This window comes from Akebia trifoliata, chromosome 1 (assembly GCF_017979445.1).
Source record: "Akebia trifoliata isolate Shusen 1 chromosome 1, ASM1797944v1, whole genome shotgun sequence".
Lineage (NCBI taxonomy): Eukaryota > Viridiplantae > Streptophyta > Magnoliopsida > Ranunculales > Lardizabalaceae > Akebia > Akebia trifoliata.
The window spans coordinates 5226533-5298621 of NC_141375.1; the positions used below are offsets into that span (position 1 = coordinate 5226533).

General features: G+C 33.2%; 4 protein-coding genes and 1 long non-coding RNA gene across 9 annotated transcripts in view; 2 read left to right on the top strand and 3 right to left on the bottom strand.

Annotated features, from left to right (window-relative positions):
- The window catches only part of HSP60-3A (heat shock protein 60-3A), a 10592-nt gene extending 3888 nt beyond the window's left edge, over positions 1–6704 (bottom strand). The window contains exons 1-13 of the mRNA XM_086436334.1: positions 6495–6704; positions 6351–6372; positions 6008–6139; positions 5293–5452; positions 4792–4967; positions 3738–3833; positions 3548–3652; positions 3163–3249; positions 2940–3029; positions 2721–2801; positions 2572–2640; positions 2423–2500; positions 1–78 (exon numbers count right to left, since the gene is read on the bottom strand). The exon at positions 1–78 is cut by the window's left edge and continues 18 nt beyond it. Coding sequence (XP_086292460.1) covers positions 1–78; positions 2423–2500; positions 2572–2640; positions 2721–2801; positions 2940–3029; positions 3163–3249; positions 3548–3652; positions 3738–3833; positions 4792–4967; positions 5293–5452; positions 6008–6139; positions 6351–6372; positions 6495–6532 — 1212 coding nt within the window. The 5' untranslated portion in view covers positions 6533–6704. The remainder of the gene's footprint in view (positions 79–2422; positions 2501–2571; positions 2641–2720; positions 2802–2939; positions 3030–3162; positions 3250–3547; positions 3653–3737; positions 3834–4791; positions 4968–5292; positions 5453–6007; positions 6140–6350; positions 6373–6494) is intronic.
- A 1451-nt stretch (positions 6705–8155) lies between these two features.
- Positions 8156–12897, top strand: LOC147410513 (uncharacterized). 4 transcript variants are annotated; one of them, XR_015176842.1, is made up of 8 exons: positions 8156–8443; positions 8772–8916; positions 10516–10621; positions 10777–10829; positions 10975–11080; positions 11320–11376; positions 11470–11541; positions 12594–12897. It is a non-coding gene; the product is annotated as an uncharacterized LOC147410513 (long non-coding RNA). The 4 variants fall into 4 exon arrangements; XR_015176843.1 differs by having other exon boundaries at positions 8156–8916; positions 8996–10621; XR_015176844.1 differs by having other exon boundaries at positions 8156–8916; positions 9069–10621.
- Positions 12898–17785: 4888 nt separating this feature from the next.
- LOC147410514 (LOB domain-containing protein 22-like) lies at positions 17786–20137 on the bottom strand. The gene is made up of 2 exons (XM_086442135.1): positions 19470–20137; positions 17786–18109 (listed from the first exon to the last, which is right to left on the bottom strand). The coding sequence occupies exons 1-2, from the start codon at positions 20012–20014 to the stop codon at positions 18061–18063; spliced, it is 594 nt and encodes a 197-aa protein (XP_086298261.1). The 5' UTR covers positions 20015–20137; the 3' UTR covers positions 17786–18060.
- A 3879-nt stretch (positions 20138–24016) lies between these two features.
- Positions 24017–40700, bottom strand: LOC147410515 (mediator of RNA polymerase II transcription subunit 9-like). Of its 2 annotated transcripts, XR_015176848.1 has the most exons (7): positions 40405–40700; positions 39850–39912; positions 39660–39740; positions 30417–30475; positions 30259–30338; positions 25249–25302; positions 24017–24255 (listed from the first exon to the last, which is right to left on the bottom strand). XR_015176848.1 is itself a non-coding variant. In XM_086436368.1 (6 exons), exons 1-5 carry the CDS (start codon positions 40621–40623, stop codon positions 30281–30283), a joined length of 480 nt encoding a protein of 159 aa, XP_086292494.1. In that variant the 5' UTR covers positions 40624–40698; the 3' UTR covers positions 24017–24255; positions 30259–30280. The 2 variants fall into 2 exon arrangements, 1 of the variants encoding a protein (XP_086292494.1); XM_086436368.1 differs by lacking the exon at positions 25249–25302 and having other exon boundaries at positions 40405–40698.
- Positions 40701–61158: 20458 nt separating this feature from the next.
- Positions 61159–61698, top strand: LOC147410516 (secreted RxLR effector protein 161-like). Its single transcript, XM_086434161.1, has 2 exons — positions 61159–61399; positions 61484–61698. Exons 1-2 carry the CDS (start codon positions 61159–61161, stop codon positions 61696–61698), a joined length of 456 nt encoding a protein of 151 aa, XP_086290287.1.
- Positions 61699–72089: the final 10391 nt, after the last annotated feature.

Genomic DNA, 72089 nt, shown 5'->3' on the forward strand with positions numbered 1-72089 from the left:
TCCAGATAACTTTGATAACCGCTCCTGTGCTTTCTCCTTGTCAAACATGGCAGTACTCTTATCGATTGTTGTCCTAAGCTGTTAAACGCATCTCTTGTTAGTGTTTCTCATGTAAGTGACCACATCTAAGAAATGTGCTCTTGAAAAGGTCAGACTTTCTTGTGCTGTTCTAATACTTCAAGCATTATTCTACTTCTCTGTTCTCAAATGTGGACAGTTCCCACATAGATACGCAAGTACAGAATATTTCCGTTAATCCTCTAGATCTAGTCCAGATGATATGAGACGCTTATGATGCTGGCAAACAGTGTTTAAAAGTACCTAAGGCGCGTACTTGAGGCGTTTTGGGTTCATGAGGCGAGGCATAAGCCTCAAGGCGCTATGAAGAGTAAGCCTCAATTAATTTTAAAAAAATCTTAAAAAATATATAAAAATTATAATAAATTCAGAAAAATTATAAAATCAACTAAACAACCTTCAAGCATCAAATAAAATTAAACATTAAAAATGTAGGGAAGTAGCAATGTAACATAGAATCAAACACAAAAGCAAAAGAGAAATATGAGTTTTTGAAAAACATAGGTAAAAAGTTCAAGAATGTACATAGAAAAATCACATACCTCAAAACCTTAGAAAATCCTTGATTTCTTGATTTTATTTTATCACAATCTTTGCAAGAAAGTTGTAGGAACAGACAGATTTGAATTCGGATGAGTACTGGAGCCTCTAGGAAAAAATCTTGGTGTAGAAAAATTTTAGGGTTTCAAAAAGAGATTTTGAGAGATCTCTTGATAATCTATTTAATAGAGTTGTGCAAATAAGAGACATTGAGGGGGGGGGGGGTAAAATAAAGTAATAAAATAAATGAAATTTGAGTTTTTCTTTTTTTTACCCACAATATTGGGTTCTGCCGAACCTATTGAGGCGTACACCTCATACCTCTAAGCGTAAGCCTTACTAGTGTTTGATGAGGCTTAAGCCTCAAGGCATAAAGCCTACGCCACTCCTTAAGGCATACGCTTCATGCCTCGAGGCATAGGTTTTTTAAAACACTGCTCACAAATAAATTATTGAAAATGCATCCATATGTGATAGTTAAAGTGAAACTTGATATTTCATGAAGCATAACTAGATAAAAAATAATTACATTTTATATCATCAGATGCTTATGATGCTCGCAAATAAATTATTGAAAATGCATCCATATGTGATAATTAAAGTGGGGCTTGATATTTCCCGAAGCATAACTAGATAAAAAATAATGAAGTTTTATCTCATCACCGTCGTCTACACCTTATCCCAATACAGGGTCAGCACTGGATTGATGACATGAGACACTTATACTTATTAAAAACAAAAAAAAAGACATGAGACGCTTATGATGCTCTCGAATAATTATTGAAAATGCAGCCATATGTGATAATTAAAGCAGGACTAATATTTCCCGAAGCATAACTAGATAAAAAAATGACATATATTATCACCGTCGTCTACACCTTATTCCAATTACTGGGATCGGCACCATGAATCCTATTTCTCCATTTAATTCTATCATGAATGATATTAAAATCAAGGCATGATCCTTCATTTTTTAATACCTCCATTCATGTCATTTTCAGTTATTATCTTGCGCTCTTAAGAGTACTTGGCTTGCACCAAAGCAATATTAATCACAGGTGTTGTTATTGGTCTTCCTTGTACATATCTAAAGCATCTCAATTTATCTCCTAGTTGAGGTATTGGTAAATTTCCTTGAATATACCATTGGGGATAAAAATGGGTTTTTCATCCATCTATTTATGAACTTCAACAGTTGAACTAAATTTTTAAAATATATAAATGATACCCAGAGGTTATATGAGAAGAAGAGATGCATGACCATCTCCTCCTCGCTTGATACTTTGGGCTTGATTATCGGATGGTGCCGAAAGGCGTTCAACCCAAGGAAGGATCTTGTGGAAGCTTTTCTTGCACACAGAGTTATAGGTTATATGGAAGGAGGGGAATGAATGTACTTCAAGATCATGTTGGCCTTTTTTTTCCACTTTCAATAATATTATTTACAAAAGATATTAAAATCAAAAAACAAGGTTGAACCCAAAAGGCAGGATCTTGTGGAAGCTTCTCTTGCACATAGCTTTATAGATTATATAGGAGAGGAATGAATGTACTTCAATATTAATTAGGCAATTTTTTTCCACTTTCAATAATAACGTCTACAAAAGATATTAAAATAAAAAACAAGGTTACTTGATCAAAATAAATTTTGGATGGCATTTCATGCAAACATTTGAATTCATAGTTAAGCTTGTCTTTGTTAATCTTGTTATCAGTTAAGCACAACATACAGTTGTAAATAATGATTTGACATAATAATATAGAAAGCAGCAGCATTGCTTCCTAGGAAGTGAATCATGAATACCTGCTCACATCTTTCTTCAATCAGCTTCTTGTCACCACCACCATGAAGAATGATAGTGTCATCAAGAGAGATAGTGACCTACACTGTAAAAGTGAGTAACGTCTCACAGATAATCCATCATTAACAAAACAATAATATATGTTACAAACCTTTTTTGCAGTACCAAGCATTTCAACTAGGACTTTGTCAAGGTTTAAGCCATGACTTTCAGTGATAACCTGCACATAACAAAGCATTTTAATGCTTTGTAGTTTGTAGCCATCTAATAAGCACAATTAGGTACAAAATTACATCTCACCTCACCGCCTGTAAGAATGGCAAGATCTTCCAAGTTTGCTCTCCTGTTTTCTCCAAAACCAGGAGCTTTGATGGCACAGACCTAGAGTTAAGGCAGAAAAAACTCATAAAGTTAAAACATGTCCCACATAAAATATGTCTATAAAACCAAATTAAAAGCCAAATATCACCACAACCACATACTTGATACATCATCTATACAGAGAACTCAATCAATTACCTTGACTCCAGCACGATGCTTGTTGAGTATAAGCATCGCCAATGCATCACTTTCGATATCCTCAGCCACTATCAAAAGGGGTCTATTTTTCTGCATTAAATAAAGATCAAGAGAAATAAGAAATTATCTTTGGGACCCTTTCAAATAAGTTCCTATACAAGTTTAAGGATCTCATAATTTCCAACAAAAGGAGAAGAAATCATCAAAATAAAACAACCATTACCCTCACAGCCAGCTCCAATATCCTCACAAGTGAGTTCATGTCTGAAATTTTCTTGTCGTGAATAAGGATGAGAGGATTTTCAAGTTCCTGCCTACATATAAATCACAATTTTCAGAACAAAATCCCTTCAAACAGTTGAATGATATGAAACACCTCCAAGAAATGAAGATGACATAAATAAAGAGGAAAATTATAGAAATCCATATTTTCCCAAATGGGAATTTTCCATAAAATGCCTAAATATGACCCCAATATAATCCCCTCATAAGGAAGGGCACAGTCAATAACATGATCAACCAAAGGCTACTAACTGAAGTAAAAGCATTTAGATCTTGGCTTAAGCTAACACATTATGTTAGACAGAAGTATATTGATCTACACTCACACATTTTTGTGTCTTCACATCAGTAACGAAGTATGGAGATATATAACCCCTCCCTAGTTTCATTCCTTCCACAACATCCAATTCATTATCCAAAGTATTTCCATCCTGCAAAAGATTTAAGTTGGAATAAATGCACATTGAAATGAGTAAAACTTATAATCCAAATAAAATAAGATACAAGTGTGCGCACAGAAACGGTGATGACTCCTTCCTTCCCAACTTTCTCCATTGCTCTTGCTATCATTTCTCCAATCTCACGCTCACCATTTGCAGAGATGGTTGCCACCTGTTCCAAAGCAAGAGCACCAAATATGAAGTGTCCAAAACATAATATAAGAAGAAAAACAATTTCCTTACTTAGTAAGATTTCAGATTATCACATTGGCAATCCAACACCACAGCCTTCTAGATTTCATGGAAAAACTAATATTCAAAGAAAAAAAGAATTAAAAAAAATTAAATTAAATGTTGCGCTAGACCCAAGATTTTAAAAATGGACTGCTACCTATAATGCCCAGGCCCATAACAGTACAATATTGTCTGCTTTGGGCTGAAGCCAACACAACTTTAAAACATGATGTATCATGTAGAATCTAGTGTGTCCTTATAGCTCAAGTTTTTAATATTCTCCTGTTCGATGTGGGACTAATTACACTCACCCCTGCCATTTCACCTAGCAAATATGACAGCTCCACTTCGACCCCTCAATCTCCGCGGCTCTTTTCATGTCCAGCTAGTGGCGCATCGGTGAAGCCATGACAATCTCCCCACGAAACAAAAAGAGTCGTTCTTGGCTCTGATACCACTTGTAATGCGTTTTGGCTCAAAACAGACAATATTGTACTATTGTGGCCTTAAGACGTTACACCACCAAACTCTCAAAACCCCAAATTAAAATTCAACAATGAAAAATAATGATTTTTTGAAAGAAATTAAGAAAAAATCGAAGTTCTTAGAATTTCGTCCTCTACAAGCCTATTGCATCGGATCATGTTTTTGGTTGCCAAGATGCAAGCTCACGGCCCTTTGTAAGATTTCAAATCTTACAGTAAGGCAAGCCAGACTCATATAGGAATATACATATAAACAAATTTCTATCACATGTAAAACCAATAGGACAAAGTTCAACATGTGCACTATAGAACATCTTATCCATGAAATGAAGACTAACACTCGTAGAGAAGGTGAGATGCACTGTCATCGATACAAGAGAAAAGTCTTTAGACTAAGACGATCCACATTACCTGGGTAATTTCTTCTGGAGTGCTTATCATTAATGCTCTGCTTTTTAAGTGAGAGATGACAGCATCAACTGCCATGTTAATACCATGGCGTAAGTCCATAACATTTACACCAGCAGCCACTGATTTACAGCCTTCAATGAGTATTGCCTGAGTGAGAACAGTCGCACAAGTCGTACCTGTACCCATACAAATCTTTCTTTTATTTATCTTTATTTTAAAACAAATATGATCCAATTGGTATGAATCATTCAAATATCAATCTTCCTTCAAAGTTTTTCATGATGAAGTGAATAGCAACTGAATTTCTGTTGTATGAGGCCGATAAAGACTTCCGTGACATAAAACCATTTCACACTTCAAGCCTTTGGAGGCATCAAAATTGGCTTCAAGAAAAGATTATTCCTATAAACTTTACATATAATGAAATCCAATAATATGATCAATTTTTATCCATAACAGTATGGTGATAAAATAAAATTGAGAGATGGCAATAAAAATTACCATCTCCTGCAGCAGTATTTGTAGCTTTAGCAACCTGCTTTACAAGGTCTGCACCAACATTTTTAGCCCTCTCCTTGAATTTGATGCTTTTGGCAACAGTCACTCCATCTTTTGTGACCTTAGGATCTCCCCGACTTTTCTCAATAATCACATTACGACCCTATATACCAAATAAGGTAATAACTTCATAATGGTGAAAAAAACAAAGTACTACCACATGTTTCCAAGTATTTCAACTCCCTAAATTATGCTGCCCAAGACATATTGTTCCAGTGAGGTAACAAGATGATAAATACGGTTAACATATTTTTTATTTCTTTTAGGATAAAGGATTAGTTGTTAGCAAGGTGAAGGTGCGTTTAACCTAAGACATGGGAACAACTCTCCACATGTCTTACCAATTTAGCTAAGTTGGCACTGCCATGATTAACATGTTGTATCATACTAGAAACTAATTAAAACCATTAAATCATACTAGATACTAATTTAAGTCATTAAAACAATATTTTTGTAGTGTCACATTGATAACAAACAAAATTATATTTTTAATGGAACTAAGCATTGAAGCCCCTTCAACGTATCTTCAATTTTATTTTGTCCCCACAAAATCAATTTTTTTCCCTCATTCACCATTGTCAAGGTCTGTAATACTACCACGAGAACATTTTAAACTTTATTACAAGGAACCCAAATTCAAGACCAACAAATTGATTACCTTTGGCCCCATTGTGACTTTTACTGCTTCAGCAAGCTCATTAACACCCTGCAGCATTGCTGCTCGAGCTCCAACCCCGAATTTGACATCCTTTGCAACATAGTTTCTGCTAAGCACAAACCGACCATGTACCTTCCCGATACAAATCATTAACAGAAAAAACAATACCAAATCAATAAATATGAATCAAAATTTGGATCGATTGGATAATCCTAATAAAAATTGTGGTGATCAAGAAAAATAAATTGATTACAAAACCACTAGAAATATCCTAACACCTCATCATTAAGAATTGATCAACAAACACAATTTAGATAGCTAGAGAGAGAGGGAGAGATCATACCAGTTTCTTTGAAGCAGAGGAACTATAAATCAAATAAAATAAGAAGAAAATCGAGTAGAAAAAAAATCAGAAACAGATACAGAGCAAATTAAACGAAGAAAATGATTGAAAATGTAGATGAATTCAAGGAATGCCCACACATACCTGATCGAAGAAGCAATGGCTGCCGCTACGCGGTACATGGCGAGAGAGAGAGAGAGAGAGAGAAAGATTTTGATGGGTGTGTTGAGTGGGAGAGTAGGGTTTTAGGTTCTCTGTTAAGCGGAAACCGAAACTTTGTTTACGTTATTAGTTGGCTAGGGTTTTAGAATGACCAATGTTGAAGGGACCCCAGTTCTTAGTAAGGGCACCCATGAACTTATTTCTATTAGTTGAGCCAATCACAAAATTCTCCGAATTTTTCAAAAAATTCTTAAAATTCTCCGAATGAAACAAGGGTTAACCGATTAAATAAGTGAATTGGCAACGTTAATTGACTATTCCTCTATTAATCATTGAATATGATAATCATTTTATCCTTCACCTTTAAAATTTTATTTTATTTTGTAACCTTCAAACATCAAGAAGAAGATAGGATTTTTATAGAGATTGGAGGTGATGGGCTTTGGTAAGAAACCTAAAATAAGAGTCTTGATAATCTAACTATACCCCACAGGGTATACTCAATCGACTCTCCTGATGTGATAAGTTTGCGAATCGTAGATCGTTATGCCTCGAGATACATTATTCCCTTGGGATTCACTTTTTTTAGTGGAGTGTAGTTGAGTATCCCGAGGTGTACAGATTTACGATTCTTGAACTTCTCACATTAGGAGAATCGATTGAGTATGCCACGTGGGGTAGTCAAATTATTGGCCACAATTCTATAGTTTTGTATATCTCTAAAAGTTTTTTGATTTTTTTCATGAAACTTTCTTGAATTTGTTCAAATTGAAGTCTTATTGAATAATTACCAAATATAAACTTTGTTACTATGATTTGAGCACCCCAATATTCAGCACCTCATTTTTTTAGTTGATATGTTCATGTTGACATGCCAAAGAATCTTTTGGAGACATGCGACATGCCAAAGTGTTGGCATACCTCCTTCAATATCAGCAAGAACATGTCGACATAGGTGGGGTGTTCTAATCATGGTAAAACTTAAGTTTTCAATCATTTGTGGGCACTCTTAACTGTAACATTTTAGAATTTAGATGGTGGAGTTAGGAAAAGGTTAGTTTATTTATTGGGTGATTCAGACATACTCCTCCACATTGTGATCAACATTTAGATTAATATTAGAGATATCCTTTGTGTTTTCAAACTGATGACATACACCTTGGCCCAAGTCATTTTTGAGAGATTAAATTAATTAATTTAAATGCCCTCATCTTCAACCTTTAGCTGAGTACCCAAAAAACTTATCATCTCCAAAAAAAAAAGAATAATGATATAGTTGTGTATCTCTCTTTCTGGAGGGTTCTTGAGCCAATCTTTGATTCAAGACCAGATTTTGAGTTTCTTACTAAGAAAGAGAGTTGCTGTTGGTATCCTAACTTTTTCTTATTACATCCCAATTTATTTAAAAAAATAAAAGGATAAGTGATTGGTTGAGCTAAGTAAAAGTTGGGGTGCCAATAAAAGCTATAATAATTTTTCTTTTAACACGGACATGGTTAGAGTTCTATTTGTTTAGGTTTAGGATTTTTTACAAGCATAATCCTAATTGTAAACAACTATTAAAATTGTTTGAATGAGTGTTATAATATTTTATAATATTGAGACAATAACTTGAACCAAACCTTTGTAATCACAACAAAAACAATAGTTTTTAGCGACGCATTTTTAGCGGTAGCCAAAATAGCGCCACTGTACAACACAGCCTGCGCGCGAAAACGAATAAATTTTTTTGCAAAAAACCTCTCTCCCTGTGAAAAACCTCTCTTCCCTGTATCATCAGATTTTGTGAAAAATGCACACACATACACTCTCTTTCTCTCTCTCTCTCTCTCTCTCTCTCTCTCTCTCTCTCTCTCTCTGTATCAAGCTCATTTCATCTCCTCAACATCTAGGGTTTCAATGTTAATGGAAGAAACCTTCCCTTCTAATAGGTCTCTCTCTCTCTCTCTCTCTCTCTCTCTCTCTCTCTCTGTATCAATTTCGTCTATTCTCCTCTTCACATTTTCGTTTTCGTTTTGGATTGAATTTGTTTCTAGGTTTTGAGTGGCAGTCACCATTATTGACAGCTTACGAGCATCCAATTAGTTGCTCCGAGGCTCTTTTCCTTTCCGTCTCTCTCTTTTTGCAACTCTCATACATTTCATCTGTATTAACGCTCTTGAAACCCTAAATTCTCTTCAATGTCCCTTCCTTGCGTCGGATGTCATAGAGGTTTTCATGGAGATAATGATGTTTTTCATCTTTTTGTTCATTTCCCAGATTTTATATGAATTCGAATAAGGATTTGGAGAACCATCATAGCTTCTGTCAAGGGTTTCGCCATTGGAGCTGGTTTAAGAAGGGTTCTTGCTGAATTTTCTATCTTTTTTAAATTTTGAAGTGGAAGATTCTCCGCTTCTACAAGGTGAATTGTTTGAGATATATCTCAATTTGATTTTTTTTCCAAGGAGTGTGGTTTTGATTTCGATTTTGTCTCATTTCAGAAAGGCGGGAATGATTTTGAATTGAGATGTGATCTCTTCCTTTGTTCCTTTGTTGGTACATTTGTTTTTGTAGATGAATGTATTGCTTCTTTGGGAGGAGATCAGAGCCATGTATCTGTTCTAGTTGAATTGCTTCTTGTTTGTTTGAATCCTAAAAAATTGAAATTTTTTGATGGGAAAAGTAGGTATTGAGGAAGCATTTTTCCAATTTCCATTGTTTGGCTGCTGATATGATTAGAATACTTCTTATTCTAAATATAAATGGCATTATTGAATAACATATTAATTTTCTTTAGGAATTCAGTTGAATCATCAACATCCAGTCTTTCTTAAACTTGTTTTTATATAACTTGTTTCTTAAACTTGTTTTTATATCAACATCCAGTCTTTCATTTGGACCAAGACTTGTGCCTTACAGGGATGTACTATATTTCTTATTTATTCTCTTTGTTTTGTAATGTTACTACAAAATATTCCTCATAGTTATATGTTTTTCCTTGTTAAAACATTTAATTTTCATAGAGGTCTTTAACTTTATGATCATTTCTTTTGACTTTAATCTCTCGATTTGCAACTTGAACAGTTTGATGGATTTTCTTTAACTTCTTCCATCACTATTTTTATTCTTTCTTCTCTATTTCCATTTCTCTCTTTATGTTGAACATATGCATCCGCTTCTTATTAAAGTAGTATTTACATTCCTAAGTGTTACCTTTTGTTTGCGGGATAAAGAGTTGGAAGTATGAAACTATGGATGTGGTTCATTTTACTCTGATTTAATGAGTGTGTACTTAAGATTTGATCACAAACTTTAGAATGTGAAATTATGGATTCTCAATTGTTGTTTGATTTATTTTTTCCCTTGATTTTCTCTTTATTGGAGTTCTTTGCTATTTATTTGTATATAATTATCTATCTATCAAAAGTGCATTCTCATGAAGCTTACACCGTAGTCCTTGAGGTTTGCATGTCATAGCTTTTGTTAATGCAATGCCTCACGTCAAGCACTCAGCTACAAAACATATATATAGATGCACACAGCTAGATTGTCCATATGGGAATAGGGAATAAGGAGTTATTCTTTCTTAGTCTTACCTCTTATCTGTCTCTATTTGGTCATTCTATACATGAAGCATGGCTAGTCTAATTTTGTCTTGTAAAATTTTCCTTTCAGTTCACTTATTGCTCATTTATCACATAAAATTCAAATAAGAGAGAAAATAAATTAAATTCATTTGATATGGTTTGGGCATATACAAAGAATACTGATGACACTAGTGAGTAGATTTGGAGCAAATTTAGGGCTCTAGAAAGGGCAGGAGGCCAAACATGCCACAAATAGTAGTAAGAAAAGGAAGTACATTGCCTGACCAAAGTTTTGGCCTAGAACAGAGTGGAATTGGATTCGTGTTGTTCACCCCATTATTTAGGATAAACCGTAAGATCATGCTGTAATTTCTTTTCTGTGAGTTCTAGTGTCTCAAGGACTGATAGGTTCATTTGCATCCTCTATTCAACAGGTAATGAGAAGAATCTGTTAAAATATGTTCGTGCAAGGGAGTTCAATCCAGAAGCGAAGTTTTGCAATCCTTGCCTGTCTTTCACCTTACCAAATGTAATTTGCAGGTAAAAGATTCTTGGGAAATTTTTATATTGTCTTTGATCAATTGAAGGAAAAAGAAAGTTGCTATTAATATTTAAAACAAATAGAACAAAGTGTAGATTTATTATAATTTCATTACTTAATCATTCTGGTGGACTGGTGGTGTTTGGGGACAAAGACATTGCGTTGGTGAGTTGGGTGGACTGGCGGTAGTTGTTGAACTCTGTTCAGGTGCACTCCAACTCTTTCTTCTAAACCAAAGCCTTTACTTCCTTCTACCTTAGTCAATTAAGCACTCTTTTTTTTCTTTTTTTTTTTCCGAGTCGAAGTGCTAACCTTTCAGAAAATTGATTAAACCACATAATTTTGTTTGCAGCTACTGCAATGACTGCAGGGACCTAGATTTATGCCGTGACTCGGCTTTACTTTCCCAAGAGTAGCGTTGTGCCATGCCCCAATGTGGGCAGCCTTATGATCGTGGGGTAATGGAGAATGCTCTTTTTCATTTTGTAGTGTCATTTTGTTCTTGTAGCGAATGCATCGTCTATTAAACATCGATTCGACGATCATGCATGCATTTGATGTGATTTTAAAATTCGAATATAAGGAAAATCAATGTCAAATCTCATCATTTATATTTTGGAAAAATCCAGGATATAATACCTTGGTTTCATATGTTACTAGGCTTATAGTGTACACTCTTTTGCTTCTCTTTGTGTAGTTGCTGTTCTAAACTCCTTGAAGGATGTATGGGAGAACGCTCCACCAAATCTAACAGGCATGTATCTCTGTCCCTCTACATCTCACAAGATCTCTTACAAAAAAGAAGGTTTCAATCTGTTTTCCTAAAGTTACAAATCTTGTCATGCAGGGCCATGGAAGATACTCAACTTCGAGGAGAAGTACCACATCACCTGTTCAGTTCCCCTCAATTACAAACAGTGTGAGTATCTGCCGACTCTCAAAATAATGTGAAATAGTTCACAATGAAGCTAAGTGCAGTGCATATGTTATTACATGTTATGGGCTAGATTTTCCATGATCTTTGGCACAAGTTGGAACTTGTGCCAAAGATCTTAACAACTTGTGACAAAAATTAAATATACTCTAAAGATTACACCTCTAATAAGGCACGACATCATTGACAGGTGAATAATCAAATAATTATTACTTTTCGAAATTGAATTTTAGACCGCTCATTCAGGTGGCATAACTTCAGATAAAAATTGCAAGTATTCCATATAATAGGTTCTCGAGGTGTTAATCCCAAGGTTGGCCTAGTGGCAAGCCAAATCTTGATGAGCTCCTTAGGAAGTAATATGTTTTCCAAATCTGGGCTTCATGTTCTTGTGTAGTAGTAATATGTTTTCCAAATTCAGTAGATTTTTTATTTTATTTTAAAGATTTTGTGTATAGATGGGATCTGTTGTGCTTGAATTGAGATTGTCAATTTGGATTTGTTAGTTCTGTTGTGTTTTGTCTTGTTTGTATGGTGGCCATCTTAACGACTTTTCTCTGTTTTTTAATACAATTTTGCTGTGTTTATAATATGAAAGAAAAAATCTCACGGGGGGGGGGGGGGGTTTCAACTAGTTACAAGCCCATTTGCCCGTCACCTCCCTAACCAAAATCCTTTGAATATTTTTTTTAACTCTTCAACCTTACCATTAACTATAGTTTAACTTCTAACTACATGAAAATCCTGACTCTACCTCAGGACTTGGACATCAATAAAATGTATAAATTCTCACTAACGCTCTACGTTAAGACACCTAACGTTTGATGTATGCCCCCAACTATTTTTACATTTCTTTATTTCATATAAGTCTTTAATGAATATCTCCTTTTGGACATGCATTACCTTCATAGCAGATGCTTATCAATTTGTTCATCATGCTTCATTTTGGCCTTTAAGATGCTAGTGTCAATAGATGATACATAGGAAAAGATTAAACAAAGCATAATTTATTTTTCTGTTGCACTTTACATTTGCAGATGAAACCTGAACAAAGTTCATCTGGTGAGAGGACAAAGTCGAAGAGAAAAGGAGGCCGTACTCGATGCCTCTCATTACAGAATCTAAAGCCAGGAGAAAGGTTTGAAATAGTGCGAGATAGCCATGGACAGCCTGTGGGGAAGCATGTGGCTAAGCTCCAAAGATACTTGGGTATATTAATTTGATTAATGTATATGAATTGTAGGTTAATGAGCAGCTCAATCAACCTGACAATGATCAGTGTCTACAACAACCATGATAGATAGTTTTTATTTTTTGAGTCATAAACATGGATTTATAAGCATTGACTCTTAATTCAATTGACTTATTATTTTGTTATACTTGTCTCTTAATTAATTTGATTTACTAAGTAATTGTGTTTAATTGATAGGTTGTATAAAAATAGGTATTTAATTATAAATAATTTTAAAATAAAAGAAATTAAAAAATAAAAGAAAAATCTTATTAGTGGTGATTATTACTGCCACTATAGGCATTCAAAATTGTATTTATAGCTACGGTAAAAAATTAATTAGTGGCAGTTTGTAACCACCATCAAAGATCTCACTCGTATCTATAGCGACAGTAATACACTATTAGCGGCGGTTTCTGACAGTCACTATAGGACTCAGGCATATCTCTAGCGACGGTAATATGCTATTAGCGGCGGTTTTTGACCGTCACTATAGGACTCACTCATGTCTATAGTGACGGTAGTACAATCTATTAGCTGCGGTTATTGACCGCCACTATAGGGCTCCATATGGCCTTTAGCGACGCCACCTATAGTGGCGCTACACGTGACCATCACTATTAATAATAGCGGCGGTTTTGTTTGTATTTGCAACGGTTTTTGACCCCCTCTAAAAATCTAAAATTTTGTAGTGAATGTTTGAATAGTGTATTTTAATCTTTAATCGGGGCATAATAAATAATTTAAAATTTTGAAATAAGTAAAAGTTGGGGTGCCAATAGCAGCTCTCATAAGAAAAAGTTAGGGATTTTATAAATGTAAATTTTAGAATCTGGAAGCCTTCTAGAGATTTTTTTATTTAAAAAATAAAAAATAAAAAAACTGAGTTATCCTATTTGTATAATGGATGGGGCTTCAATTTTTGGTGTTTGGGCTCTTCTTGGAGGTTGTTTAGACTTTTAGAGTTAAAGGTGGAGGTTAGATGCGGCTCATTTTTAGCTTGTTAGATTAGGATTTGGTTAATTGGTTGATGACCATAAGTTTTCGCGTTTAACACATTTGGGCTCATTTTGAACACTAATTAACCCTTGTGCAGATTTAGTTAATGCCAAGTCAACTTGGAATAACTTAATTTTCATTTTTGTTTTTATAGGTAAAAATTTATTGATATGAGAACTAGATGTCCTCTAAGAAATATACAGCCTAAATTCTCCTCTTACTTATAATAACACCTCTAATTAAAAAAGAAGCGTGATAGCTAAGGATGCAACTTGGTTCGATTTGAGGTCAAGTTGGAACTGAATCAAATTTCATTAGAATTGAACCAAACCAACCCAAACCAAACTAAAGTCGGTTTGGTTCGATTCGGTTCGATTCTATGTGTTTTCAATATTCTATAAATTATAAGTAATATTTTTTTAATGAAAAAATAAAAATAAAAATTCATACAATAAATCACTAATCTATCCATAGAAAGTCATTAGTTTATCCATAAAAAATCATTAATATAGTCTTAACTCCTAAAATAATTCATAATAATTAATATATATATTTATTTATTGCATAGGAGTTCGGTTCTATACAAACTTGATCCATGAACTGAATCAAATTGATCGATTCTCCATTTTCGTAACCCAGAACCTAATCAAAACTAGTTTCAAACCATCCCAAAGATATCAATTTGGTTCGGTTGTTGGTTTGAACCGGACCAAGTTGCACCCCTAGTGATAGCATTATGCTCAACTTCTATTGGTCATTTACTTTGGTAGTTACTATTGAGAAGTTGAAGACCTGTTTAACTTCTATTGGTCTTTCAAGCGTAGAAAACAAGGATGATTCACACTGGATTTATTATGGAGACTTTATTTATCAGATGCAACATTTGTTTGTGGGAGATACTCTTCATCAATCTCCAAGTGGGAGATTGTCATGGTTTGTAGAGCCTGATAATATTGATAAACAAAGAGGTATTGTAAATCAAGTCACGCCTTCATGTTGGTTGAGCTTAACAATGAGCTCGTTGGGGGATTCGAGGCTGAAGTCCCCAAAATAAATTTTCTAAGGGTATTTTATAATTTTACTAATTTTATGTAAAATCCTAGTTGGGTTTCTGGGGTATTTATATTTCTCATTTTGGTGAAAGAGTGTAATTTTTAATTGCGAGTGTTCTCTTCATAATGGAATCGTTGTGATTTGTGTATGTACCTCAATCTTGAGGGAACTACGTAAAAATTTGTGTTTATGTGTATGATTTATGTTTTGTTTTTATTCATTTTTTAGTTTGATTGTTTATTATTATTATTTTCAACAAATAAATCAAGTTCTTATAACACTATCAAGCATTAATATGGAGATTCATCAAATATATGTCCAGATGGTATTCCGCAGCGGTGAATTAGAAGGAGAAATATAGATGGACCAACTTGAGGGCTTTTAATAAATGGCTTAGAAAAGAAAATTTATAAACTTAAGAATTCATTATATGTATAGATTTAAACAAACCCTGAAGCAATGATACGATAAGTTGAATAAAACTTTAGTGTCAAATTGATACAAAATAAATAAAGCAGATAAATGAATATCTATATAATAAAAGAGGTGTCCCCCCTCCTTGTCTTAATTTTTATCTCTCCATAAAATGAGGTTGAGATTTAATCTTGTTATGAATCTTGATGAGAACTTTCAATTTTTTTGTCTTTTTCTTCTTTTCCTTTCTAAGAATACCCTTCCAACTTTATTATCTTTCCTCTTCTCCTTCATTTTTCAATAATACCTCTCCAACTTTATTGTCTTTCCTCTTCTACCCCCTTAATCCCGAAGAGGGTACAAGTGTCGAAAAGCATGAGCAAACTCTAATATTATAAATTTGACAATAATGTTTGGGTAATAATAATCTTCTTAGATGTCGATGATATGTTGATCATTGGAATGGGGATAGATTGAATAAATAGAACTAAATTTTTTTAATAAAAACCTTTAAAATTAAAGATTCACGTAAAGCCGATGTTATCCTAAGAATTAAAATAATTAAGAAAATAGAAATGATAATTTTGATACAATCTATTATGTAGAGAAAAGTGCTAGAAAAATTTGATCATTTTAAAGGTGATCCAATTAGGACTCCCTTTAACCATAACAATAATTTATAAAAAAAATATCAGCCCTAGTGTACATCAAGAAAATCAGGATTCTCTTAAAAGTTATTGAGACTCCTAAAATATTTTTTAGATTATGGTATTCATTATGGAAGATATCCTACTATACTTGAGGCTTGCAGTAAGACAAATTGAATATTAGATTCTAATGAATCTAAGCCCACTAGTAGATGTATATTCACTTTTGAAGGAGCAACAAGTTCGTGGAAATCAACCAAGCAAACCTACATAGCTCAATTTATTATGGAGTAAGAATTCATCATTGCTTTAGATAAAATTGGTGAAGAAGTGGATTAGATATTTTTATAGAAACACCTATATGAGTGAAAAATCGGACCACTTCCAACGAGAATTATGACTGATTTTCTAAAGAGCTCATGAATTCCTAGGCTTGCTCATGGCCTAAACAAACATAATCATAAGAACTCAAAGATACCTAGTCGAAAGAGCTATGTTGGTGGTTGATTGTCTCAATGTATATCAAACAATATTACAATACTGCAATTCAAGACACCTTTGCCAATGGATAACATTTCCTAGAATACTCCAAATTTTACATCTAATCAAATTTTATTTTGTCACGTTTTCATTTGTGGGGATAAGACGTAACAATTTCATCTAAATATCAATGTTTCATGCACAATGTGAAAAATGCCCAAATATGACAGTCCTGGGCCGTTAAATTTCATAAAATTTGACGGACAAAGGGGTTGAATTAGCGTCGAATTTTTCATTGTCAAAATTTTTTTTTCGACGAATCAAAACTGTCTAATTAATGAAGGACGGGAGAAATTCGACAGCTTTAAGCCATCAAATCTATGAATATCTAGAATTTCGATGGTCCTAGACAGTCAAAATTTAGTTTCTAAAATTCGTGGGCCTTAGGCCGTCAATTTTTTCTGTTGAATTTTCCAGTTTTCACGTAGTGATGGGTATTTTGTATCCACTTTTAATCTTGATGTGGGAATCTTCATTTGTCTTTCTAGTCCACCATGCGAACTAAAGGTTTATGCAAAGAGTTCATGCAAAGAATGATGTCACTTAACACTGAGTGAAGGAAAATATTTGAGTCAAAGTGAACTTGCTAATGAACCATACCAAATCAAACGTAACGAAAATGTTACAAAATTGAGCCTTAAGCAAATCTAGTCAACAAGTCATTTCTTCTCTTGATTTTGTTTACGTCTACCAGTTGATTTGTATTTGCTTGGACTGTGATATATTAAAGATTGATTTGCTTATTGAGAAACCGATTCATAGAACGTCGATCTAACACTGTCAACATTAAGTGGATGCTTAATTATTAGTCTCCAAATTGGTGTAAACAATATTGTAATGCAGGCTAGTACTTGAAGAATTCTTAATTTTATTGAGAATTCTTGGATGAATATTACGTGAATCCTGACAGGATATTTATAGGGATTACATCAATCAAAATAAGAAAATTAACCTGACATAAATATTTTAATTTATTAGAATTTCCTAATGTAGAATATCCTAATTGATATTGCACATATATTATTTTCCAACATTCCCTTCCTTTTGAGACGAGATACATTGATATGATAAAATGTATCTCATGTATCATAATATACTGCATCTGGTTCTCTTACAGTAGTTACCAGTGAACATCAGATCTGATGGTGAGGCTACCAACTCTTTGCAATTCTTGTCATCACATCCCACCTTTAGAAGAGCTACCTTGCTTTTTGGGATTCTCCTTTCTCCTTTATGGATGAGTGGGATCCCAAATTAATGTTGTAAGATGATCCTATACATTATAAATTAGGAAAAAAAAAAGCTGTTTCTTAGAATCTTACAATACAAATCAAACACTTCAATGTACCACAAATTTGTTTCTTCATAAATTTATCTTCTAAATTAGTTCTACAAAACTGGAGCGCAGAAGGTCTTATGGATCAAATAATTAATTGCAAATCAAATTTACTGAACATTATAGACTTATCTATAACAAGTTCTATTGACACTTGAACGCATGTACAGTTTGTGAGAATAAACAAAAAATTGAAGCAGCTCCTTTCAAATCATGCTCTTGGTGATCCTGCATATTGCATGAAGTTAGTCTCATCTTCCTTTAGCACTGTTTGTTCTCGTATTTCATTTAGTATCGCTATCTCGTTCTTCCTGTTTATATCCAACTTGATTCCTGTGAAAATAAAACAGTCATTAGCAATTTTCAACTGAACTAAACTAGCATTTTTCTTTTGACTTTTTTTTTTTTATCTATCATAGTGAACAAGTTCAGATTCGGTGGGGCGTCCATTTGGTTAAAGTTGGATGAATTCAGGAAAATTTCAGAAAAATATTCTAGGAAAATTTTGGATCGAGGAATACGCTGAAAAAGAGTTGAGTAAAAGAAAAAAAAAATCATCAATTATTTAAAAATCTAATTGCCAAATTTTATGGTGAAACTCCTTTTTGGTGATTTTCTCCCAAACTGTCGCCAAAATACGTTGGATTATTGGTTTGGTAAACGAAAATTTGAACTTCTCCATCATCAAGTATTGTAACGAATTGCAATTCGGGGAATGTAGCAACTTTCCCAATGATCACAATTCTTAGTCAGAAATGTTCAATGGGGGTTCAATGGTGGAATGTACTAGTTGAAGGTTTAAAAGAATGAAAAGAAAACCCAATATTAGAAGACCCCCTATGGAATTAAATAGAGAAACATAATTTGTTCTACCAAATCAATTTGAAGATACCAGCTACATATTTCCAACGTGTTGAAAATCAGAGTGATGATTATACCAAAATTTTCTCAAATTGATCGGAACATAGTTTATTTGCTCACAGGATCTGGGACCAGCCAATCACATTAATTAGTCTGCGTGTGGGGGCCCTGTGAGCGCTATGACGGAAAATTTTGTGAGCAAAACATCACTCAACACTAATCAAACTGATTTTGTTAAAAATTTCAGGTAGAACCACTGGTTTAGTCCGATTTTTAATACACTGCATATTTCAATCAATTGACGATTTGCATAGTATCACAAACATAAAAAAAAAAAAAATTAATAAACTAAATCAATTGACCACTTAAACAACTTTCTTAATGTTTTAATATATTTCTAAAAGCCCTAATTGAGTTCTAAAAGATAAAAACAAGGCAACAGTACCACAAAAAAAAAAAAAAAAAGATACCTTCAAGAAAAAAAAAATGAGAAAAGAAAGAATAGGAAGAAGTATTGAACAAGAAACAAAAAAGAGTGATAAAAATTGAAAGATTTAAGGGCTTAAATTTTTGCACCACTAATACCTAGGTATTTTTTTTGTTTATTGATTGGGTTTGTATCACATTATACTAATACCATAAATTGTTACAATCTCATTAGATTAATGAGATTCTTTAGTTAAAAGATTGGATTTATACAATATGCCATTATTATACGATTTGATTATCAAGATTTCATACCCATTTCTACAATAATAATTATAGATATAAACTGTAAACATTGTAACAAATAAAATCACCATAAAATAATAATAATAACAATACTACGAACCTGTATTGTACTGCTCCAATATTAGAATCAAAACCCATTGATAATTGCCTTTCCTGAAACAGCCCACCAAATTCTTGTTCTTGATAAGAAGAAGAAGAAGATCCATTCCCGTTGTTTAAGCTACTAAGATCAGGACTATGCATGACCCATCGATAATTATTAATATCATATGTTTCTTCTTGAAGAATATGAGCTTGTTTCGCTCGATAATGAGCTAATTGTTTCAAAACAAGATTGAGTTCGGCTTGGTGTCGATTAACCTCACGATTAAGATTTTGAATTATACGGTAACATCCGCCTACACGATCTTTGGCTCGAGCGTTGGATTGGAAAATAATGCTTTTCATGGCTTCATCTCTCTCAAACTGATTGAGATTTTGGATGATTTTGATGATGTTGTTGACACCAAAGAGTTTATGAGCGTTTAAGAATTGGGTTTGATCGTTGTAAGGGAAATAAGGGGAGAGAAGGCAGTGTGGCTTGCATTTTTTGCGCTGGTGTCTACAAGCAGCACACGCTTGTGAGGTGGTGGTGGTGGTGGTCATGATGATGATCGATGATATATGGTGGGGAATATCGGCTAGGTTTACGGCGGACTTTCCTTCCTGTTTGCGAAGAAAACGAGAGAGAGAGAGAGAGAGATTTAAGGGATTTAGTTGAATCGGATACTTCTGGATATAGATATTGGGAGATTGGATACGAGCGTGTTATTTAGAAACTACTAGTTATGTTTTATTTTTGAGAATTTTAGTAATCCCCCTTGTAGAATTGAGGATATTAGGGATATCTCCTGCAAAATGCAAGATGAAGCTCTACCTCTTTGACCAAAAGTCAGATTTAATTGACCAAGACAGTGTAATTTTGATTTTATTTATAATGGTTAAAATGCCCTTCAAATAAAATTAGTAATATGTCATTATAAATTTAAAAATGAAAATAATGAGCAAAATATAAAAGTGGATTCAATTAAGATTTCGAGATTTTTTTTTTTTTTCATTGAATTAGTTCATTATTTAGGGTTTTATTCATTAGTTTGTCTTCTTCACTAAATTTGATCATCATTTAAAATATTTCTGCATTTTCACCATAAACTAATCTTTTTAAAGTCTTGAAGTAATTTAGTAAAATAAAACTTAATCACTAAGTGAAAATCAGAAAATTCTATAGGAAAATGCAATGGCTTTGGAATATCGTAACTTGTGATATTCCCTATGTTCAATGGCTTAGATCCGTTGAATTTCTCTCATCCTCCATTAATTTGACAGTTTCGACCTGTTAAAAGAAAAAATTTGATAATGAAAAAGTTGATGTCATGGTCTGTCAAATTTTACGAAATTCAATGGTCTTGGGGCATCGAATATGAGCTTTTTTCACATCGTGAACGACAATCATTTTGATGGCATGCCTCACAATTATCGATGCTCATTCCACTTGTTTAGATTGTACTTGATTATCGATTAGCCTTGTATATCTATCATAGTGGCTCTTTTTTTCTTGATTCTCTTGAGTAGCTCCTCTCAATCAGCAGCCTTCCCCACAAATTCATGGTTGTCCTACTAGTTTATGCTTGTGCTAGTTTGTGGTATGGCGATTGTTCCTTGGTAATCTTTCTGATATGCACTTTTTCATCGTCCTTCACTAAGAAATTGAACTCAGTCTCATTAGGTGAAAAATGAAATTTTGACAGGCCAAAGCTCACAAAATCTAGAAATCATGGGCAGTTGAAATTTTTTATGGCCCCCTATGAGACCGCTTAGAACCATCAAATTTTGGCTCGACCAAAAAAAAATTTGACAATGAAAAATTCATGCCTCGATCCATCAAATTTTATGAAATTCAATAACCTTAGGCCGTCAAATATGGGTTTTTGTCATATCATGCCTTCGTTGTTGTACCTGTATGATGTGCACCTCTTCTCTTGTCTGACACCTACCTGTGTAATGGATGTTTGTAAAAGCAACTAAATGATTTTTTATTCACATTTTTCCTACTCAAAATCAGGGGTGGAAAAAAAAAACACCACCATTGTCCTCAAAAAAAAAAAAAAAGAAAAATTCCACCCTTAATTGCCCCCATAATTTTTATTTTTATTTTTTTTCACTTTAAGTTGCCCCCCATAAAAAAATTTCTACTATTAATTACTCTCACATGGGCAAAATTCTGGCTCTGCCCTTGCTCAAAATCTTCATTTTCAGTTATGTTTATGTTCACAACGTGAAACAAACTTATATTTGATTGCTCTAGGTTGTAAAATTTCATAAAATTCAACAGACTAAGAAGTCAAATTTTTTTTTTTCAATTTTTTTTTTATGGATCAAAACCGTCAAATTAATGAAGGATGGGAGAAATTTGATGGCTCTAAGCCCATTGATTAGGGAACATAAAAAATTTCAACAGCCATAGCCGTCAAAATTCAGTTTCTAAAATTTGTTGGCTTTTGCCCGTCGAATTTTCTTGTTAAAATTTTCAATTTTCTCCTAGTGGTTCGTGGGTAACACTAATTTTAAATTTACTGTAAAGGGTAATACTAATTTCATTTTCATGTTAACTCTTTAGAATTTCAACGAAAAAAAGTTGGTATTACCCCCTCCTATAAAGTAAAAATATGTTACCTCTCATGCCTAACTAAAAAATACAAACACTTTTTTTCTTGTTTTTTGGTTCGAAAATTAAAATTTTAAGTTGTAAACATGAATGAGAATTCATTTTTGTAGGGGTTCCACCATTAGTTGCACAAAATGGTAGTTTTAAGCTTGATTTTACAAGATTTTAATGAAGGTATATTAATGAAGAAAATGTAAAGAATGAAGATAAATGACAGTTTGGTATTATTTAACAAAATCATTGAATGATGATCTGATTCAGTGAGCACTCATAATTGATAACAAATTTAAATGATAAATCTAAAAAGAAAAATGCTAATGTGACCATCCAAGACATTACGTTAGACACTACACTAAGGGGAGGTGTGCACGAACCCATAGATGCTTTACCTCGAGATATGATGAGAAGTATCTATGATTATGTGGGCACCTTCACGTTAGCTTAGTGTCTAATCCAGTCACTCTATGATGGCTCATCTAAAAGACCCAAACTAAAGCCAATATACGATTTTATTATTATTATTATTATTATTTTTTTTTTTAGTAATGATATTTTTGTAATTTCAATCTTGAAAAGGCATTTCAGATATTTCACATACTTTTGATCAAGATGGGTTGGAGAAAAGAGCTTTACAATTTGTGCACACCTCCACATCAGCAATGTGTGAATCGATGTCACTCCAACGTGACTCAAATACTAATTAAGGGCATCTAAAAGTAAATACACTTTTAACAAAAATTATTTCTAAAGAGTGTCAATTCTTATCACTTTCCTTTTTTCATTTTTTAATTTACAGGCTAAGGTTTTTTTTTTTTTTTTTTCAATTAAAATAATTGTTTATCTTATTGGATATCCCATGGTACCTGATGGGAATTGAGTATTTTGTATTCGATTATGGTTTCGATGTCCCATAAACAGACCATTGCTTTATTTAGATTTCAACTCTCAGAATATAAACCGAACCGAAACTGACCTACATGAGATGACACCCTTTTGCACCATTAATTTAGGGCTGTCAATGGATTGGATCCGAATCGGATTGGGGTTGATTTAGTTTCAATCCAATAACGATCAGATCATATCCGAGACTGATCCGATATGGTACGGGTCGGGTTTTTTTAATCAAAAATGAATATTAAGATCCAGATCCGATCTGATCTGAATTGGACCAAACCCGATTTTATATACAAAATCTAAATAAACTCTGTACATCTCAACAAAAATATAATATAATTTATATATTTTCTAACATATAATTAGATTGGGTCCTAATTGAATCGGAACATGATTGATCAAGATGCAATCCAATAATAAGATATCAGACTGAAACCTTATCGGATCGAATCCTTATCGAAATCCAAGCCATCATTCTGCATCGGAACGGGTTGGTTTCAGGTCTGATCGGATCCATTGACAGACCTACATTAACGTCTAGGTGCTTTTGTTTTTCCTGACTTGCCAATATGATGTCCATCAGAGGAGCTTGTTTGGATTCAACAAATATTTGGAGGGGGTGATGGTTTCATCTACAATTCGAGAAAACTTTAAAAAAAAAAAAAAAAAAAAATCAACTTCAACTGATCTAAAAACTTTACCTTCTTGAAATCTGAAGGTTGAAGAAGATAAAATCTTGAGGTTGAAACAAAAATATTGTGATTCATTCAGTTTATTCAGTGATTTATTTTTTTTTTTTTCTTAAATTTAAAAAAAAAAAAAAAAAAGGCAAAACTTTGTGTGATAGTATTCAGTTACATAGGAAACCAATGGCCTTGCAAAAAAAATCAAATTTAACATAAAGTGGTCATTTAAAAAAATCAAAATCAAAATAAAAAATCTTAGTTAAAATTACCAAAATACCCGTAACGAGGCATACGCTCTTTGGTTAATAAATGCCCAATCTTTCCAAAACTATAGAATCAGTCCCATTTATAAAAAAAAATGAGTTTATAATAATTTTGTCCTAATCCACTTAATAAAATAAGAGACAGGTAACAAAGTTGGTAACCAATATGAACATTGTTGGAAACAAATTACAAGTACTGCAATGGGTTATAATAAGTAATCAACAGGACAACATATCGACAAGCAACCCCATATATGAGGAAATGCTCCATGGCCAAATGGATTAGTGGAAGAGTATAGTCTTTTTAATCTTCATGAGTTGAAAATCTCTCCCATTCACCTGAGACCAGCCCCACAAGAATGATGATTTTATAAGCTTAACAGATTTAACATCAAAAAACAGTAATCATGAAATAAGTTTCATATTTTCTCTATAACTTCACACAACCTCTGTATCAAACAAGAAAACACCTGCCTCTCTCCCCCTTCCCTACCACAATATTTATTGAGTTCTAAACTCTACCAAAGCATGCATCCCCTCGATATTTCTCTATCTGTGTCATCTTCTTGAATGTTTCATAAATGTATGAATTTTTTTCAAGGAGAGTAATAGATGTCTCAAGCTTTGCATCTGAGTAGTGTGAGGCATACTTAACAAAGAACATGAACAGAAATAACAGCACAACAAAGGCATGATTATTCTAGTACTGAATAGTTCTATTGATGCCAGCAAAAATCCTGCATGAAGATGAGCATCGTTGACAACGTCAAGGACCTACTTGTCTACACTATAGGATCTTTGATGAAAAATTGTATTCTGCTCAGAGGATGCTGTAAGTGGTTGGTGCCAACCATAGTGACAAAGTTGGGAATCGGAAAATTTTGGCAAGGAAAAATCGACAAAATTCAGAAAAAAAATGGGAACAAACTAAAGATATACTATTACTTAATACAATATTAAACAAAATTACAATTTTTGTATTAAAATATAATATAAAAATATATTTTTCAGAGCTTTGTAAATAAGTTGGGATTGAATCGCCGATTGAAAGAAGCGTGAATTAATCGCGACTTTTTCAAAAAATCAGAGAATTTTGTCACTGTGGTGCCAAATGGTGTAAGAAATAACCCTGTGAGAGAGGTACTATTGCTCAAAACTTGATACGGTACAGAATGGACAAACAATGTCTTTGCTAGAACTAGCTCAAATGTAATGGCAAGCACAAACTACAACTTTTACAGTCAAGTCGACTGTCAGAGTTCAGGTTGATGTCACTTAAACTGGATGACTTGGCTATCTACATATACAGGAATGTAAGTTTAAGATCTCTACCAGATTGAGCTCAGACAAATAACATTAGAATGTTGGAATGATTCACCAGCCTCCCTAGCAAGCAAACGATTAATTTGTCATGCAAGCAAAAAAGAAAAAAAAACAGATGACGTTTGAGTCTTTTGAATGGTTTTAAGTGAACCTTACAGCCGAGTGTAGTGCTATTAGCTGTGGTCTACCCATTCAAGTAAATTAATAGTATTAATTTATGGACCCTTGTAGGGATACCCATTTAAGAGATCCAACTCTACCCATTCAATTTCATCTTGGTTCTATGGAGGAAGAATTTAAAGTGCTTAGGAATGGAATAATCATATCCTCTCAAAAAGCACTGCTTCCAATATTTAATTGAAGGGGCTCTGAATTAAAACATCTTATGGATGAATCTCTCCTTTTATCCATTAGGGGTGTCAGTGTCAGTGGGCATCTGTTTAATCACTACTAGAGTGGACTGGTACTGATTATCCCAATTCTGGGTTTACCTATTTTGATACCAGAACCGAGATCACAAGGAACCCAAACCATTATGTATAATTAGCAGGTTAGCCATCTTTTGATAGTGATAACCAAGTCACTTAGGGATATGCCTTAACGCAATCCCCAAGAACCCATTTGTTTTTCTTGATAGCTTTCTTTGTAACAATGGTATGTCTGTTGGTGCCAATAACATATACAAGGTATACCCAGCCAAGGTATTAAATTTCAATTTCGGTGTCTATTTCGGTAAAGTTTGGAAATGAAAATATTTTGATCCATGTGGAAATTAATACAATTTTTGGAAATGATAAAAATATTGAAGAAATGTTCATTGACCCTATAGGAAATATGATAAAATAGGGTATTAAAACACACCCATTAAGTTATCAAGATACAATAAGAATCATATGGAGTCTGAAATTGAAGAACAACATTTTGCTACATGAAAATAAGATTAACAAGTTGTGTTAACTGCATGCAACTTAGTATGTAAAACATTGAAATGAAACTATTAAATCGCATTCATGTGTTATTATATTTCTTATTTTTTGAATAAGTTGCTAGTGTATCCAACTAATTAAAACGTGGCAAATTGCTTACGTGCTTATATAGATGTACTAATATGCTTAGAATACATTAAAATATAGATAAGATAACTAACAATTCATAATTCATTTCTACCAACAGAAAAATGTTGTGTGCAATATTTTATTAGTAAATACATGCGTAATTTACAAGTTCTTTCTAAAAGCAATTATAATTTTTTTCAAAAAAAATTATTTCGATTGAAAATTTACTATTCCTCGAAATATTGCATTTTTATACTTAAAATTTGTTATCTCGGTCAGAATTCACTATTCATCGAAATATTTCATGAAATGACTAGTGATTTCCACCGAAATATATACAAAAAGAAGATAAAGGGTCAAAAATCTGATTTTTTTTTTTTTTTTGCTTTTATATATATATTTAACACATTTTCATCCCTTAAACGGCTAAAAACGGTTCCTAATGATAATTTTAAAACAATTAGGTTTTTTTATGAATTATTTTTTTTTGGTTTTTTTATAATAATTTCCCCGCTATAAAATCCAAAGGAGTGGGTCCTCGAAACTTCTCAAACCTCCAAAATAGCCATCCTTGTGTGGTGAGGAATTTATTAGAAGATCAAGGTCCTTCATGAAAAATCTTCCTCATTGTAATGATGACTTCTTTGAATATGCTTCATTTGTACACCTTCATAAACCCCCTTCCAATCATTCTTGGCAATTATTCTCTTCCGATGACGATTCGAGTGACATGTAATACATCCTTATAGGATAGTACGCTTTCCCCTTCGTAGTGATGAATTCTCTCTTTCTCAAACCAACCTAGTTTCTCATACTCATCTTTCTAATTTATGAGGAGATTGGGTAATGAATTCTTTAAAGGATCGGCAAAAGTTTGATTTATTAGACTATGTGGGGCTTGTTGACGCCTTCATCGTGTTGAGAAAATTAAAGGTGGAACGAGATGTTAAGAGCTTGCTTGTGCTTATGTCTCGTTGCAATCAGCAAAGTCATCTTTAATTCGGAGAACTCTTCAGAGCATACCAATCTATCATTTGCCTCTTTTCTCTATCCCTAAGGGTGTAGAAGTTAGAATGGAAAGGATTATTAGGACTTTTCTTTGGAACGGAAAAGACGGGAAGAGGAAGAATCATTTAGTTAAGTGGAAGGTGGTGTGCGCCCCAAAGAAGGATGGTGAGTTGGGTATCGAGGGTATTAGATTGACCAATAAAGCGTTTTGGAGAGGAGAATTCAGGATTGTGGAAGGGAGTGATTAAGGCGAACTTTGGGGAGAAGAGATTTGGGTTGGAGTGTGGAGATGTGAGAACTCCCTTTGGGTGTGGGACATGGAGAAGTATTGTGAAGGTTAGGCAAGAGTTCAATAGGTTGATAGAGTTTAAAGGCAGTATGAGGGAGAGAGTTCGCTTCTCAGAAGATAAATGGTGTAGCGAAATTCCTTTATCACTGTAGTGTCCTGACTTCTTTGATCTTTCCTCCAAAAAGAAGATGCCTATAGCTGCCTTTGTTTATCATAACGAAATTAAAACCTCTTAGGACTTGGGTTTTAGGAGGGCCTTCAATGATATTAGGAAATTCAGGATCTTGCAGATCTATCCATAACTTTGGACTAAGTTCGTTTTGAGGCTTCTTGGAGCGATCGTTGGGAATGGACTTGCAACAAGGAGCGATGCTTTTCAGTCAGGAACGCCCTTTTTCCTCAAGGCTCGGGGAATTTTCCAGTGACCCCCATTTGGGGAGCGAAGGTACCTTATAAGATTTCTTTCTTTGGTTTGGTTGGCGGTTCACGGTAGGGTTCTTACTTTGGATCAGCTAATTAGGAAGGGTTTCATGTCTCCGGCAAGAGGAAGAGTCATTGGGCCTTGCTCGCCTTTGCTATTTGTTGGGGTGTGTGGAAGGAAAGAAATAGGAGAATCTTCTCCGGAGTCGAAAGTTCGGAACACAATGTCATTTTGTTGATTTTGGGTCTTCTTTTTCAGTGGTCCAAGTTGGATGGGTCTTTTATAGGGGTTTTTTTTTTGATGATTTCGTGTTTAGATGGGATGCCCTTTGTAATTTGTAGATCTGTCTTTTCTTTATTTCTTTTGCTTGTATTATCTTGTTTTTGGCTGGTCCCCCTTGACCGCCATATTAATGAAATTGCTTTATTTATCAAATATATATATATATATATATATATATATATATATATATATATAATATTTACATTAGATGGTTTTTAGATAATAAAAAGTAAAAAAATGAGTGATAAAATAAAAGAGAACATGTTCATACAACATAAATCTACCCAATATGGTACCTATAACTATAGAGAAATGTTATTAGCACCTAACTTTTACCTATCACACCCCAATTTCTTAAATTACTTATCACACCCAAATTAAAGATTAAAGCACACTATTCAAACATTACAAAGGTTTGGCTCAAGTTATTGTCTCAATGTTACAAAACATCATAATACTCATTCAAATAATTTCAGAAGTTGTTGATATAAAATTCAAAACCTTAAAGCAGAAATCTGACCAAAATATGAGAAAGCTTTTAAAGGCACCCCAACATTTAATTATTCTCAACCATTCATTTTTTTAATTGGAGTGTAATAAGTAGAAGTTGGGGAGCCAATGGCAGCTCTCTAAATATATTATGAAGAGAAGAGATTACCAACAACTAAAGTTGTCTAACTTAATAAATCATGATCAATGAGCCACTCAAGCCTCTGTTAGAAATCATATTCATAAAAACAAATCAATGAAATACGTGTTGACACTCTCGTATGTATCAAAAACTTGTTCTGCGCATCGACATGCTATCCATGTCAATGTGTCAACAAGAGTGTTGCTATATTTAATGATATTTTTAAATGTTCACAGAATTGAGTCCTGGTCCCAATGTCTATATATAATTTTGTGGCAAAATTTTCCTTTAAAATGAAAAGAAAAGAAAAATATAAAGAATTTGATAAGGCCCAAGTGATAGGTTAAGCTAATTAACTGCCGGCCAGACATGAGCAAAAGTGATAAAACTAAAGGTTTATCATTCAGAAGAACCAAGGCAGAAAATTAGATGCATAGAGCTCAACACGTGGAATGATCTCACTAAGCTAGGGAGAAAAAAAAAAAAAGATAACATGCATGTACGGATGACAAATGCCTTTTTCAGGCTTCTATTGTGCACGTACGATGACGACACTTGTTTAAAAAAGAAATGATTTCTAAAAGAAAGATTGGGGTGTTCCATACTTCCATTTTTCATGTTTAACAACTATAGTTGATAACATGTTTCCGGTGTAACAGTTCTCTTTATAGTTCTTAAGTTATTGGATAGCTCTTTGGCATATAGAAATGTCTTGTTTTACTTAACATACATTCTCACATCACTTGTGAGTAGCAAGAGTTAATCTAAATGCAACTAGTATATTATTTATAATACATGTCTGCATTTTGGGATTCTCAAAACCCTCATGTCAAACCCCTCAAATCTGTGTCATACTCCAGCCTACATGTGCATGTCAGTATTATATATGATATCACTAAATGCAAGAGAATAGAGATGTCAACCCCTGAATAACTATGATACAAGTTAACAACCTAGGGACATGGTACTAAACATAGTCGAACATTTACTCTAAAAAGATAATGGTTGAACGCAAACTTAGCCAATTTTGTTTTATTAATTTGGCAAAACAAAGTTTATCAGTAAAGTCTATTTACTTCAATGTCCATGACCAAAACTTAAAATGAAATTGCAAGATTTCAACTGCTTTCTATCCACACTTTTTTCCACATTTGATGGCTTTTAGGAGATTCTCCTGTATATGTGATCACTCTATTAAGGATTCTAAAGTCAATTTTAGGAATTGAAATTGAAATCAAATGCTCCTCAAGCTATGTACTTTGAAGTGGTTCTTGAGTAATAATTATTCTTCATCGGAAAGAAAAATAAACAATTTATATGGAAATAATCTTACCAATATCGTAAGGTGGCATGCATTATTTATCAAACTTAATCAGCTCTTCAACTGAGCTTCTATACTTGGCAATCAGATCCCTGTCATGAATCATCAACAGTTTTGGTCAATAGGTATAACATGCACTGCAATCAAAACCTAAGAAATGTAATACAAACCTCCGTTGATTGAGCAGTTGTTCACTCTCCTCTAGCTTACGCTTTTGTCCCTCAACTGTCTATGAACAAGATCAAACATAGTGCAAATGATAGTTAGCAACTTCACTTGAGATCATACTTTGTATGACTCACAATTAAAAGAATGGAGTCTTTTAACCCATTGTATATCTCGAACAAAAGGGCTCGAAAGTCTAACAAAAGGATTTGCAAATAGGGATGTTAACAAGTAATACTGGTGTTTTTTGAGATAGGATCCAATTCTAATTGGTCAAAAAAGAGGACACCAACCAAATGGTTCAAGCATTATAAGGATCAAGTTCTGTATTCAAAGATTTTCCTAGGCAATGCAACCACAATTGGGAGTTGCAGTGCTTGAAACATGGTTCAAGCACCAAAATGTAGGGCTGTTAATGGATCGGATCAAACCCAAAATTCTGATCTGACAACTTTGGGTCCTGATCAGGGATTTGGGTTACGATAAGGACCCAATCCAATACTTATCTGATTTATCGATTTTGGATCAACCATGTTCTGATCCAAAAACATGTGAGAAAATATATTAATTATGTTAGAAATTTTAATCAGATATATGATTATCTATATTTTATATATCGAATCAGAATATCCAATCCAGACCCAATCAAATTATTGTCGGATAAGACACTGATCGAAATATTGAGATTCAATAACAACCCAACTCGATAATTACCTGATTCAATAGGGTATCAGATCTAATCCTAGTCATATCAGATAGGTCACGAATCTACCCGGATCTGATCCAAACCCAAACCATTGGCAGTGCTACCAACCTTCTTTCTTTCTTACTTGCAACTAGCCAACTTCCATGTCATGACCTAGATCTCAATTAGACTCATGATTCAAATCCTATGATTTAAATCGTAATTTGAGACCCTAAGTAATGATGAAAATTTAGTTTAATAGGATTTTTAAGCTCCATATTTATATCTATTACTAGAATTGAAAGAGTAATGAATAATGCCTTAAAAACTAAAATACATAGAGCAACATAACCTGAGTTTTATTTTATAATCTTGAAAATAAAGTACAACTCAGGTACAAGTCACTGAATCCATAATCCTCCGCACAATTACAAACCACAACTTAAATAAAACACGTATTTATAGTTCCCACTTACGATCATTCATCACAATTCCTGAAAATAAAGAAAAGGAAAATGAACAAATCACACCCAAGCTAGAACCAAGTCTAAACGAGAACAAATGCCTTCAACCAAGTCTTCATCCATCCATGCTTTCGACCAAATATCTAAAAATTTTGGTTTTACAACACAAGTTTTTAACTCAATAGTTTTCTTTTTCCCCTTCTTAAAAACTGAACACTAGGACATATCATGACATATTTATGTTGATAAATTTCTTAAGCATGATAAAAAGTAATATCACATGCATATCAAATTTCCATCACTAATAATATGGCACATTAATCATCAATATGAGTAAAGCAAGATTTTCTGCATCCATGTAAAATAATGTAAATTTTCAATTACACATCAAAATGGCCTGAATTCCACACCAACTCAGTCATATCATCATCATCGAATTTCACACTAGTCTGGCAAAACTCTCATCCCTTTCGCGGGATCTGCCTTGAGGGATTTTAGGGTTATACTGCCAATGGATTACTTAAACCCCAATGTCATCACATACGAACATGCTATTAATTATGATTATTATCATAAGAATTATTACAACATGATCATTCCACATGCAATCAATGAAGTAAATTTAATTTGTGTTATTTGCGTTAGTGATTTTTCTCAAGCATAAATTTTGAGAAAAGAGAGAATAAAAAATATGCCTATTAACATATCATAATCTTATCTATTTATTTCAATTTTTTTTTTTTTAACAGAATGAATTAATCACATGTTACATACTAGCATAAAATATTTAAAAGAAGGAAAAAAAGTCACCTACTTGATATTTATAGTGATGAACTCAATTTTTTTCAAGATGCTCTCATTCTAAAAATGCTTCCAACCCGGTATTAGAAGTATGGTGTGAATAGAGTAAGGAAGAGGGAGATTGATAAATAAGAAGTCCAAATAAACCGTGATTGCAAAGCTATTAATAGATTTCTTCAAATTCCCAACGTCTTAAGCTCCAATTCTCCCAACTCCTTTGATTTTTATATTCAAATGTGGTGCAACATATCATCATTTCTCTTTCATTTGATTCCACACACACTCTCTCTCTCTCTCTCTCCACCATGCTAAGTGTCATAAATTTATTATTTAAAACTCAAATGGAATGATCGCTACTACCACTTGTGGTAGGTAAGGGAAAATAATCCAATTAATACCAACCTACTTTGAGACGTCTTGTAAGTTTATTATTTAAAATTCAAAATGCAATTGATGAAGTATTATATTTAATATTTAAAAGTTTAAGTTTAGAGAAAAAGAAGGGATACAGAGTGCCTAAATAATCTCATACTTTCTATAGTGGTAACATCTTATCATAGTGACATCCCACACTTCCACTGACACACATTTTTTTATCACTCGTGTCACATAATGATGGCATCCCAAGTAATGATAGATAAAAATAAAATAAATAAATAAAAGAATGTGCTTCACTTGAGTCCATACTTTGGGTCGGGGTATTACAACCTACACCCCTAAAAAACATTCGCCCTCAAAAACATACCTTAATCATTGAAAAGATTTGGATCTCAGATTTCAATTCCCAAGTAGCTTCCTCTAAATTGTAATGTTGCCATAATACCTTGACTAAAGGAATAGTTTTAATACACAATACATGATCGTTGGTGTCCAAGATCTGAACGGGTTTAACTTCGTAGCTTACATCTTCTTGAACCTCCACTTCCTGTCATGCAATAACATGAGTTGGATCTTGAACATATTTTCGGAGCATCGACATATGGAATATATCGTGAACCCTCGATAACTATGGTGGTAATGCTAAGCGATATGCAACTTCTCCAATCCTCGAGATGACCTCAAAAGGACCAATAAATCTTGGAGCCAACTTTCCCTTTCTACCAAACTATAGTACACCTCTATGTGGTATCTCTCAAGAACCCATGATTGTCGACTTGGAATTCTAAGGGTTTTTGCCGTGCGTCTGCATCACTCTTTCGACGACTCTGAACAGCAACAAAGAGATCTTGAATCAGTTTGACATTCTCAATTGTCTCCTGAATTAGCTCTGGTCCAAGAAGATGACGATCTCCAACTTCCGCACAACATAAAGGGGAATCTGCAAAGCCTTCCATATAATGCCTCATATGGTGCCATCCCAATACTCGACTGAAAGTTATTATTATGCACAAATTCGACCAATGGAAAGTGTTTGCTCCAATTGCCTTTGAAATCTATCACACATGCTCTCAACATGTCTTCTAGAATCTGAACAATCTTCTTGGATTAACCATCTATCTACAGGTGAAATGCAGTGCTGAACTTTAACTGGGTCCCCAAGGCATTCTGCAAACTCTACCAAAATTTGAGATGTAAACCGAGAAGCCCTATATGACACAATCAACAATGGAACTCCATGCAACTTAACTATTTCCCAAATGTAAAATTTACTCACGGTGCTCAATGAGTTTGTCATCTTCATCGCAAGGAAATGGGCCGTTTGGTTAGCTATCAACAATCACTCAAATGGCGTTATATCCCTGCTGAGTTCTTGGTAACCCTGACACAAAATCCGTAGTTACATAGTCCCATTTTCATTTAGCTATTGGCAATGGTTGTAACAATCCTACGAGTTTCTAGTGCTTTGCCTTCACTTGTTGACATGTGAGGCATTTCGATACGTACTTTGCAATATCTCTTTTCATTCCTTTCCACCAAAATTGACGCTTAAGATCTTGATACATTTTGGAGCTTCTAGAATGGATGGTATATCTAAATCGATGAGCCTCACCAAGAATGTCTTTCCTCAGTTGAATATTACTTAGCACACACAACTTCCCAAATATCTCAATCCACCACATGCACTAGTTGACCACCCTCTCAACTCTTTTCACTTGCTATCTCTATTTGAATTTCTTCCAATTCCTAATCATCCCACTATATTTTGATAAACCTCTGGACAAGGGTCAGTTGTGTGACAAGGTTATAAACATAAGCTCAAGATTCTTAGCTTCCAACACGAAGATCAAATCCCTTAATCACATTTAGCATCTTCCGCCTTCGTAAACTTAATCCAAATACTAGTCATTGAGATTTTTTGTTCAAGGCATCTGCAACAATGTTCGCCTTTCTTGGGTGATAGTGAAGAGTAAAGTCATAATTCTTCAAAAACTCTATCCATCTCCATCTCAAATTTAGCTCCTTTTGAGTAAAAATATACTTCAGACTTTTATGATCTAAGAACAATTTAAACTTCTCTCCATACAAATAATGCAACCAGATCTTCAAGGAAAAAATGATCACCGCTAACTCTAAATCATGTGTTGGGTGGTTTTTCATGATTCTTTAACTGTCGAGACATGCATGCGACCAGTCGACCTTGCTGCATCAAGACAATTCCCAAACCTCTTAGTGACGCATCATTATAGATGGTGTACTCTTCTCCGTTTGTCGAAATGATTAGCATAGGTGAAGTAGTCAATCTTTTCTTCAATTCTTGAAAGGACTTTTCACGCTCTTTTGTCCATTCAAACTTTAACCCCTTCTTGGTCAACTGAGTCATCGGTGCTGCTAAGAGAGAGAAACCTTCAATAAATCACCTATAATACCCATCTAAACCTAGAAAACTGTGGATGTTGAAAATACTCTTTGATATATCCCAATTCAGAATTGCTTCCAATTTAATAGGATCTACAGAAATACTCTCTTCAAAAATCACATGTCCCAAGAATTGGACTTTAGATAACCAAAATTCGCACTTGCTTCGCTTTGCATAAAGTTTGTGTTTCCTCAAAGTTTATAAAGCAATCCTGAAATGTTGTTCGTGCTCCTCCCGAGTTTTTGAATAAACCAAAATGTCATCCACAAACACCACAATAAATTGATCTAGCTATTCTTTAAACACTCAATTCATCAAGTCCATGAAACGGTTGGTGCATTCGTCAACCCGAACGACATCACTAAGAACTTGTAATGACTGTAGCAAGTGCGAAAAGTTGTTTTCGCAATATCTTCATCCTATCGTAAGTCGATCTTTAAGAAAAACTTAGATCCCTCCAATTGATCAAATAAATCATTTATCTAAGGTAAAGCATATCTATTATTAATTGTTACCTTGTTTAATGGCTAGTAATCTACACAAAACCTCAAGGTATTGTCCTTCTTCACAAAAAGAACTGGAGCACCCCAAGGAGAGGTATTAGGACGAATAAAACCCTTATCTTGAAGATCTTGAAATTGTTCCTTCAACTCACAGAATTTGACTGGAGCCATACGACAAGGGGCAATAGATATAGGTGATGTGCCTGGGAAAACTTCAATTGCAAAATTTACCTCGCTTCTTGGAGGTAACCCAAGTAGTTGCTCTAGAAAAATGTCTAGAAATTCTTGAACAGCAGGTACAGGTTTGGGTGACTACTCACTTTCCCCCTCACCTACTACGCAAGTTAAGAAGTTCAAATACCCATCAACCTTTGACCGACAAGTTCGATGGTCAAATAAGGGTAATGGTAGGGGAAATGATGTGGACCCAAGTGAAGCAAAATCTTTTATTTTTTTTATCTATCATATTTGGGATGCTATCATTATGTGAAATGAGTGATAAAAAAAATGTGTTAGTGGAAGTGTGGGATGTCATCATGATAAGATATTACCACTATAGAAAGTATAAGAATTATTTGGGCACTTTGTATCCCTTCTTTCTAATGTAGTGTAGAATACACAAACCTAGAGTTTATGTTAAAAATCTGGTTCTAGGGTGAAATCCCAAGAACTAAGAGTAATGAAAAATCTCTATGTCGAGCAAAACAAACTAGAAACTTCAATCTAAGTTTGAGATTGATGGAAATCAATTGCAAACACTAAAATTAATAACCAATATAGAGTTCTTATACTAAAAATAAAAAAATAAAGAAAGGGAAGAAATCTCTTCTTTTTTTTTTATTAATCAATCTTAAAAAAACTAACTCCTTGAATTTGTTTATTGAAGCTCCTTATATAGATAGCTCCTTCATAACAACTTGGAAACCTTCTAAAATACTAAAAAAAAACTTCTTAATCTATCCATAACATATTACTAACCTTATAATCTTATTAGAACTCAATTTGGACATCTAAACGGACTTCTAATTATAACCTAAAGAATAAAAACGAATTTTAGAAAAGAATAGAAGCATAAAATAAATTAAAAATTAACTAGGACTAATTAGGCAACTTAAAAAATAGAAACTCAATAAAAGAAAGAGTCCTAAGAGAAGTTGGACTAGGTCTTGAGGACCGGTCAAAGATTGGATCAAGTTGACTCGATCAAACAAATTTGACTCAGTCAATGTTGTTGATTTCTTTCTTCAACACTTCTTAACTCAATCGTAGACATTGAGATAATTGTCAACAAGCCTACCACAAGTGGTAGCATCGATCATTCCATTTGAGTTTTAAATAATAAACTTATGACACTTAGCATGGTGGAGAGAGAGTGTGTAGAATCAAATTAAAGAGAAATGATGATATGTTAGACCACATTTGAATATAAAAATCAAAGGAGTTGGGAGAATTGGAGCTTAAGACGTTGGGAATTTGAAGAATTCTTTTAATAGCTTTACAATCATAGTTTATTTGGACTTCTTATTTATCAATCTCCCTTTTCCTAACTCTATTCATACCATACTTCTAATACCGGGTTGGAGCATTTCTAAAATGAGAGTATCTTAAAAGAAATTGAGTTCATCACTACAAATATCAAGTAGGTGAATTTTTCCTTCTTTTAAACATTTTATACTAGTATGTAACACGTGATTAATTCATTCTTTTTTTTTTTTTTTAAATGAAGCAAATAGATAAGATTGTGATATGTTCATATGCATAATTTTTATTCTTTCTTTTCTCAAAATTTATGCTTGAGAAAAATCAATCATGCAAATAACATGAATTAAATTTTACTTCATTGATGATTGTATATGCAATAATCATGTTGTAATGATTCTTATGGTAATAATCATAATGAATAGTATGTTCGTATGTGATGACATTGGGGTTTCAGTAATCCATGTGCCATATAACCCTAAAATCCCTCAAGGAAGATCCGACTAAAGGGATGATGGCCAGAATGGTGTGAAATTCGACGATGATGGTATGACCGAGCCGGTGTGAAATTCAAACCATTTTGATTTGTAATTGAAAATTTACATTATTTTACATGGATGCATAAAATCTTGCTTTGCTCACATTGATAATTAATGTGCCATATTATTAGTGATGGAAATTGTGATATGTATGGATATCAAATGCATGTGCTATTACCTTTTATCATGCTTATGAAATTTATCAACATAAATGTGTCATGATATGTCCTAGTGTTTAATTTTTAAGAAGGAAAAAAGAAAACTATTGAGTTAAAAACTCATGCGTCGCACAACCAAAATTTTCAAATATTTGATCGAAAGCATAGATGGAATGAAGACTCAATTGAAGACATTTGTTCTTGTTTAGACTTTAGTTCTAGTTTGGGTGTGATTTGTTCATTTTCTTTTCTTTCTTAGTTTCAGTAATTGTGATGAATGATCATAACTAGGAACTATAAATATGTGTTTTATTTAAGTTGTGGTTTGTAATTGTATGGAGGACTATGGACTCAATGATTTGTACCTGAGCTGTACTTTATTTTCAAGATTATAAAAGAAAACTCAGATTATGTTGCTCTAGGTATTAGTTTTTGAGGCATTATCTATTATTTATTCAATTCTAGTAATAGATATAAATATAGAGCTTAAAAATTCTATTAAACTAAATTTTCATCATTACCTAGGTCTCAAATTACGCATTAAATCATAGGATTTGATTCATGAGTCTAATTGAGATCTAGGTCGTGACAAAGTAGTATGAGAGCTCAAGGCATTAGATCTTGGGGATTCAATTAAAAGTTGGATTAATATTAAGAACGTAAGGCAATAATTGTTAAGTAATTCACGAAACTTAGAATTCACAAATATTAGTGGATCTTAGTGTTTTTTTTTTTCAAAATCTGATAAATCCTTAAGATTTGGGATTAAAAATAAATAAATAAAAGAATGTGATTCACTTGGGTCCATCCCAAAGGTCGGGGTATTACATACCATGACTCACTGCTATTCTATGAGCAAACATGAACCATGTCTTCCTAGAGAGTTAGAACAGGTGTGTACCAATGGCTTTTGTAAATTGTTTTTGTACATCCATTCAAATCCTCTTTTTTTCTATTTTTCAACTATAAATTTGAAGTGAACTAATTCAACCTTTGTGATCTTCAGCTTTTTATTGCTAGACCCATGTCCAAAAAGAGGAAGATTACATCAAGTTGATAGCCAGTTGGAAAATTGTAACAAATCTCTACAAATGGATCCAAATCATGATACTATTTGTGTTTGATCCCAATATTTGAGATCTGAAGTAAATGACATTATTTTTTTTTTTTTAAACAATGCTTTCAAAGGCGTTAGAGTCTAAGGTTTTCACCTCAAGACTTGCGCTATGACCAAGCTCTCGAAAAAGCCTTCAAGTTCCAAAAAAGGATTCTAATCTCTCAAAGGATTATGCTTTATTCAAGGAGACATTTAAAAAGCTTACACCTATGGTGCCTTCTGACTAAGGCGTATGACAATGGAATGTTTTGTATTTTTTTTCTTTATAAATTATTGAGATAGTGAAATTCTATGCTATTTAAATTTCTTTAACTATTAAAAATTTAATAAATAAATTTAAACTCTGGCTGTTCACGGAAACCAGATTTGGGGATAAGGCTTTGATACTGATAATTTAATTGCTTAGAGACCCAAGCAATGTGAAAAATAGGGAACCCCGGTCACTTGACAAGTTTAACTACACCGATACCAAATTAATTAATAAATAGATAATTTGAATACCAATTAGACCTGAATCCATCCATATTATAATTGAATCCAAAAATAACCTCCAAAATCAAGAAAGCAGGTACTCAATGCCACCTTTTCTTGCATATTGGAGTTCAATACCAAGAAGATTTATCAGGTTAAACCAGAAATTATTCATGTAACATACAATATTACAAAAATAAATAAATAAATAAATAAAATCCCTAGAAAACTCACCATAGCCTTTGTGTTAATGGATCCTGAAATTGAGTTTAATAGTTGTTGACACTTCTCAAAACTGCTTGTCAATTCATTGACCTATCCACAACATACAAATAAATAATGGTGTTTGGATAAATGCGTAGAGAACAAATCTTGTATAATTGTATAATGTAGATGTTTCCAATTTAAGATTGAAAATGCTAACCAACATATCGGAATGCTGATCACGATTTCCATTTTCAACTGCATCTGCTAAATTCTCCACCAACTGAAGAGTATAAGAATTCGTCACTTTAAATGAAACAATAATTTACAAATCAAATGTAAACGATATTGGAATCCAAAAGTTCTTCAATATGATTAATTGCTTCACAATCTACAAGTCAGCACAAATGAGTACCAATTGTACCTCAAAGAACAAAATTAGAAATACTTGATCACATATCATGATCATAGCCACAAAATTCTACAAAGTTTTCCAAAAATTCACAGAATAAGAGACCCGCCGATTAAATCAACAATTTATCGGTTAAGCGCTGAATTCATCAACATTGAAATCTCAAGAACAAGATAGGGTTTTGAGGGAGGTTAAAGATGATGGGCTTTGGGAAGTAACCTAAAAACATCATTTTTATAATCCCAAAACTTTCCCCAATTTTTTTTTTACGAAACTCTGCCTAATAGATGCCAAAATCCAAACTTGGTTACGATACTCATGATGATGTAAAGAGACAATTATACAGATCAAACACATACATACTTGTAAGAGATGGAAATGAGAAGCCAAGGACTGGTGGTGATGTTGTTGTTGTTGTTGCTGATGGCGTGGTTGTAGTTGTTGATGTTGGAGATAATGTTGTTGTTGTTGTTGTTGAAGGTGGAGCGACTGATCTTGATTTGATGATGATGTTGGTATAGAATTGTGAGTCGAAGCACTTGGAATCATCATCCAGCTTCCTCCAGAGTAAGAATGCTCCATTTTTTTTAGAATATTGTCTTCGATTTCGATTTCAAACCAATTAATGTCTGTCTTCCGAAGATTTAAAATTTCGTCAAAAAGTGATGATCGATCAAGAAATATGCGTGAGAGACCTAGGGCTAGCAATGGGTCGGATAATACCCATCTACCCGACTCGTCCGATTCGAATAAATCAGATGTGGGCAAGATTTTTCTATCTAATTAAGAATTCGAGTAATATTATCCGATATCCGTTTACCCAAAAAAATTGTAAAGTCAGGTATGAATAAAAGTGCAACTTGGTTCGGTTCAGTTCGATTTGAAGTCAAATTGGAATCGAACAGATATAGGTCGATTTTATTAAATAAGAATCAAAATCAAACCAAATTCCATTGGAATCAAACCAACTCAAATCAAATTAAAGTTGATTTGGTTCGATTCGGTTCCACGGATTGCAAATATTTTATAAATTATAAGTAATATTTTTTAATAAAAAAATAAACATAAAATTTCATATAATAAATCACAAATCTATCCATAAAAAATCATTAGTTTATCAATAAAAGATCACTAATATATGTACTAACTCTTAAAATAATTCATAATAATTATTATATACATATATATTTATTTATTTATTACATAGTGGTTCGATTCTCAGTTTGGTTCAGTTCTATACAAGTTTGATCCGAGAATCAAACCAAATTGATTAGTTCTCCATTTTCATAACTCGGAACCAAATCGCTACTTGTTCCAAATCACTCCAAAACTATCGGTTTGAACCGGACCAAATTGCACTTCTAGATATGAATGTACATCATGTCCTACCTGATTACCTTTTTATTATTAAAGTAAAAATATTCAGATATAAAAATTTGGGTGACCCAAGAATCGAGTATGATTATCCACCTAAAATCTAGGTAAAAATTAGGATTTGAGTGTTATTTTAAAATTCGAGTAAGAAATCGGGTACGAGGGTGTGTGTTTCGATTTAGGTATAAAGGTTTTATAGGACCCATTGCCATGCCAACCCTAGAGATACCTGTGTTTTCAAACCGATGGCATGCCCTTGACCTTGGTCTTCTTACAAAGACTGCATGATTTAATTAAATCCCTCCATGTTTTCGGGGCACGCTACTTATCCCTACCTCTTTTTTTTCTTCTTATCTCACCTATTTATTGATTTCACCCACTTAAAAGGTTGACGAAAGGTAATGATTTAAAAATCGAACCAATAATCAAATTGATTTTTTGTCTAAGTCCGACCGTGGTTCAATTGGGTTGATCCGCTTTGTATTCTTATATGGTACAAAATGTATAAAGTTAGTAATTACTCATATGTTGATCCAACTGAGCATGATGGAGCAAATATCCTCATTCAAAATGAGGAACAACTAGAATGTGCCCCCTATGGTTTGAATGGAAGCCTATTATTCTTTAGTAAATGAAATGCCAAAAATACCCCCACCAAACTTTCCCTTTCCATCATCCATCGTGCACAGTTCACACCTTATCCTCCATTGCATGATTGCATCTAGTTCCTTAGAAAGCTTAGAATAAAAGAATAAACCAAGGAACTCATGATTAGTAGGTAAATACTTATTTTCTTGATACAATTTTGACTCTTTTGAACTCCCAAATTTATTATTATCTTCGATAGCTACAAACATTCACTAGAATCAAAGCAACACTTGCCATCATTGAGTTATTTTTGATACATCAAAAGAGAGGACACTTGAGAGTAGGGTTTCAAAAGAATTGGTGGTCCAATACAATTGATTGTTCATACGGTTGAACTTGGGCTTGAAGAAAATCGTCAGTTCTACACCATTTTTCGATTTGCAATGAACTTAATTGAAATTCTTAGAAATATCGGTTGGACCTAGTCCAATCGTTGGTCCGGTCCCATTTTAAAACACTGATAAAATGAGTATTTCTAATTTTAGTCATACACCCACTGTCCCAACCGAATCTCATTCGGTCTCCTCTTCGTTCTTCTTCTCTCCCTCATCCACCTCCCTTCTTTCTCATTCTTCTTCTTCTTCTTCTTCTTCTTTACATCTACGTAAGTTTCAACAAGGATTTCATGAATAAGAAGCAATACCCTCAAATATGCAAAAATAGTTTACAATGATCACAAAAACCTCAACTCTTAGTCTAAGTGTTGTTACCAAATCTTGATAGCGGAAAAAAAAACCAAATGAAGCTTCATTTGTAGATCAGCATTCAATTCACCAACATAGATTTGATAGGATTCTACTGAATTTACTTAAAATAACTCTGTAGGTTCTTAAAATATCCTAATTGGTAGGTTCCTACCGAGTCCTTTCACGTATATTTAGTAAGATCCTACCATGTCTCAACGAAATTTTCAATATCTTCCGACCAAACAAAAGTTTAATCTTTTTTAAGTGGGTGTGACAAGTAATTTCACCATTTATTAGAAAATAGTGTATAAGTGGGTGAGACAAAATTGCCCACCTTGACCTCGATCTTCTTTATTTTTCTTTTTGAGTAAGTTATACCTTACTAACTTAGTAAGATTTTAAGGGTAGTTGAGTCCCCTTATGGCATCCAAAAACATGATTTGATGCCACAGGGATGTAGAGAAAAAAATTATATGAACTTCTTTAATAAATGAATACAATTTAAAAAATATTATTCTTCACCGTTGGTGGGAGTTCGGTTTCTATCCATTTTCAAAACCTTGGATACCAAAAAACAAAATGTTGTATTTTTATTTTTGTATTTGAGTATTTTTCATAAAATCTAGAGGCATAAAATGTTGGATTTCCAATTTGATAATCCATTTGAACTCACCCCCCCATTCTGTCACTATCCCAATAATGTTGAAATAATATTTTGTCAGACCATCTTTTACCTATCAACTTTAAAAAATCAAAACACTGGACTCTTTAGAATAAAGAGTCCCATTATATTTTCTCTCTCCTTTTCACTCACCCCGTCTAACTTATGTCTATGTGGCACTTTAATAAATTGTCAAAAAACGTAATCGTTAGAGAGTAATTTTTTTACTACTTTATCTTTTTGTGTTGATGTGACATATTTAAAATGTGAACAACGCTTTATATTTGGAGAGTGTGAAACTCAAAATTATTATGACTTTGTCTTTTAACTCGATGTTGAAAACTCTTCAAATTCGCATTGAAGATACTCTCATTAGCAAAGGATTTCTCTTTCTTTCTTCTCTTCTTTAATAGTTAATTTATAGATAGGAAACTACTATCTATTGTCAGCAAATTAATGATCATAAAATTTTATGAAAGAGAAATTCTATTGCCACCCTAATTTTTACTTATTACATCACTATGATTTAAATTATTTTCAATTCCCAACTAAAAATTAAGTCACACCATTTAAAATAGAAAGTAACATTTCCACATCAAAATTTTCTTCGTAATACTTGCACAAGATAAATAAACCACGAATTGTCACCATCGAGAATAACCCAACAAAAAAGAAGTTGACATCAATTAATGGTGACCATCTACTACGACCTCTTGATGTTGATGTTGTACTCTTCACTCTTCAATATTTCTTCATCAACAAGAAGAAACTATACAAATCTAACATTCTTTTAAAGTGAGAGAATGATCTTCTCATCATATTAAAATTTTATTTTCTAAATTTAATTTGGAATGTAATAAGTAAAATTTGGGATGCCAATAGAAGTTATCTTAAGTAAAAATGCATGATAACTTTGGGGTTTTCTAGCTAAATGCCCTTGACCCTTGGGTTGTCTAGCAAAGAAAAAAATAGATTTGTGAAAGTGAATGACATATACAGGACATACTCATCATATTGAAGATTCAGGTGTAACTTTTAATTTGGATTTCTATTTAGTTATTATTATATATGTACTATTGATATTTTCGTTAAGATCAATCCAAAAATGCAAATTCCTTTCTTTCTAAGGGATAAACTCATTGTTTTATTTATTTTTTTTTTATATATTTAAAAATAACAAATTTATCACTTACGAATTTGTCATTGATAGATATTTGCGATATACCTAAAATGCATATATAATTATAACCAAAAAGATGTCAAAATAAAAAATTACATTCTGGTTAAAATTATGGTTGGATTTCATGGATTTTAATCCATTAGATTACTTTTGAAACTTTGATTGCAGCTTTTAACATAGATGCCCATATCACAACTTTTAAACAAGAAATAACAATGAATTCATCACCTTTGATCTAGCCATGGGCTTTCGAATGATTGCTTATTTATTTATATTAAGGACTTGAATCATTTGCCGACGAAAAATGAGAAGATTTCCTCAAATAAGACAATTTTTTGGTGCATAATTGTGCATTTTCCTTAGAAGTATATTCATTTTTCCACCCTATGAGGGAAAATTATTTTCCACCCTTTCCACCTACTAATGTTACTTTCTCATTGTTACCCTCACCCCCAGAACTAAAAACCAACTGATCTTTTGACATTTTCCAAGGTGCAATTAAATAGTAGAATTCATTTTTTTTTTCCACAAAATTTGCTTTTTCTATGACCACTTTTCCAAGGAATTTACATTCCCTTGAAATCGAATTTGTTGAAATCATAAGAAATCAAGCTTGAGCATTCCCTTTTAGAATGAAAGATGATCCAATTCCAACAATTAGTCTAAAATTGTGTTATAAAAACACTCAAATCAGAAATTGGATGTTTCACCATATTAATTCATTTTTATAATTTGATTGCTTACTAGAAGCATGGTAACATAATGAAAATAAATTCATGAAGTAGTTACGACCCAAGGAAATAGGGCTTAACTTTCCAAACCATTATTGTCTAGATTCTTTTGAGGTAGAATTTGTTAAGTTCTCCCTATCACCTACCCTTTTCAAATTCCAATTTTTTTTTCTAGCATAATCATTGATTTCATGGCCTAAAGAAGTATTGTGTTGAGTAATTTTGATCGTATAATTGAAATTAAATTTTCTGATTCGCTTCTATTATTCTAAAGAGGATAAATATTTATGTGATTATATTAGTTTTAAATCCTCATTCTTTAGTAAGAGAATGGTTGGAACTGAAATTGTTGAATATAATTGATTTTATTTTGGGTATATTAATAAATTTCTATGTGTAAGAATGAGATAGACGAAAAAAAAAAAGGAAACAACATTATTTAGTTATTTTTTCAAGTGTAATCATCCAAATGAACTGCAAAGAGGAAGTTTTAAGTCATGGAGTACAATTGGTAATGAGTGGTCTGCTAGTTGTTGGTTTTGTTTTTTTTTTTTTTAAGCAATAAGATAACTGGAGCAAAATCAGTTTTTCACCGCATTAATGTCTAGGGCATTTATGTTATTTATTGTAGTCTTTAACTGTCTATAAAAAAAATAAAACAACTAATTTACAAAAAAAATTGTGTATTGCTCCAGTAAATGAGATGATATCATTTAGGGGTCGCAATCTCAACATGACATGGAGTTAATGGGTTTGGGTCAAGCTTAATTGGGTTTGAGTCATAATAGTGTCAATCTGTCTAACACGACTATTAAATGGGTTGGGTTTGGGTTTTGAGCATCAACCTGCCTGACCCGTTTAGACACATTTAGGTTATTCTATCATTAACATGTACTTTTAAATATATCAATAATTATTTAAGAACTTTTTAAATTACTCATTTTTTCCTAGAATTTCTTAGAACTTTTTCATAATATTTTTTTTATATTATCAAATTCTATAAAATATAAAGGTTGTTTCAAGATATTTAAATTAATAAATGGTTAAGTTTTAGTTTGGAAAAGAAAATAACACTTTTCTTAATAAATTATTTATTTATATTATATACTTTTACTAAATTTTTTCCATTAAAATCTAGAGATATGTAGTGTTTGATTTCTAATATTGGCAAAATGACCCTCAACAAGATTTAAGATTTTCCCCAATAAGGCTATTATGACTCATGTGATAATGACATACACTTTTCTTAGTTAATAATAATAATAATATTGAAAAACACTTTCCAACTAAGGTAGTAAGGAAAATTTTCTAACCACATCACCTTATGGCAATCAAAAACGTGATCGAATGCCACATGGTTGTAAAGGATAAAATTCTACAAACTTTGAAAAAAAAAAGTTATTTTTTAATGTCGAACTTGGTTTACGATTATGTGACTTTATTTTTAACAATGATATTTTATTTTTTGTGGTAGAAATGGAACTTATTTTTTTCAAATAAAGATTAGAATTTTATTAAATAGGTTATATATGGGTAGGTTTTAAGTTTTTGACACGATTATTAAATGGGTTGGGTTTGGGTTTGGTAAATTTTCATAATACCCTTAACTTAACACGACAATAACATCATCGTCACCCCTAATATCATTGCATATTTTTGTAATAAATCCTATAAATAATAATAAAGAGGGTTTACAAAGAAATATAAAGATTTTGACTTTTGAGAGATAGAGAGACCCAAACATGTGTCGACCTTGGAAAAAGGTCTTCAGCGCTATAATTTTTTGTGGTAGAGGCCGTTACTAAATCTCATCACGAAAAAATAAATTTCTTGTAGTGTATTATTATGAGTTAAAAAATATCTGGTCAAATAAGAATTTAAGACTTTTAACAAAAAAAAAAAAAACCCTTAATAGGAAAAAAGGGTCACTTTTTTTTTTAATACTTTAAATAGGACAATTTATTACAATAACTCTGTAGACACCCCATTTTGCATTTGTCTGATCTGACAATCCGTCATCTGGTTATTGTGGATTCCTAATGATGATAGTGAAATACATTTAAAAAGTCAAAACCTTGTGAGAGACTTTTTCCGAGTTCCCTTTCATGTTCTGCCTAGTCTTAAACCTCTCGGTTCTTTTGAATTCATTCTCTATTTTCTTGGCACGTTCGACTTAGAAATTACATACGTTTAGGATCATCACCATGCTACACCCAACTTAGAAATTATGCACGCTTAGGATCGCCACCATGATACACTCGATTTAGCAAATATACTTAGGATCGCTACAGATTTTTATGACCTAGAGACTTCACAATGCTAAAAAATTATGACTTTGAGACTTAAAAATAATCACATTGAGATTAAAAGAAACCTTTCTTCAAAATTCGCATAAATCCAAATTATCAAAACTAAACATTTCAACAATATTCACGCAAAATGACCAAAGCTAGAGATCACTGACAAATAAAATGACAATTTTCATCAAATAAAATGCCGATTTCCTTTACATAGAATGACACTTTTTTTATCCCATGAAATGACAAATTTTTTCCATAGAATGATGATTTCCAATGCATGGAATGACACCTATTGATTACATAAAATGACAAAATTTAAGTCTTAAAATTGAGATTGAAACTTTAATTAAAATATAAAAATTACCCAACAAAATTTTAAAAATCAACCAATCATCAAAACTAATCAACACATTAAACATACATTTCAACCAAACAATATAAAAAATCAACCAATCGACTTAGACCAACCAACCAACAACATCATTAAACCTTAATTGATTTTAACTTTAACCAATCAATAAGAGAGAGGAGAGTGTCATAAAATCAAAGAGGAGCATGGGATCATACCCTATGTCTAATCACCCCCACACGTTATATACCTTTAATTAAGGAAAAAAACTAAGGAAGATCCCCTATTCTCTTCATGGTTCAGCCAACAAAAGATACTAAAAAAAGAGAGAAAAAATAAAAGAAATAAAAAAGAAACTCAAAGCAAAGAGAAACAAATTAAAAAAAAGGAAAATATGCTAAACAGATACCTTAAAATCAAACAGGGAAAAAAAAATTTATAAAGAGAGCTCTCTCTCTTGGTCACAAACGACCCTCCTCTCATGCGAGAAAGACTCACTCGGCTTTGAGCAATAAAAGAAGAAAAAAATAAAAAAACAGAAGAAAAAAAGAGAAAAGAGAAGAAAGAGAGAAGTCTTACCTACTTATTCAACCCCCACAACCACTCCTTCCCCACCTAAGACCACCAATCCCCTTTCCTCTCAGTTAAATACCCACAACAACCCACCTTCCTCCTTCCTCTTCACATTCATCCACACCACCCTCTATTCCCCTTCTTTCTCGATTAAATGCCCACAACAACATCATCTCCTCCTATTGCTTAATCTCTCTCTGCCCTTCGGTTCAGCCCCAACATCCCCCTACTCCCACTCTCGGCCTCCCTTTGCACAGCCACACACACTTTGTTATGCCACACGCGACAATTATGATAAATAATACAAAAGAGAAAAAATAAGAAAGAAATAAAAACACACATATTTAATGATTTGGTAGTGTGCCTACATCCATAAGAGCGAGGAGTAGAATTTTCACTATATATCAAATTAAGATTACATCATATGAATTTATAGTAAGCCTTAGCTGTACAATATGTATTAAATTTTTTTAATAATACCCTTGTACCATACCGTACCGCGGGGGCATTAGCCCCTACACCCCCAACCTATTAATTGTCCCCAACAATCCAAAAACAAATGTCATCGTTCCACTCCGTTCAGTATATTATGCGTTCCTTCCTCTGCTCAGAACACAACACTCTCCTTTCTCCACTCTGGCAACTGCCTACTTTCTCTATATAAGTGTTCCACTCAATATAAGCCACATACTACAACACACTCCATTTTCAATCTCCTTTACTCACCTCTCTCTCGATATTTTTCTCTCCCTTGACACATTACAATAGAGAAATTCTCTTTTCAGAGTTGTTGCTGCCACTATAGTGGATTCTTAGGGATAAAAAAAAAATAAGCAGAGGCTTTAGTTAGTGTGGACAACAACGGATGAAACATCATTTTCCTCTAATAATCCTATAACGATTCTTAACTCACGTGCTACCCGTAATCTCTTCACTTTTCTTTCATTCAAGCTTCTTTTACCAACGACTTTATTTTTTTATTGGTTCTATTCGTAGAGACAACTTTCATTGTTCTGAGTTCTAACCACCACCGATCGACCATGCTAAATGCGAGTTCTAGTTTATTCATTTTTTTAATTTTTGAATCGTTACTAACTCTGCTTATTCAAACTAATAAGATAACTTCTTGAACTATCAAAATATAGCTTGAATGGGTCCCGATTGGGAAAGTTAGTTCATGGTCCAGATGTTGTGTTGAAAATTAAATCATGTTCTTATAATTTTCAAGAGACTTGTGGATTGACACATTCAGGCCTATTACTACTAATTCTACCTCTTAGTCATTCATATTTATGGGTGATTTGATTTGCTAAGGATATGTGACTTGATTTGTCAGATTAGAATTGGTTTCAAGTTAGGTTTTTTGGGAAATTCTATGTCGAGATGGTGGCAAAATCAATAAGTAAATGTCCCTCAAATTGCTCAGTTTGGATTTTGGCCACACCAATATTAATTTTTCATAAAACATAGTCGAGATAATTTGTTGATTTTATGGATATATTGAATGACTAATTTGGTAATTATTTATACTTAAAATAATGATTGATTTGGTAATGGTAATTATTTGTACTTAAAATAATGATTAATTTGATTATTTGATCGATTTGATAACTATACATGCTTATGGAAATATTTGACTAATTTGATAATTATTTATGCATGTAATGATACTTGACAAATTTGATAATTATTTGTGGTTGAGATTGATGACCAATTTGGTAATTATTCATGCTTGAAATTAATGAAAAATTTGTAATTATTATGTTTGAAATGATAATTATATGGTAATTGTTTTGAGGTGACTATTCGGCTATTTTGGGAGTTTTTGCCTAGTAATACCATTTGGTAATTTATTTACCATGATAGGATTTGGACTATTTTGGTAATTTATTTTACCAAAGGCAAGTATTCGATCATCTTGCTAATTCATTCTACCCAAGGCATCATGCTTTGTGATTTATTCCATGATAAAGCCTTGACCGATTTATAAATTTTTTAACATGTGGTGGATTGTAGATCATAATGGTACTCTGTTTAATAATTCCTCGAACCATCAGGGTAACATATTTTTTCAATCCTTCTTACTCAACATTTAATCAATTGTCACATGATCTTGTGGAAAACTTTCAAGTCAATCCACGTTGTTATATCTCTTTTGATCACATAATTGCGAGTGTAATTTCAAAATAATGTGGAAAAGGTGACAAATTGGATTGAGAAAATCAAAATTTTAAGGAAAAAAAATTGTTAAAAAAAATCATTTCTATTATGGGTACACCAATATTAAAGTTTTCAGTGTGTTTTTTATGTTTGCACACCACATTTCAGACGGAAAACACCATATTTGGAGGTATTTCAACATTGGTGTATTTTTTACAAGATATGTAGTATTTCTATTTACTACACACTACAACAACAATACAACAAAGTAACTCATTTCAACAAGAGATCTGAAGCCGCATTTTTGTAAATAATTTTTGGGACTCGTGCACAAAATAATGATGATAATTAGATTTTTACTTGACCCTAGTCTTCTTCTCTTGATTTTATAACTTTCTTTGATCGTAGTAGAAACCGATCACCTTGATTGAGTGGGTTCGATGCCTAACATCTTTCAAAACCCGTAACTCGACCCCCTTGCCTATTTCTCTTACCTTTGGACAAATTTGAGTTTAATTTAGAGTCATTTTATGGTACCTAGACCTAAACTAGGTGGTTATTTCCCACTCTTATAAATCCCAAAATTCACAAGATACTTTTTGTTTATCGTAAAAAAGTATCGAGGGGTTTTCAGCTCAAGTTGTTTTACAAAATTGCCCCCACTTACAATCTTTTTAATAAATCCTTATGATATATTTATCAAAATTGCAATTTCCTCCCTCCCAACCCTTTATACTATATAACAAGGGAGAGAGCTCTTCATTCTCACTACCAAAATCCACCAAATTTCCATTAGAGTTCATCAATGAGCTTGTAGAGGCAAGGAATGATCGTAAAACATGTAGATTCTTGTGTTTGATGTACAATCTATTAGAACTTTCCACTGACAATTATCACTTTCTTATATTTTTCTTTCATATGTTTTCAAATCATTTATATATTCTTATGGATTTTGATATATTTCATTTCTACTGCTATTTTACATGGAAAATGATGGCAAAAAACTCAAAGATTTTATGAAAATTTTAAAGTTTAGTTCATAAAATTTACCCATTGTCAAGGTTCAACACTAAGATGGATTACAACGTTGAGTTTCAATGTTACCTAAACATTAGAATAACATCGACCCTTTACAATTTACCATCGAAATTTGACACCGTGGAACCTCTACTTTTTTTGTGTGCTTATCATGGGTATCCCAACCCTTTGGGTGAGACTGATCTCATGAACACACACACCACCCCCTTGTAAAGTCCTATGTGCAGCTGGTTGAGTCAAGGGTCAACCGGACCCTAGAGGGTGGCCCAAGGAATTCATTGCTTCATGGGGTTTAGAACACTTGACTTACCCTTCCTGAGGAGCTTATCAAGGCTCAACTTGTCACTAGGCCAACCCCTTGGGGTTTGTAACCTCTACTTTGCTTTACAAAAAAAATTAGTTTTTAATTTATTTAAACCTTTATGGTGATATCATCAAACCTTTTCTTAATATACAAGCTGAGGTTCCATGTCACATATCATTTTTGCTTACATAAATATTCTCTTATATCTGTTCATCGAAGTTTGATGATAGATAATGTTGAGCCTTGGCAATGCAATACATTTTAGTGTAGAACCTCGACAATGGGTAAATTTTATGAACTAAAGTTTAAAAAATCTACATAATCATTAATTTTTTTGCAATCATTTTTCATGTAAAATAACAATAGAGAAGAAATATATCAAGGCCCATAAAAATATATAAATAATTTAAAAACATATGAAAGAAAAAAGATGAGATAATGATTGTAGTTACATGAGGTTTAAATGGTTTTAACCTCATCTACATGTGTTTAGAAGTCACCACTATTCAATGTTTAAGGTGTGAATGGACACCATAAAAATGAGTTTTAAAAATTTATTTTTTGGCTTGTAGTTATTCATAATAATGGAAAGCGTAAGATCTACCTAAGAACTAAGTAGTGAGGTTTGGTTGAGAAACAAGATAAGTGTTAAGCACCTTGTTCCACCCATCAAGTGATGGTTACCAAAGAAAGGTCTTGAAGGAGGTAAAAAACTGATTTTTTAAAATAATTTTTTAAGTTACAGGTGATGTGAAAAATTAATAATCAAATAGACTATAGTTCGCCTTCTGAAATCACAAAACAAAAGTAATAAGCAAGCTAAAATGAAAATGGGTGCTTGCTGGATTTTTTGTGGGTTTGGGACTTGAGTGCAAATCCACTTGGATTTCACTTTTTTGGGTTCTTAAAAACTATTATTCATGCATGTATTCTAATCAAGTAAGTATTTATATTAAATAAGTGAAATTACATTCGCTTAGGGTTTGGGAGATTCAATTAATCACTCACAAATGCCTTATGAACGAAGAAAGGAAAATCAGAAACATCATGAAAAATAAGCGTAGAAGACGTTAAGGAGGCATAATAGGCTAGAGCGCTAACTGTACTATTAGCTTCCCTGTAAACGCATCTTCTATTTTATAAAAAATCTCCAAAACCTTGAAGAAGATAAACTCGAGATGCCATGAAAGATTTCCGCCCTTGACTGCATCAACTAACAACATCAAATCCGAATTTGATAAATAATTTTTGACCCAGGTGTGAAAGATAATTGCATCCCAAAAAGAAGAGTGTTAAACTCTGCAAAATTATTTTTTCCATTAGTAAGAAAACAATAACCAACTTAAATTAACTCTCTTTCATGGTTCCTTAAGATACATTCTGCCCCGGTCTTTCCTAGATTCCCAATGCTTGATCCATCAATGTTCAATTTTAACCACCCCAATGGTGGTTTAACCCAATTCACTGCTACAAAAGATGATGGAAGGAACCATTTTAATAGTCCAACTAAAAGAGCTCTTGCAAGTCTTAATCACAAAAGAAATCAGCTCTCATCGAGGGTTTGGCAATCCATAAATTCCACAAATTTTATTCCATAAATCTTTGGCAAAAACACAGTTGAAGAATAAATGATGGATTTCTTCTTCATGAGCTTTGTAAAAAATGCATCAAGAAGGACCACAAAATCCCCATTTTCTCCTGAATGAATCAACTAAGCATGCTAAGTGCATCACTTTCCAACTAAAAACTTGAATTTTTGTTGAACATTTAGAGTTCCAAACAAGACACCATTTAGAATGGTTTCCTTTTGTAATTCCACGTGGTATGTTTTGTGAATCCACCATTTGTGATTGGAATCCAAATCGCCTTATCTATTCTCCCCAGAGCCACCTCTATATTCATGCAAAATTGAGTAACCTCCAAGCCATGAAAAGCTTCTATTTTTTTTCTAAACTCCAAATACCGTTGTTCCACACATCACTCAACATAGATAAATTTTGTGCATTTAGAAACACCTTCACCAAAGCACTTTGACCCCTCCAGTTGTGATACATGAACGATATTTTAGATCTTGTCCCCACTAAAAATCTGGAATTTTGCAATAACATGGGCATAAACTTAACCATTAATATCCAAATTGGAGACGATTTTTTATCAGCCCTTAGATTGTAAAAGTTTTTCTCCTTCACGTACTTGCCTTTAATGAATTCTAAAAAAAGCTCTTTCTCTCTATTAACAATTTCCAACAGAGTTTCATCATGCTTGACTTTTGGATCTCCTTTAGTCGTGAATAACCCAAACCTCCCTTGATCTTTGGTTTTGCAATTTTTTCCCACCATAAAAGATGCACTTTATTTTTACCTTCATTGCACCCCAAAAGAAAATTTGCAAAGTGATTCTCAATCACACTGATAATAGACTTTGGAATAGGTAAGACTAAGAGTAGGTAAATAGGGATAGAATTTACAATGTGCTTCAAAAGGGCCATTCTATTAGCCTCAATTTTCATGGATGGTTTAAAACAATCATTTTTGGAGCTCATGAGGTGGTCCACGATGCTCCCACACGTTTCCTCTAGTTAGGTAACGTGACACACTCTAGATCTAAAGTGTGGCAACGAACCAAAATATGGTCGAGTGCTTGATAAAAGCCTCAACCAAGTTTGGTTATAAAAAACTCTGTTTGGTCCCCAAACTCGACACTCTCTCAATCTCCTTCAGTCTACACCATCTAACGTGAGTGGATCTGAGTTTGGAAGTACCAAACGAGACAGAAAAAAATAGCGACAAAAGCGTGTACGAATCAATGGCTGGATGTATGTATTTTATACAGATTTTTGGGCATTTTTCAGATTTTGATTCTTAGATTATTTCCATATTTATTTTGAGAATCGATTTTCATTTTCAAATTTGATTCTCTTAATTTTATTTCTGCATTATTGAGAATCAATTTTTATATTCAGATTTGACTAACATTTGGTATTAGAGCCTTTATAATCTCTGTCTTATTATTTTTATTTTATTTTATTGCATTAAAAAATATGCGAGTATCTATTTTTGGCTGAAATTTTATTTTAAAAATTTTAATTTAATGCTTATTAAGGTTAGAAATCATTAGGATTTTGGATTTCTAAATTTTTTACATTTTTAAATTATATTTATATTTTTTTGTGTTAAAATGGTTATTTTTCGGACTAGTTTTATCTGATGAGTTGCATTGGATCGAAATCGGATCGACTGAAGATTGAAAAAAACCAATTTCTATAAATAAAATAAATTCTAAAATTATTTAGGCATTTATTTAGTAACATGCCTACCTTTTATTTATTTATTTATTTTGCATATGATATTCAATTTATTTAATTGTATGCAATTTATGCATATTTATATATATTTGCATGAATTAATTATTCTGCTTAAATTAATTATGAAAAATTTTAGATTATTATTTATGCTTGAAATTATAGGATTGATTATGCATAATAATAACACGTTAGTTTCAATTAATTTTTATACAAAACAATTTTTTAAGCATAAATGAATAATGTCTAAGTGATCCATATAATTTTAGTTAATTAGATAATAGGCACAACATCTTTAATTAAATAAAATTATAATTAATTAGGATCATATAAAGATTATTTAGACATTAATTGTAGTTAATTATACTTAATATAATAAATTTTGTCCCACATGAATTTTTATTATATTTATATAATTAATTATGATAAAATATCAAATTATTCATAACTTACCCACATGAATTATGAATTAATAATTTTGTAGTTTTATCATAAAGTTTAATCTAAGATATAATATGTATCAAATTTATAATAATTATATACCATTTATAATTATGAATTAAGTAAATAATTTGATAAATTCTATAATAAAGAATGATTGAATCTTTTGAATTAAAAATTTAGTCCACAAGCAATTTTGGTCATTAAATTTAATTTTTTAAGCGTGATTTACATTGGTAAAACATAAAATTATTTATGTCTCAATTTTAACAAAAATATGTAAAATTTTAATTTATACTGCATCATAAACTACGAATTTTTCTGATATCTAATGTGATATTCCCGAATTAAATGATGATAAGTATAAAGTATGGAAAGAGAGAATTCTTCTTCACTTAGGATGGATGGACATTGATTATGCGATTAGGAAAGACGAACCACCTGTAATTTTCGATACCAGCTCTACAGCAGACATTACCCTTTATGAAAAATGAGAGCGATCTAATCGTCTTAGTGCAATGTTCATTAAGACAAAAACCTCTGCTAGCATTCGTGGTTCTTTAGATCAGCATGATAATATCCAGGATTTGTTGAAGGTCATTGATAATTAATTCGTCATTTCAGAGAAGACACTAGCAAGTACCCTAATCATGAAGTTCTCATCTCTAAGGCGTACCAATGTCAAAGGTGTGCATGAACACATCATCCATATGAGGGATATTGCGACTCAATTAAAGAATCTCGAGGTTGAAATGTCGGAGATCTTTCTGGTATATTACATTCTGAATACCCTTCCGCATCAATACGGACCCTTCAAAATCTTTTACAACACACATAAAGACAAATGGTCAATTAATGAACTTATGACCATGTGTGTTTAAAAGGAAGGAAGGCTAATGATGGAAGTATGTGAGAGTGCAATGCTGGCTACGCGGGGAAAAGGCAAATTTTAGACTTGTGATGCCCCGTCAAACGCTAACACAAATCCCCATGTCAGATCTCGAGGTACTAGGTGGCATTTCGAAATTTCGGCATGGTCTCCTCTGTTTATGGTAGCATTCCAAGGTGTTCAACCTATACTTGATAAATGACATACAATCCTGTATATATACATATAAAATATAATACTAACGGAAGCCTCTATACATCTAATAACGTACTATAGATCAGAGTGCGAAAGAAGGAATTAATATATAAGATTATACAAAACTCCTTACTCTAACAAAAGTCCTAACACTCAGGACAAAATCCATAAGACTACCTAGATGAACTAACATCACTAGAGGATATAGTCCCAATACTCACCAAGTAACGGACTTAGTCGTCTATCTGACCTACCAGATAGTCCTCACTTGTGTTCTACACCTACTTCGTCAAGCTCCGGATCTAAAACTAAAAAAATGGAGAAGGAAAGGGTAAGTAACAATGGTTACCCAGTAAGGAAGAAAACAATTTCTACCAATAACTTCTCCTAACATGAACGAATAAACATACTGAATCATTTTAAAATATGCAAAGTTTTACAGAAGAAACTACGATTAACTGGTACATATAACTAGGGATGAGCAACTAAATATTTTAAACTCACATTACATCGATCAACAGTACTTACTATAACATTATCTTTTTATACAAAACTAATTGATCAAATGGAAACATTAAATATGCATTTCATTTTATATATCAAAATAAGACAATAGATACAAAATACACTATGGTGGAATATTTGAATTAAAGAGTTGGGATTCACGACTGGATCGCTTCCAGTCGGGACATGATGTTACAATTCTTATCTAACTTTTAGTTTTTGATTTTGTGGTCGGTGGCTGCACTTACCACTCTTGATTGACTATTTATCCAGCCCAGGTTGACCGTTTGACGTGACCATAAGCAATAGGTCTCTTTTCAATATGTCAGAACGTTCGACTACTATAGATTGTTAGTTATCACTGATTAATCATCTTCGTCTATGCCTATCAAGCGTGCATGTGATTTCCAATATACAAATCATTTGTATACGACTACCTTTACATTACAAGTTTACTGGTAAAGAAAGAGAAGAATAAACTTAGATTCCAGTTGTGACTCCACTCTCATACGCGTCCCATACCACGTATGAACTTTGTGGTCCCTACCGTACATCCTAGGATAGTACACCACTCCGGATGATATGACGCACTATCTCTTCATGCATTCACAAACTCTTTAACATCTCACAAACTCTTTAACATCTCACAAAATAGCTACATATATATTATTTTCATTTGAAAATAAAAGAGAAATTAACAATACAAGATTGAGAATGGATATCGAGTTTCCTACCATGCAAGTGTGGCTATCCAGCTTAAAATAAATAACATAATGGAAATGTAAACAATGCCTCGCACTAACAGAGAGTAAATAAACATACAACTAATTACATTATCCATGGATATCTGTTCACCAACCTACACACAACACAACAATGTAAAATGCAGACATCACCCCTCGGGTGTGACTCTGACATTTTACCGTTTCATCTATTTTTTTCTTTTCTTTTTTTTATTTTTTTCATAGTTTTCAATCTCTCAAATAAATTATCCACTTTCTGATATTCATCAACTCAATATGAGTTCATTGAATATTGAATCATTTTTTTTTCAACTATGAAATTCATTTTTATCAATAACATTAAAAAAAATACAAAACTTATATCAAAATGAGGTTTGAGCGGTGTATGGGACCCAACTGATGGAAATAACCCAGTGAGATATCCTACCCACGTATATATAGTTAAACATATCAAATATGCAAGTTCTTGCATGAATTTGAAATAATCAATTGAATTATATATTTTTGGAAACTCACCACAATTTTTTTATAAAATTCTAAATGTAATTTTCCCAATCTACGATTACTAATAGAAATTAAGAGTTCCTTACAATCTCTAGGCGACGGAATTGAAGCACGTGCGTGGAAATCAAGACGATTGGCACGAAAATTGAAGTGACTCGTACTTTGAGACGATTGATTTTTGAAATCAGCTCGGTGGTTTCGAAGATCTCGATGTTGTTGTCCTTTCTCCCCTCTGAGGAAGAGGACGATTTGACCCCGAAACAGATGAAATTCGAGGTCGAAGTTACGAAACTTCCGTATATATTCGACTATTTTTTGATGATACGGGATGAAAAAGATGAGAAAACGAAAGGAATTTATGTGGGTTTTGTAGAGTACATGGCTACGGACGTTTCTCCCTTCTACGTCAGTTGTCGATGGCAAGCTGTTTGCGAGGGATCTAAGGTGGAAGATCGGAAGAAATCGAAAAAAAATCGTATTTCGTTGGCTGGTTTTTAAACCAGTTGAAAGATGAATTAGAAAAAAAATTATATAAGTGTTTGGGACGAAATCGGTATTTCGTTTATTGTTTCGTTTGATGATAATTTGACCATCCGGACTCTAAAAATGACAAATGAATATTCTATTTTGCCTAATTTTTTGTTCTAAATCTAATGGTGTGGTCAATTTCTACAAATTCTATCTCTAACAAAAATTGACATTTTTGACCTGAGGTGACTCCTAAAATTGACGTCATTTTCGTTTTTGACAATAATTCGAATTTATATGCTCCCAAAATGACAAATAAATAGTTCATATTCAATAATTTTTTGTTACGAACCCAATGATATGATCAAATTTTAATAATTCTTTTTCTAGCAAAAAGTCACTATTTTAGCATAGTTTGACTCGGTAATCAAGAATTTTACAACTTTTCTATTCGGACTCATATTTGAGCGTGTTTATCGCTAAACTATATTTTTCACTCATTTTAAATCTAATGGTAAGGTCAGATTCCATTAAAAATGATCAAAAATATCATAAAGTTTTACCCCTAAATCCCACTTTCAAGATTTTCTACAATTTTCACTATTTATTTTTCCTCAAGATACGAATTGAAAACTCAAAGATTTATAAGGATAATCAGAAAAGAAAAAGTAAAATACCTCCCCAAACTGATATCAAGAAAAATTCTAAGTGTTTCTTCTGTAAAAAGATAGGACACGTGAAGAAGGAATGCGCCAAATTTAAGAAATGGCTTGACGATAAGGTAATTCAATCTCATTTGTTTGTTATGAATCTAATATGGTTAATGTAAATATTAACACATGGTGGATTGATTTTGGTTCAACAATCCACGTTTTGAATTCCTTGCAGGATTTGCAAAATCTAAGGAAGCTAATGGGAAGTGAGCAAAGCATCTTATTTGGAAACAAGATGGGCTCACATGTGGAGGCTGTAGGGACATGCTGTTTAACTTTAAGTAGTGGTTTTATTTTAGAGTTAGAAAAGACCTTTTATGGTCCAAGTTTTTTTAGAAATTTAATCTCAGTTTCAAGACTTGTACTTTTTGGATATTCTTTTCACTCTTCATAAGCATCCTTTAATTTATTTTATAAATCTTATTGTATTGGGAATGACATTTTGTCTGATAGTCTTTATTACATTAATTTATAAAATAATACCACTGATAATACTATGCATGTTAAAACTGGTACTAAAAGATGTGTTATTAATGAAGATTCCTCTACATTATGGCACCGGAGATTATGTCATAATCTCCTAGATATTTTGGCATTAATGAAGATTGTGTGCTATTTTGGCATTAGTAGTCCATTTTGACTCGGAATTGCAACAAATGGATGTGAAAATAACATTTCTTAATAAAGATCTAGAGGAGGAGGTTTACATGAAACAAGCTGAAGGATTCCCCTATACTGATAGTGAGCAATTGGTTTGCAAGCTCAAGAAATCCATATACGATTTAAAACAAGCATTTCGCCAATGGTATTTAAAATTTCATAATGTAATTTCTTTATTTGGTTTTATAAAAAATATTATGGATCAATGTATATACCAGAAGGTCAATGGGAGTAAAATTTATTTTCTTGTTTTATATGTGGATGATATTTTGCTAGCAACCAATGATAATGGTTTGCTGCATGTGGTGAAACAATTTCTCTCTAAAAACTTATATATGAAGGATATGGGTGAGGCGTCTTATGTCATTGGCATTAAGATTCATAGAGACAGATTTCGAGGTATCTTGGGTCTGTCGTAGGAAACCTATATCAATAAGGTTTTAGAGAGATTTCGGATAAATGATTATTCACCAAGTGTTGCTCCTATTGTGAAGGGTGATAGGTTCAATTTGAACCAATGTCCGAAGAACGACCTTGAGAGGGGATAAATGAAAAACATTCCAAATGCTTCTGCTGTCGGAAGCCTAATATATGTTCAAGTCTACACAAGACCTGATATTACATTTATTGTGGGAATGTTGTGACGATATCATAGTAATCCAGGTTTAGACCACTAGAGAATTGCAAAGAAAGTGATGAGGTACCTTCAAGGAACTAAAAACTACATGCTTATGTATAGATGGACGGACAATCTGGAAGTGATTGGTTACTCCGATTTGGACTATGCTGGTTGTGTTGATTCACACAAATTAACATCAGGTTACATTTTTATGATGGCCGGTGGAGCTGTATCATGGAGAAGTGCCAAGCAGACTTTGACTGCCACTTCTACTATGGAAGTCGAGTTCATTTCTTCTTTTGAAGCTACTTCGCATGGTGTATGACTTAAGAATTTCATATTTGGGCTTAGAATTATAAATTCTATCTTTAGGTCATTGAGAATGTATTACGACAATTCAGCTGCTGTTTTCATGACTAAGAACAACAAAAGTGGAAGTCGAAGTAAACACATCGACATTAAGTATTTAGCCATAAGGGAACGTGTTAAAGAAAAGAAAGTGGTCATTGAGAATGTTAGCACTGAATTGATGATCGCTGATCCTTTAACTAAAGGCATACCACCGTTGAAATTTAAGGATCATATAGTGAATATGGGACTAGGTTCAATTATGTAATTTTTCATTGTATGTATAATGTTATTTAATGAAACTCTTATGATTGTGATGTTTTCTTATATTTATGTGCACCTTGAGAAACCTCATTTGTGTAGGACCTGAATAAACATAAGGTTTATTCATTAAGAAATGTTACCACATAAAGTATAATATTAAGAAATAAATACATTATAATATATGGAAGATAATACTTGTCATTAGAGGACTTATCGCCATGATTCATGTAATTATTATTTAATATAGATTATAGATGAGTTTAAGATATGACTTTTGTACTGTGAACCAAGTGGGAGAATGTTAGCCCCGATTTTCGTGGATGGTTTAAAATCACCATTTTAAGAGCTCATGAGGTGGTCCACGATGCTCCCACATGTTTTCTCTAATTAGGTCATGTGACCCACTCTAGATCTAAAGTGTGGCAACGAACCAAAACGTGGTCGAGTGCTTGATGGAAGCTTCGACCAAGTTTGGTTATAAAAAATTCCGTTTGGTCCCCAAACTCGACACTTTCTCAATCTCCTTCAGTTTACACCATCTAACGTGAGTGGATCTGAGTTTGGAAGTACCAAATGAGACAGAAAAAATAGCGACAAAAGCGTGTACGAATCAATGGCTGGAGGTATGTATTTTATAGAGATTTTTGGGCATTTTTTAGATTTTGATTCTTAGATTATTTTCATATTTATTTTGAGAATCGATTTTCATTTTCATATTTTATTCTCTTAATTTTATTTCCGCATTATTGAGAATCAATTTTTAGATTCAGATTTGACTGACACATTCTTCCTCCATCCAAGAGGAGCTTTGATTTCCAACCTATGGTTTTCTTTAAAATTTTATCAACAAGAGATCCACAACTTTCTCAAATAAACCTATAATTTGTTAAAGGGACTCCCAAATAATTTGTGGGCAAATTACCTTCACCGAACTTCCTAATATCCTTGACCGCACGCTTGTGAGATGGAAAAGTACCATTTGATATAAAAAAAATTGACTATTCTCTTCAATAATAACTCGTCCAAAAATTCTTTCGTATTCATTCAGGAGAATCTTCAAATTAGAGAGAGAGAGAGATCTATGGGCTGTTTTGGTGAAAATAAATAGATCATCTGCAAACTATAGATGAGAATGAACAACCATGCGTCTGGATCCAGCAAGTTTCTCCACAAAGCCTAGCTCCATAGCTTTTTTTATAGGGAGAATGACTCTAAAGGACTCTTTATTAATAATATATATATGGAATAGTCCTCTAGTAAAGAATACCGACCATTTAAGTCCTACTTAATAAAATATTAGCCTATTAAGGATCTTTTGAAGATTTTTTTAAGAAAAAAACCTGAAATACCCTTTTAACAACTTTACAAAGTGTTTGATCTAAAAATATAGGGAGTCAAATAAAAAATAAATATTTTATTTATTAAAAAATATTCAAAAATTTAATATAGTTTTATTTGGCTCATTTGTGTCAACTTGTTAATTTTGAGTTGAATCAATTCGATGAACATTCAACTCGAGTTTTAAAATTATGTTTTAATTATTTAAAATTTAATATTATTTATATATTTTAATAAATCTAATATAAAGAGACCAATTTATGTAGTTATTAATAAATCTATGTGATTTAAAGATTACTAGTTTTAGTAAGAGAAACAAGTTTTTTTTTTTTTTTAATTGATCTATAAGAGATGACCGTAGTTAAGGGGTATGTCATTGATTGTAAAACATAGGAGTAACTCAAATATTATCAAATTAACATGTTTTTTTTATTAAACTTCAAAAACCATTGAAAGGGTAATTATGGTATTTTTGCTTCAAAAATCCTTTTTAGTCTAATATTTGATAAATTGGGTACCTAAGAGTCCATTATTTTTTAGAAGGCACTTTTTGGTTTATTTTCAAAAAATAGGTCTTTGAAGTCTTATTTATACCTTTACTGAGGATTTCTTCTGTCAAAATGAAAACAGGTGGAGAAAGAGGATCACCTTGTCTTAAACCCCGAGAAGCTTTGAAATAATCAAAAGTACTTTCGTTAACCAGAACAGAGAAATGAGGGTTAAAGATGCAACCTTTAACAATACTAATGAAAGTGTCAGCAAACCCAAATCTTTTAAGAATCTTGAGAATAAAACACAATTTCATTCGATCATATGCTTTTGACATATCGTTTAAGAGCCACGTTTCCACCCCGAGATTTCTTATTAAGGTCCCTCATAACCTCATGAGCAAGAATAACATTATCATAAATGTTACGACCTTTGACAAATGAACTTTGCTTCTTAGAGATTAGATTTGGCAGGCAATTTCCAATTCTATTTGCCACAATTTTAGATAAAATTTTGTAGAAAACATTGCACAAACTAATAGGACGAAATTTGGCAAATGAATTTGGTACCTTAATTTTTGGAATAAGAATAATCGTTGTAGAGTTTACCACATTAGGAATATTCCCTTCCTTAAAGAAATTTCTCACAACTTCTAGGAGATCAAACTTGATAATAAGCCAAGCTTTTTGGTAGAAAATGCTAGAAAATCCATCTAGATTCGTAGCTCCCTTACCATTAATACCAACAATCACTTCCAAAACTTCCTCCTTATTAAGCATCTTCAACAAATTAACATATTCTTCCCTAGAAACTGTAGGAAGTGACATATCCTAGAGAGAATTAAAGAGATCCAGATTGGATGTAGTTAATAATTCATTGACCAATGCTAGAAATCCATCTCGGGCTAAAGAGTATTCGATCAATTCCCCCCCGCCCCCCAAATTCTTTTAGATCGGTTTCTGTTATTACACCACGTGAATTTGCTTCCTAAAAAACCAACATCAATGAGGTCGAGATTTGTAATAAATTGTCTGAACTCTTCCATGGCTAAAGAGGTAGGAGGTAACCTTCATTTTTTTTCTCCTCAAAAGATACCGCTGCATTGAAGTCCTTTTCTTCTAAAGATACATCTGAAGGAGAGATGGAAATCTCCATACCGAGCCACAAGACTCTACGATTACCAACCAAGCAACAACCTCTAACATTACAGATCTTTGAAAATACTCCTAAGAGAGAAGCTTCCAAATAATGAATTGATTGTTTGAAGATTTCAGATTAACCAGAGAAGGATTCCCAAATCAGAAAAATCAAATGGACCCACATTTATCATTACAAAAAGTTTTGGTTGTGTTCAAAGAAGATTGGATTAAACGAAAACTATCCACCTTTTTAGCCATAGGTTCTAAAATAACTATAAATAAATGATTAATTTCATATTTTATTCTTTTTTACCTATCCAAATATGATGCATTAAGAATGCCTATAATGTTTCAAACGATTGCAGACGTCATTAGAAACTAAGAACACCCTTCGAGTAATTTTTTTGGATAAAACATAAGTAAGAGAACTCGGAAGAGATTGAGCTTTGATCCGATAGCTTCTTTTAGGAGCAATGAAGATGAAGATCTTGCTAACCGGATTAAATGGATCACCTGTGACAAGATAAAGTTCTTTATGACAAACCAAAGGGGTAGTCGTATCTGAATCAATCGAACGATTTAGATCTGCATCACCCAAAGAAGGCAACTGCTTCATTTGAGATAGATCAAATTTGTGAAGGTTTGGAAACAAATCTATTAAAATCAAGGAAAGATTTGCACCGGATTGCATACCACTAGGCGCAGAATCTGGAACCAAGTTATCTAAATCTAGCAAATTGTTAGGAAGTTGTTTAGTAATAATAACTTGCAAAACCATAGGACTCGATTATATCCACATATTAGGATCTAATTCGAACATATTAGCAGGGACCCCTTCCACCTCACACATTGCACAAATAGATGCATCCTTGGTGGAATTTAAAACCTTATCTATGAAGTTTTGTCCCTATGGGACTATTTTTGTTGAAATAGAGAGTTAAACATAGATCAAGGAAGACCCTCCACCTTTGACTATTAGCCCTTTTGAAATATAAAGAAAGTAGTGCGTGCTCATTGTATATACATGAAATATTCCCTACGAAGCTTATTAATGAACCTATAAAAAAGAAGATCACCTCATAAAGAAAGATTACACTCTTCATCCTTAGCCATGAGAAACAATAGTTAAACTAGAAAATTAAAATACATGAAATTTAAAGGGATTTGAAATGACAATTATATTAAAAAATAAATGTTCACTATGAGCTTATTATGAAATTATAAAGGGAGATTACCTCACATGGATGAATTATTTTCTACCATCCAAGCTATTAGAAATAAAAGCAAACTATCACTATATTGCTAGAAATTAAAGTTATCAAAATAAACAAAAGGAAGAGGTAGAAGTATTATATCAAACAGAAATATATAATTCTTCCCACTTTTGGCTTCTTTTCCTTCTTTTTTCTTTTTATTCTTCTTGATTTGTAGCTCTAAGATGTGTGAGACAAGATTTGGATAGAGTTTTGAGATTCTAAAAAACTTCAAGAAGAGAAAATGGCATAATTTTGGGTCCTTGACTTTCTCTCCCAAATGCCTTGGATGGGGTATCTATTTATAAGCTCTAGGGGGGCCCTTAAACATAAACTTGTCTAATTCCTTAATTTTCCAATATTTTTAAGAAGACTTTAATGAATTACTTCAAATACCCTTCATCAAATTGTCATTGATTATCTTTTGCACTAGTATGAGTATTATTAATCATGATCATCAACTCAAAATTCTAGATAGATCTAATTGAGGGATAGAAGTATTTAAGTCCTTTGACTAGGGGTTAATCTCTAAAGAACAAGTATCAATGACTTGTAATTATGGAATTCAATTTTGGACTTTTTAGGCACTTGTTTAGACGAAATCTTCATCAAACTTGAGGGTAGAAGAGAAATTGTACAAAAAATTTAGAAAATTTTCATGGTTGGACAAATGAATCAAGGCCTTTTGAACTTGGTCAATTTACAAGGTATTTTGTAGTTTAGGCCTTGAATTAAGGATTGAAGAGATGGGCTTAAATGTAAATCTTTCTAATTGAGTCTCAACAAATTGCAAACAAAATGGTAATTGACCCTATGTGGGGACTAAATGAGCCTTTGAGAGAAGTTTGGTGGAGTTGGGGAATTACTAGAAAGCCTTGGTGAGAAGATTAGGAGAAGCCTAATGCAAAGGCATTGTGGAAAGTGGAGAGTATTTTCTTGAGGATAAGTGACTTAGGAGAGGGTGTAAAGAGCCATTTCCTTAAGTAAATCTTGAGCACACATGCACTCATAACTGCCTAATTGAATTGGCTTTAGGTGAGTGATGGCCAGAGCAAAATTAGCTTGCATATAAGTGAGTGAAGGCAAAGGCAAAAATAGCATGTACTGTTGGGCTTTGTGGAGCCTAGTTATATTTTGATCCGGTTGACGACCCGACCCGACCCGACCCGAATAATGTTTGCGTGGTATTTTGATGGGATATTTTCTGAGGCTTAATCCATGGAGTGGAGGCTTGGGCCGATAGGGTATCTTGTGCGCAGTATATAAAAGCCGTTTTTGGTGATTAGGGTTTTTTAAGGTTTTGGTTGTCGTCTTTGAGACTAGAGCCGCACTTTTGTAATTCTTCTCGAAATAGTGAAATCTCTACAACTCCGTGGACGTAGGCAAATTGCTGAACCACGTAAATACTGTCTTGTGCGTGTGATTGCTTTTTTTTTTCGACGTGTGTGTTTTTCTTCTATTTCTTGTTTCTCACAAGTTTAGAATTTCGGGTTGAATTCCTTACAACTGGTATCAGAGCCTAGGGTTAGGTTTGAGTGGGAGCAATGGTAGAGGAAGCAGGAAAGGCGTCTGGAATAGAAAAGTTCGATGGCACAGACTTTGCGTATTGGAGGATGCAGATTGAAGATTATCTTTATGGGAAGAAATTGCATCTACCTCTTTTGGGAGAAAAACCTGAGACTATGAAGGCTGATGAATGGGCTCTTCTTGACAGACAGGTACTAGGAGTTATTAGGTTAACTCTGTCTAGGTCTGTTGCACACAATGTTGTAAAGGAGAAAACCACAGCAGATTTGATGAAGGCTTTGTCTGGTATGTATGAAAAGCCGTCAGCAAACAACAAGGTGCATCTGATGAAGAAACTGTTCAATCTGAAGATGGCAGAGAATGCATCAGTAGCACAACATCTGAATGAATTTAACACTATCACAAATCAATTGTCGTATGTAGAAATTGATTTTGATGATGAGATCCGTGCACTGATCGTTTTGGCTTCTTTACCAAACAGTTGGGAGGCAATGAGGATGGCAGTGAGCAATTCTACAGGAAAAGAAAAGTTGAAGTACAATGACATACGAGATTTAATTTTGGCTGAAGAGATTCGCAGAAGAGATGCAGGCGAAACCTCAGGATCTGGTTCTGCCCTAAACCTTGAGACAAGAGGCAGAGGAAATGATAGAAATTCAAATCGGGGCAGATCAAAATCCAGAAATTTTAATCGGAACCGAAGTAAATCTAGATCAGGCCAACAAGTACAATGCTGGAATTGTGGGAAAACAGGTCACTTTAAGAGGCAATGCAAAAGTCCTAAGAAGAAGAATGAAGATGATTCTGCTAATGCTGTAACAGAAGAGGTACAGGATGCATTACTTCTTGCAGTAGACAGTCCACTTGATGATTGGGTTTTGGACTCAGGAGCTTCGTTTCATACCACTCCACACCGAGAAATCATACAAAATTATGTTGCAGGTGATTTTGGTAAGGTGTATTTGGCTGATGGTTCAGCCTTGGATGTTGTGGGTATGGGAGACGTCCGAATACTGTTGCCCAATGTGTATCTTGTGCGCAGTATATAAAAGCCGTTTTTAGTGATTAGGATTTTTTAAGGTTTTGGTTGTCGTCTTTGAGACTAGAGCCGCACTTTTGTAATTCTTCTCGAAATAGTGAAATCTCTACAACTCCTGGACGTAGGCAAATTGCCGAACCACGTAAATACTGTCTTGTGCGTGTGATTGCTTTTTTTTTTTCGACGTGTGTGTTTTTCTTCTATTTCTTGTTTCTCACAAGTTTAGAATTTCGGGTTGAATTCCTTACAACTGGTATCAGAGCCTAGGGTTAGGTTTGAGTGGGAGCAATGGTAGAGGAAGCAGGAAAGGCGTCTGGAATAGAAAAGTTCGATGGCACAGACTTTGCGTATTGGAGGATGCAGATTGAAGATTATCTTTATGGGAAGAAATTGCATCTACCTCTTTTGGGAGAAAAACCTGAGACTATGAAGGCTGATGAATGGGCTCTTCTTGACAGACAGGTACTAGGAGTTATTAGGTTAACTCTGTCTAGGTCTGTTGCACACAATGTTGTAAAGGAGAAAACCACAGCAGATTTGATGAAGGCTTTGTCTGGTATGTATGAAAAGCCGTCAGCAAACAACAAGGTGCATCTGATGAAGAAACTGTTCAATCTGAAGATGACAGAGAATGCATCAGTAGCACAACATCTGAATGAATTTAACACTATCACAAATCAATTGTCGTATGTAGAAATTGATTTTGATGATGAGATCCGTGCACTGATCGTTTTGGCTTCTTTACCAAACAGTTGGGAGGCAATGAGGATGGCAGTGAGCAATTCTACAGGAAAAGAAAAGTTGAAGTACAATGACATACGAGATTTAATTTTGGTTGAAGAGATTCGCAGAAGAGATGCAGGCGAAACCTCAGGATCTGGTTCTGCCCTAAACCTTGAGACAAGAGGCAGAGGAAATGATAGAAATTCAAATCGGGGCAGATCAAAATCCAGAAATTTTAATCGGAACCGAAGTAAATCTAGATCAGGCCAACAAGTACAATGCTGGAATTGTGGGAAAACAGGTCACTTTAAGAGGCAATGCAAAAGTCCTAAGAAGAAGAATGAAGATGATTCTGCTAATGCTGTAACAGAAGAGGTACAGGATGCATTACTTCTTGCAGTAGACAGTCCACTTGATGATTGGGTTTTGGACTCAGGAGCTTCGTTTCATACCACTCCACACCGAGAAATCATACAAAATTATGTTGCAGGTGATTTTGGTAAGGTGTATTTGGCTGATGGTTCAGCCTTGGATGTTGTGGGTATGGGAGACGTCCGAATACTGTTGCCCAATGTGTATCTTGTGCGCAGTATATAAAAGCCGTTTTTGGTGATTAGGATTTTTTAAGGTTTTGGTTGTCGTCTTTGAGACTAGAGCCGCACTTTTGTAATTCTTCTCGAAATAGTGAAATCTCTACAACTCCGTGGACGTAGGCAAATTGCCGAACCACGTAAATACTGTCTTGTGCGTGTGATTGCTTTTTTTTTTTCGACGTGTGTGTTTTTCTTCTATTTCTTGTTTCTCACAAGTTTAGAATTTCGGGTTGAATTCCTTACAACTGGTATCAGAGCCTAGGGTTAGGTTTGAGTGGGAGCAATGGTAGAGGAAGCAGGAAAGGCGTCTGGAATAGAAAAGTTCGATGGCACAGACTTTGCGTATTGGAGGATGCAGATTGAAGATTATCTTTATGGGAAGAAATTGCATCTACCTCTTTTGGGAGAAAAACCTGAGACTATGAAGGCTGATGAATGGGCTCTTCTTGACAGACAGGTACTAGGAGTTATTAGGTTAACTCTGTCTAGGTCTGTTGCACACAATGTTGTAAAGGAGAAAACCACAGCAGATTTGATGAAGGCTTTGTCTGGTATGTATGAAAAGCCGTCAGCAAACAACAAGGTGCATCTGATGAAGAAACTGTTCAATCTGAAGATGGCAGAGAATGCATCAGTAGCACAACATCTGAATGAATTTAACACTATCACAAATCAATTGTCGTATGTAGAAATTGATTTTGATGATGAGATCCGTGCACTGATCGTTTTGGCTTCTTTACCAAACAGTTGGGAGGCAATGAGGATGGCAGTGAGCAATTCTACAGGAAAAGAAAAGTTGAAGTACAATGACATACGAGATTTAATTTTGGCTGAAGAGATTCGCAGAAGAGATGCAGGCGAAACCTCAGGATCTGGTTCTGCCCTAAACCTTGAGACAAGAGGCAGAGGAAATGATAGAAATTCAAATCGGGGCAGATCAAAATCCAGAAATTTTAATCGGAACCGAAGTAAATCTAGATCAGGCCAACAAGTACAATACTGGAATTGTGGGAAAACAGGTCACTTTAAGAGGCAATGCAAAAGTCCTAAGAAGAAGAATGAAGATGATTCTGCTAATGCTGTAACAGAAGAGGTACAGGATGCATTACTTCTTGCAGTAGACAGTCCACTTGATGATTGGGTTTTGGACTCAGGAGCTTCGTTTCATACCACTCCACACCGAGAAATCATACAAAATTATGTTGCAGGTGATTTTGGTAAGGTGTATTTGGCTGATGGTTCAGCCTTGGATGTTGTGGGTATGGGAGACGTTCGAATACTGTTGCCCAATGTGTATCTTGTGCGCAGTATATAAAAGCCGTTTTTGGTGATTAGGATTTTTTAAGGTTTTGGTTGTCGTCTTTGAGACTAGAGCCGCACTTTTGTAATTCTTCTCGAAATAGTGAAATCTCTACAACTCCGTGGACGTAGGCAAATTGCCGAACCACGTAAATACTGTCTTGTGCGTGTGATTGCTTTTTTTTTTTTCGACGTGTGTGTTTTTCTTCTATTTCTTGTTTCTCACAAGTTTGGAATTTCGGGTTGAATTCCTTACATGTACAACAACCAAGTGAAGATTAGTACAAAAGGTGGCCTGGCCGTTAGGTGACCAAAGGCCAAGGCAAGCTTATGCTTGGCCGTTGGTTATTGAAGGGCAGGCTTATATGAAAATTATGGCTTCACCTTTAACATATTCAATTATACTTAAGGTGGGTCTTACATGATTGATAAAAATTCTCTCAATTTCATCCTTTTCACTTGATTTGATTGGACTCTCAGGCTTGGTTGGTCTAATTGGGGTGTCTACAATGGTAATCATTGGTGGAAAGTTCCAATAGATGGTAGATCGAACATGGGAATTGACAAATCTGCACCTGTTTCGACAGTTCCTTGAAGTTAGAAGCTAATTGAAGAACTCCAATTGTTTTTTTGTGAGTTTCGATAAAGAGAATGAAGAGTTCTTTGACTTAGTTAGATAAGTATAAAGGATTAAAAGGGAGGAATTTGTAATTTTATGAATATTTTAGAAGGATTTATTAAAAGATTGTAAATGGGCAAAATTTTTTTCACAAAACATGAGTTACTGTAGCAAATTGGCCTATTTTGAGTATTAAAAATAAAGTAATTATTTTTTTCCATTGCATCTGTAAAATCCCGAGTTTTTTATTAGTATCTCGATGAATAAATAAATAATGAAATTTTGAGAAAATCATGAAAGTAAGGCTTCGGGGTAAAACTTTAGGCTATTTCTGATCATTTTTAATAGAATATGACCTTACCATTGAATTCAAAAT

Excerpts from the sequence above, each read along its gene's own strand:
- LOC147410514 (XM_086442135.1), bottom strand. The coding sequence starts at position 20,014 with ATGACCACCACCACCACCACCTCACAAGCGTGTGCTGCTTGTAGACAC. Across the intron at positions 18,110-19,469 it reads ATTGGAGCAGTACAATACAG|GAATCAAGTTGGATATAAAC; the intron begins GTTCGTAGTATT and ends TTATTTTCACAG.
- LOC147410515 (XM_086436368.1), bottom strand. The coding sequence starts at position 40,623 with ATGGAGCATTCTTACTCTGGAGGAAGCTGGATGATGATTCCAAGTGCT. Across the intron at positions 39,913-40,404 it reads CTCATTTCCATCTCTTACAA|TTGGTGGAGAATTTAGCAGA; the intron begins GTATGTATGTGT and ends TATACTCTTCAG. Across the intron at positions 30,476-39,659 it reads CCATTAACACAAAGGCTATG|ACAGTTGAGGGACAAAAGCG; the intron begins GTGAGTTTTCTA and ends TCTTGTTCATAG.
- LOC147410516 (XM_086434161.1), top strand. The coding sequence starts at position 61,159 with ATGAGGTACCTTCAAGGAACTAAAAACTACATGCTTATGTATAGATGG. Across the intron at positions 61,400-61,483 it reads TTTTGAAGCTACTTCGCATG|CTGCTGTTTTCATGACTAAG; the intron begins GTGTATGACTTA and ends ACGACAATTCAG.